This window comes from Osmerus eperlanus, chromosome 16 (genome assembly GCF_963692335.1).
Source record: "Osmerus eperlanus chromosome 16, fOsmEpe2.1, whole genome shotgun sequence".
NCBI lineage: Eukaryota > Metazoa > Chordata > Actinopteri > Osmeriformes > Osmeridae > Osmerus > Osmerus eperlanus.
The window spans coordinates 2,215,236-2,287,324 of record NC_085033.1 but is presented as its reverse complement, the minus strand read 5'-3'; the positions used below and the strand labels follow the sequence as shown (position 1 = coordinate 2,287,324).

The window sequence follows — 72,089 nt, the reverse complement described above, 5'->3', positions numbered from 1 at the left end:
GAGGCAGCTTGTGAACAGAGAGAGAGAGGCAGCTTGTGATCAGAGAGAGAGAGGCAGCTTGTGATCAGAGAGAGAGAGGCAGCTTGTGATCAGAGAGAGAGAGGCCTTCCTGGCTCCGGTGCTCATCCTTTTTGAACAGATTCACGGTGTCTGGTCTGGTGTAGGGGAGCGCTGCTGCTCCCTGACATGTCAGACATGCAGATCGGTTAGAGATCGGAGAGCAAGGGCAGGAGGGAACATTTGTCTCATCTGGGAGGGGATGGTCTGGTCCTACCAGGTGGAGGGAGGAGGAAAGGATGGTCTGGTCCTACCAGGTGGAGGGAGGAGGAAAGGATGGTCTGGTCCTACCAGGTGGGTGCACACTGTGCAGCTTGACGGATGCTCTCAGGCTGATTGTCGTGCCTGGGCTGAACAAAACCTTTCCGGGGAAAAATGTAAAATGGTGAAAGGCGATACAGCACAAATATGAACAGCCATCTTGACACTCCTTAAGGGCCACAGAGAGGGTCTTGGCAGATGCTTGAGGAATGAGTCATATCCGTCCGTAGGCAGCAAGTTCATTTAGGAGACTGGCTGTAAATGTTTTATATTTGGAGGTGCGGGGGTGGGCAGCATTGGGCGCGAGATATAATTTATAGTAAGACCTCGTCCTGTACCCTCCAACGTCGAGGATGGAAATGGCAAATAATAAATATTGGCTAGTCTTCTGGGGCTTTGTATTTAGCACAGCAGAAGTCACGGGTACCCAGAAGCGGCACAGCTATTTCGATTCGGGGAGTTCAGTGGTGCCACTTGGGGGTGAATTTAGCCCAAGGAAAACTGGATCCAGACTGAGTTCAGCAGTTCAGAGATGGGTCCTCTTTTTGAAGTCCTCTATCCAACCTTTGACCTTTTAATTAAACTCTCCTGTTCCGGCCCCGAGGCATTCAAAGAAGTCACCACTGAAGTCCCCATGGAACACAGTCTGCATCCAACAGACATTCTGTACATCATCTTTTTTGCACAGAACGTCTTTCAGCCGCTGTGAGACTGACAAACTGTCCTTCCGGTTTCCACTTCAACCCTTTCAGTATTCAGTATTTGTTCAGAGTTACATGACGTGGAACAGGGAGAGCAGAGTAGTAATCCCCATGTTTCCTCCTCTAAGCCGGTCCTCATGTTGTCTCCAGCGCTGCCTGTCCCAACCTTGGGAAAAAAAGCCCATTTCCTCCTGGTTCCCATTTCTCCCACTGAGGGACAGAGGGTGTCCCTCAGTTCAAGCAGCACCCGGGGCTGAAGGGGGGGCGTGGAGGGGGGGTCTGGGGGTGGGGGGGGAGGACCAGGAATCAGACACGGAGGGAACAGAGAGCGTGTGGGAGAAAACCCCCAAAGGTTTCTGACCTCCTGGAGAAACAAGTATGACAGGGTCCACACACAACAAACAGGCAGGGCAGCCAGTCACGGTCTGGTCGCGGTCCCATTAGGAGTGGCCCCTGCGGGGGAGAGCTGGGGGTCACTGCCCAGGCTCAGGGACCCCGAGGTAGATGCCTCATCAGGGGTCAATCGCACAGCTAGCGGCTGCCTCAGGGTGGAGGTGCTTGGGTGTTTTTCATTCTGCTCGCCAGGTCTGTTCCTCTAGATGCCGGACGCGCATGGATGAACCACCGAGCCGTCGGCAACGTCAACACCTTCATCATGGCTTCATTGTCTTCATCATTGACAGTGTATGTGCATGTGCGTGTGTATGTGTGCTTATAAGACGTACATTAAACGTCAATGTGTGTATGTGCTGTGTTGTGCCCTTCGTTTTAAAGAGGCTCTTGTACGCGAAGAAAGAATCATACGAATAACAGACAAAACATCTTCATCTAATCTAGTCACGTTAATATGTGACATCGAAACATCCCAGCCTACATATACCAAGTTATGTATGTATAAACCTTTCACTTTGGAGGTAAATGAAATACAGCATGAAACGACATTTGTGATTTCCACCCTGCTGAATCCCAGCCGTGGATGACACCCAGTCCTAACCCCTGCACCTGAGACGGGGAGAAAGGCAAGCCACTGCCCTTCTCCTCTGGAGAAGCCTGTCTACTATGCCAATAAAGTGGATTTGTCGCAGGGGCAGAATGTTAGGGCTGCTTTTCCGGGACTACCATAGCTGATAGATGGGCCCATTACACAGACCCAGGGTACATAAATCTGCTCTGGGAAGGTTAGGAAAGGAGCGGGGAGGATTGAGAGAAAGTGAGAGGGATCGAGAGAGAGAAAGAGTGAGAGAGAGTGCGGGGACGGACAGACAGAGACAGCCAAAGGAAAACAGACAGACATCCATAATGAGAGATAGAACATGCGAACATGAAGTCTCCCAAATAAAACGACAGATTCTCATGCTGCAGTCTCATGTCATGCAGGGTCACCCCCAGTAGCGATACTTCAACCTGCTGTGGCACCATTAGTAAATGCCCAACCAGCTTTCCTCCATGCGTGACCACGCTGTCTGTGCTCACGGCTCACTACTGTATGAAACCAGTTAGCTGAAGTGTATTGTGTTACCGATTCTCTTTCACGGCGCCATACACACACGCACGCACACTCACACGCTGGACACACGCACAGGGTTGTATTCGGTGAAACAGTGGTGACATGTAAAAGGCTCCCAGCGGCACCTGGTTTCATCGTGGAAGCGACCGGCAGCCATTTGCAGCCTCTTGACCGAGTCAGCGTGTTTGTTGTGGCGAGTGTGCTGAGGGATGGGAGCGGGACAGAGGGGACATCTGCAGGAATGCACGGGTCTTTCATCATTTTCCAAGTCCACGCGGATGAAAAGCATAGCTCTGGATCCCCTTCAACCAGCAGAAATGAATGGACGCGACCTGGTGCAATGTGCAACGCAACGTTCCACGGCAGACAGGGAGGAGGGGAAAATGTCCTGAGTGAAACGTGAGCTGTCAGGTTGGCACACTGGCATCGCGCTACAGTGGAGCATGGGTTAGACCAGGGGTTTATCCGCGACTTGAAACCCTGTATGCCAACAGGGGTGAGGAAGGCTGAAGTTGAAAGATGAATTCTGCTGCGGGTCATCATCAACCAGCCAGGCGATGACTGTCTCCTGCATTTAATAAAGACTGACCCCCCCCCCCTCACTCACACACACCTCCCTGCTGCCTTTCACATTAGCCCAGGGTGAGGGAAACAGAGAAAGAGGGGGGGTGGGGTGTGGAAGTATCTCATGCTAACTTAGTTAGCTGATAACCTCCAGGGGATGGAGGGGGGGTCATGACCCCCACCAGTGCTCCCCCTGGGGTCCAGGCAGAGAGAAGCCAACATTCCTGAGAAACTCAGATTCTTACCTCCCCTTGAGAGATGTCGAGAGAGACAGAGAGAGAGATAGAGAGAGAGAGACAGAGAGAGAGAGAAAGAGAGAGAGAGAGAAAGCAAAAGAGAGAGAGATGCAACAAACACTAGCCAAAAACCTTTTCGAGATAGATAGATAGAGACCCAAGAATGTCCCACCTTTCTACCTTTTCCCCACACACACTGACCTCACTGGCTCACATCCAGTCATAACTTCACATAGACGCATATACACACATTCCTGTCATTATTTATGGAATGATTTCAGATAGCTCCTAAAATAGAGTTCCCTCCCCCTCTCCTCCCCCAGGCCAGCTCAGTGGACATGCAGCCATGAAGGCCCTCCCACTGGGGGGCCTGGGGATTCATGCCTAGGTGTTTGGATGGAATCCAGGACCACACAACATCAGTTTCTTCATATCTACATCTTTCCTATATCTTCTCATATCCACATCAGACATTGCGATGGACTTTTCATTCAAGTTTGTGGAAAACACGGTCGCAGTAGGTCTCAGACTCTCTCTCCTTTTGTTTTTTGTGTCTCACTATTGGTGGAGATTTTAGATTTTTTTTCTGATAAACGCAGCTAGAGTCTGACCTTTCTGTTCGGATGATCCATCACCCCCTCCCCAGACCCCACCACCCCACCACCCCATCAACCCCGAACTCCCCTGCCTTGCCGGTGAGTCGGCCTTCCCAGAGGCCTTCTGGGTACATACCTGAGCAGCCCCCCCTCCACCACACACAGACCCCACGACAGTGAGCGATGGTGGCCGGGGGGGGCCTTGTTCTCCAGGGACGTTCTCTGAGGACGTTCTTCAGGGTTCCACATTGAGGGAACAGGAAACACCATCTCACCTGGAACGTAGCGCGGGCCGCTCTCCCGGAGCACCTGCCTCCCTGCTCTCTGGTCTCGCTCCTGCTAAACACATCGTCTGCACCTGGCTGACTGAGGTGAAAAGCTCCCGCCGAAACAAGGATTCTTCTTCATGACCAACTCTGTCATCCAACTAACTCACCACGTGTCCCTTCGTCTTTGTGAGACTGTAACAGCGGTTCTGCATCTATCCTGTGCCAGAGGTCTGGTGAGGATATCAAGATTAGTGAACATTTACCCCTGTGAGACCCTCTATCACCCTCCCTACTGTGCAGAATTAACACAGGACGTGGGAGGCATTATTACACGTTTTAGACATGAGAAAATTCTAACATAATTCATATAACATTGAAAGTTTGAGCTTTATAGACAACAACTGATGACTTCAGACGTGATGCATGTCTAACATCAAATGCTTTTCTGTAACGACCATGAATAGAGGAGCAGACATGACAAATACTGTACAAAACTGGTTATTTGATTTTGAACCCATTTTGTCACCTGGTTCAGAATGCTAGCAAACACAGAAAAAAAGAAAAGCAGTTTTACTAATATTCCCATCATTTAGTTTTCTGGATGGAACCGAGAGCGTTTGTCTCTGGCCATCAGATGCGGTGGAGCTGTGTTCTGACAGTGCTCATTCTGCTCTCAGGCCTAGGTTGTCATCCAAGCCTCACCCTTGACAACCTACACTAAAGCACAGTTCCCCCCCAAACATTTAGGAATGTATGGGAAACATGGTTGCTTGGAATGCTTGTGGCACTCACTGCCAAGCAACACAGAGACGGGTAGACAGTTACAAGTCTTCAGAAAGCTCCAGACCAATGCAGTCATTGTGACAGCGCTTTCAATCACTCGTCGATGGTCTTTTCTTAATGTTTCGCGTCCAAACAGCGGGGCTCATGCGTAGTGAGAGAATGTAAATGTAGCATTGCCAGTAACTCTTGGGCTGTGTCTCAATGCTGCTCTCAGTCTCAGAGCCGGCTGTGTCTCGACGCGGCTCTCAGTCACAGGCCCTGGCCTCCAGGCGGTCCTCGGTTTGGGCTCAAACTCCAACAAATCAGCCGTTGGCTCTCGGTGTGCTTAAGGGGTGGAAGGGCATTCAAACTTTCATCGCTGGTTAAAAATAGCCCGCCCGCCACTCACCGGACACGGAAAAAAAAAAGGAGCCCTGCTAATAATCACAGCTCTGTAAGGCATGTCTGGAGCATCTGGCCTGAGAATGTGTCATTATTTAGGAGGGGCCTGGGAAACTGAGGCTGTGCTGCTACACTGCCCAGAACAAGAGCCATGGGAATGATTGAAGGGCCCCTCTTTTCTCCCCCGATGCGGGCCTGTTGACAGAGGCACCCAGGATCTGGAGACCTGGCTGCTTGGCTGCCTGTCGACCCTCCAGGAGGAGTGGCAGTCCGGCCAGGCATGTGGCATTCAGCATCCTGGCCAGCCAGAAAGCATTGACCTGGAACACACTGACAGCAGAGGACCTTGGGTGGGAGAGTCAGGGCCCAGATGAACTTGTGTTCCTTGGAAACACAGAAATTAATCCACTACATGTGCAGTACACACTGCATGTTCACTTACTGCAATTACTTAAGAATCTCGCTATTGTCAACAAACAAGTTCAATTATGCTCAGACACACTTGCGCTTATCGGTATCATAGTGACCAGTACTGCACTACTAATGTCCATCTCTCCCAAACCATATCCTTCCCAGTCACATCTGACCTCATCCAAACTAAAGCTAGACAGTTTCCACTTCATTACATACAGTACATCTCTCCTGAAGTGAGCTGCACACATCCCTAACCTTGGCTCCTTGATGAGACGGCATGTTGTAAATCCTGCTATGCAAAGCCCATGACGACAGCAATGAGACCTGTCAGGCACGCTGCACGTGTGACCCGACACCATCGGCATGCCCACCAATCCGAACGGGCCCTTCTGAATTGGACTTGTGATTCAGGTGACACAACAGTGTCAACAGACTCCCAGGGTGTTTTGCATGTGGGAAGGTCCGGGCGTAAGAGTCCCCTGGACGCGGTCAGAGGGCACGTCCGGAGCACAATGAACAAAAGAGACGCTCTGAGGAAGAGCTGTTATCTTGTCCGTCCAATCTCTCTGGGAGTGCTGTCACTTCTGGAGAGTCACCTCCAGTCTCCTCTGCGGGACCAGCCACACTGGGTCAGGACAGGTGGGCAAGGCTTCATTTTAATAGTCTCTACCTCATTTGACTAGCTTGTTTCTGGCCAGCCACGCTGAACAGGACAATTCAGTTTTTGCTCCCATGCTGCGATGTACTATACAATGAACAATGAACAACAAGCCTTGCGTTACATCATTTTACATGTATGCGTGTAGAGAGTTATCTGAATTGTATCACAGTGACTACATTGACAGATTTAGCTGTTTTTAGATTACACATTAACATGATGAATTGATACATTACTCGGAGTGGCATGGCAGTAAACATTTTTTTGAAGGTATCCATAAAGTATTACAACCCCCATTTCTTGTGGTATGTGATTCAGAATGCAACAGGTGTTGGGCGCAAAATGTGTCAGGCAGAAACGCGGGCAGCTATAAATCTCCCGGTGGAGGAAGGAAAGCTGTTGCTGGTGCCGTTAAGCTGGCTAACAATTAGCCCTCCTAACTGACGGAGGTGTTCATGGGAAACGTAGTGGTTAATGAGTGCTGTCAGGTGACAAGTCATGGTGGAAAGGCATGACTGTGGGATTCAATCAGGTGGAAATGTAAAAAGAAACTTTCTGAAGGTCCATCTCTTTTTGCCAATCCTGCAGTTGAAAAGGACGGTGGAATTCACCCTGTATTTGACGTCCACACTGTTTGTGGATGGCATGATTCGGTGCTACGTGGTGGATATGAAAACTAGATGTAATTCCTGGCCTTGAGTGTGAGCGCTCAATTGAAACAATATATTCACATATTTAACAGTGAAGACATGTCAGTTAACACTTTTTATTTTTCTTATTAGATATTATTCCGCCCTCTCCAGCTTTATTCATTTGAGAGAGACAGAGAGGCAGTGACAGAGAGGCAATGACAGAGAGGCAGTGACAGAGAGGCAGTGACAGAGAGGCAGTGACAGAGAGGCAGTGACAGAGAGGCAGTCACAGAGAGGCAGAGGCAGTGACAGAGAGGCAGTGCCAGAGAGGCAGTGACAGAGAGGCATTGAGCCCCCAGATCACTGTCATATGTAGAGTATCTTCATATTTTATACCTTTGTTCCTGGGTGCGATAGACCCATAACATTTTTTTGTTTTACAATATAGACATGACAAAACTTTCTGGAAACTAACCCCCAATTTGTAGCTGGCTGGAAATTGAAAATATCAACATAAAGTATCTAAGTAATCCACCCAGTTTACACTTAAGGTAAAGAGTGTGGCAAATCTTAGTAAACGTGTTCTAATTAACATTGAAAATGTACCCAGAATCATTCACATTCAGAATCATTCAAATATTTTCTTTTGTGAATGCTGCCTCACCAGTCAGTAAGCAAACATCAAAACCAAATAGAGCTCTTCATTGCCTTCATCTTCGGTGAGAACATCATTTGACACTTTTGATGAAAGTTTAGAGGCATATAGCTTCAGGCATCAGATATGCACCCTCTTTCAGGCACAACGACCTTTATAGCATTTGGAATGAATCACATATAAAGTTTGAAGGTGTCTCTCCAGAGTTAGTGAATAACTAAAGGGAGGGAATGTCATTGGGTAATGTAGTGCTGGCCACTTTTCTCTGAAGGTTTCTGCATCGTAGGTCAGTTTTGAGAACTTGAGAACAGAAACATTAGCTCAATGTTCATCACAGTAGCGTTTCTGGAAATACATTTAGCATTGTATTTCATGTTGGTTACTTTTATTTTAAAGTATTTAAAATAGTATTTTTTCCAGGCACATCTAGCTGGGTGAATGGGCTCCCTGTGGGTGTGTATAATCGCGTATCCACTTACTACCAATCAAAGCTCCATTACCAGTGTGTTTTAAGGCATTAGAGATGTCAACATTGTTAAGGCATGTGTATTGTTTGCTCAGTCAAGGAAAATTAGAAAATGAATTCCTTTGGGTGGAGGGGGGTCTCTCTGTGTGTGCGTGTGTGTGTGTGTGTGTGTGTGTGTGTGCCTGTGTGTGTGGGGGGTATGTCAGGGTGGTGTGCATGCGGGGGGTCACATGGGGAAGAGAGGAGTGAGAGGTGGAGGGGTGGTGCCAAATTGTGAGCGGTCGCTCCCAGGGCAGAGCCGTTCACTCCGAGACAGCTGAATTGTGGGAAAGGAGGAAGTGTTTGTGGCTCTGCCATTTGTTTTGCTTAGGGCACCCTCCCAGCCCTACAGACTGAGTACATACTGATTACAGCTACAGACATCCACTCTCACTATCAGACCTATCTGCATATGGGAGTTAGGAGCATGATGATGAGTTGAAATGATTGCTGTGTTAAACAGTTCACCTCACTTCTCCCTGTGTTACAGGAGGTTTGAAATGATCAGTCAGGAACACAGGCATTTAGGTGAAGGTCAGTTGCATAGCTACTCCAAAGGAAAATGGATATGTAGGCTAAATAGATCTCTGGTCTGGTGCTGACCTTGCACAAAGCTTTCTCTCTCCTTTTTTTTACCACCCTCCATCCCTCCATCCCTCCTTCCCTCCTTCCCTCCATCCCTCCTTCCCTCCATCCCTCCATCCCTCTTTCCCTACCTCCCCTCCTGGCTGCTCTCAGGCGAGGAAAACAACAGCTCGAGCTGTTTGGTGCAGAACACCCACAGCATTAGGATGGCAGAGGTGAGGCTGCACCCCGATGAGGGGACAAATTGTTGGGCGAGTGGGGGTGGGGGGGGAGGGGGGTGGGGGGGGTGGTGGGGGTGGGGGGGGGGTTGAGGGAGGAGGAGGTGCCCCCTGAGCAGTTCAGGGGGGGTCAGGCCAACCCATAGACACCACCCAACTCCCCTCCACCCCTCCACCCCCCACCCCCACCTCCCCTCCCTGCTCAAACACCCAGCGCCATGTGAACAGGAAAGGTGTGCTCGCGTGAACTTTTGCCTCGTCCCGTTCAGTCCATCAGCCAGCAAATGGAGCACATCAGCCAAACAGCTGGGGGAGGGAGAGGGAGGGAGAGAGCGAAGCGGGGGGGGGGGGGGGGGGGGGGGAGAGAGAGAGAGAGAAGCTGGAACACCAGGGGTGGTGGTGGGGCTGACACACCTCCCACACAGGCCCCCTTTGTGCTCAGGGCAGGAGTTAGCCTTACTTAGGCAGGGGGGAGGAGGAGGAGGGATGGAGAAGGGGCTTGAAGTAAGTGAGTCCAAACTTTCGGAGCAATTACTACTCAGCCATTATCACGCCACAACAGAGGCCCATCTATCTTCTCATTCAAGGTGTCACCTGGTCTTCATTTGACCACTCAATACCCATTCATTACACTGGTCCAGAGCTCAAATGGGATCCAGCCCTTTTCTGTTGTAGCCAGTAAAGCATTAAGGGCTGATTGCATAGGTCTCCTGGGTTGATGAATACGCTGTCTCTCTGAAAAGCCCATGACAACAGTCCCTAACTCCAACACAACATGGGTACACATGGGTGTGAGGTGGGGGGGGGGGGTTATCTGAGCAGTTGTAGGTGCAGTGTTTGGGTGGCTAGTCTCAAATGAGACGAGTGCTCAAAGTCTACCCCCTCCCTCCCCCTCGCCCCACGTACCTCATCCACTTGGGCGGGGGATGGGGCGGGGGTGGGGGGCTGTGAAGGGAGGGAGGAAATGCCTCTGGATTGGAAGGTCAAGTGCCTCGGGAGTTCTGGCCCAGACCTGCTATCTGACTTGAGTTCGATCCCAGAGAGAGGCCTCACACACACACACACACACACACACACACTGACAAATACAAAAGCATGTGCACACACACCAAAGAACACACACACACGCCAGCACGAGCAAGCACACAAGCACGCACAACACACAGACACCAGGGCACACACCCACACATGAGCCTACACGCTACGACACACACGTCCACTCAGCCACACACATTCACAACACACAAAGGAAAGGTTCTCATATCAATATTGGACTCATTACTAGTATCCCCTTCCACAAATAAAAGCCAAGCTGTGTACAGTAGATGATGGATGTCCACTCCCACTCCGAGCCTGGGAGAGAACACACAGCTCTCGGTCAGTCCTGCTTTCCCCCAGAGTGGGAGTTCAAACAGATTTAGATATAGCACATTTTGCCTTTAAATACTACTGACTGTGCTTATTATTCTAGAATAGCCATCAGGATACTTCAGTTTCCTCTCTTGCCCAGCCCCACCACATAAACATGGTGGGGTTGTATACAGTTTACACTGCAGATAGAAGGTTAAAAAAACTGAATACACCTTTTCTCTAAATTACTTTCATGGACGTGTACCTTATACCTACATCATTAAAAACAGCTGACGTGAAAGTTGTGGGTTTCAAAAAACATCTACATTAATACAAAATCATAATTTCAAATAAATAACGAGTCAGATCTAAAACATGACATTTAATACAGTTATGTACAAACAGCAGTTGCATGCAGAGGCCCCTCCCCTGGCAATGGTGTTGTTCCTCAGTCAAACAAAACCAAACAGGTGGTTAATGAGTGTAGGCTACTAGCAGTAAGAACGTGGAGCCCAGCCCAGGTCATATACCCAGTGGAATACAGCAGCCCTGCTCTGTTCTGACTGGACCTTTGGAGACAATTAAAGTCTGCTCCTTTTGCCTCACAAATATTCTGTAAATATCCCCACTCTGACAATGGCTGTGGTGTAACTATAAGAGAGATGGGGAGAAAGAGAGATGGAGAGAGAGATGAAAGGGAGGATATTATGAAAGGAAGGGTGTGTCGGCGTTTGCACCGTAGCTGCACATTAGAAATTCTAGTATTGTTTGAATGAATTTCCAGGCAAGCCTGTAGTGAAGGGGTGCATTGTAAAAACCTCTGGCACCCTTACTAAACTGGCTGTGAAATGCAGTCATGTAATCTAATTAAGATGTTACGAAGTGGATGAAGTTTTTTGTAGGGAAAAAGCACAGGTTTTGTCAATCTCTTCGATTGATTTAATTAACTGCAAATCTCTTGCTGTGACCCTGTAATCCTTTTTTGCCTTTTTTCGGACGGGCAAAAATTAAAGTTTGACTATAAATAGAGGTGGGTAATGCCGGTGACCTGCAGGGTTAATTCTCCAGCTCTTGGATGCTTTCAACCCCTGGAGGCCCCGCGCTTCAGCATCTCCTCACGTTACACTGCCATGAACCCGGGAACCACGGCGAGGAAATGAGTTCATATCGTGAAATGAAGCCAGGATTTGGTTCACTCGGGCACCTTTGTAGACACTCACAAGATGAGAAGCATGGCGAGGGCCGGGCCTAAGTCCTGATTAATACCCTGCGATTCCACGCTACGTCATGAGGTCACTGGGAATCCAAACGTGCAAACCCTACGAGAGGAAGGATTGAAATGGAAAAAAGGCAAGAAGAATTAGAAGGGAAAACAGGGAGAAGAGAAGGAGTTCCTTACCCAGCAGAGGTGATCGCTTTAGCAGGATGTTCAGGACATTTCTAATTCAACACCTGTCGGGGGGGAAGGGTGGAGGGTGAGTGAGTGAGTGAGTGAGTGAGTGGTGGTGGGGGGGCTACGAAAAAAAGCGCATTTAATATAGTTCACAATTAGTACCAGATGAAAGGGCTTGCTGAGAATGCTCACTCTGATCTGTGTGTGTGTACGTTGGGGAGCCCAGGGCTTTGCTAACTAATTGCTCCTTTACATAATCCTAAAATGTTTTTACATAATCTCAGATGGTGTTTACACATGAAAACTCCCCAGGATTAGAGTTATAAAGTACCTCACTGTGCCAGAACAAATACACATCTGATGCTAGGGACCAGCAATCATCATTTAGCTTGAACATTTGTCTGCCCAAATCAAAATAACGTCGAATAAATAGATCTATCTGTGGACTGAGAACACACACAGTAGTCAAGCTCTGGATGACAGCTCACTTAGGCAAACTCTTTCATTCCATTATTTCCTTGTCCAATCTGGTCAAACTGTGTCCCTGTGGCCATATCCTTTATGTGGGGATGATGTTGCAAATGAGCGGTATACTGTTGAGCACAAATAGGTCAACCTATTGACATACACACACACACATACATTGGAGTCCAGGTTGAGGCAGCTGGATGTGGATCCTCTCGGGGGGTTCACCCTGGGAGAGGGCCCTGATCACCCCAGCAGCTGAGCGGGCTGGAGGGCCTATCCGGAGGGCTGCAGGCCGGGGTGAGGTGCAGGGAGGACTGCCTCCAGAGGCCATTGAGGTTTGGTTACTGCTGGTGTCGGGTAACCACTGGCTGCTCTGGGAGGGAGGGCTTTCAGAGAGCTCTTCTCATTGTCCTCAGGAACAAACCCTCGGTCAAATTAATCAGAGAGAGAGAGAAAGTGAGAGACAGTGAAAGAGAGAAAGAGAAAGAGAGAGAGAGAGAGAGAGAGAGAGAGAGAGAGAGAGAGAGAGAGAGAGAGAGAGAGAGAGAGAGAGAGAGAGAGAGAGAGAGAGAGAGAAAGCGAGAGAGAGAGAGAGAGAGAGAGAGAGAGAGAGAGCGAGAGAAAGCGAGAGAGAGAGAGCGAGAGAAAGCGAGAGAGAGCGTCCAGGTCTGGTTGATTCATTTCAGAACGCCCTGGGACAGGAGTGTGTGTGGCCCCAGAGTGTGGAGTGAGGAGACAGTGGTGATTTGCAGGTGTATAGGTCAGACAGAGCAACCCCGCCGCCACGCCCCCGTCCCACCACACATATACACACACACACACACATGTAATCCCCCACATCTCGATATCCGTCAAAAGGAAGCATGGAGACAGATAATCACTCTCACACACTCGCGACACACTCTTCCGACTGCGGAGGTGACCCCCACCCTCTCACCACCACCCTTGCCTCCTCAGGCAGGGACGTACAGTGGCAGCAAAGAGGAAGGGGGCCGGCCTGGTGCCCCCTGCCTGGCTCCGGCCTCCACCTCCACCTCACCCCCCCTCCCCACCCGCCCCATCCTGCTCCACACCCTGAAAGCCCCAGTACACACATTCATCTTGCAACCCCGGAGGGGGGAAAAATCCAGCAGCTGCCAATGTTGTCCCACCCAGCAAGAGCCGTCCCTGGAGATCCACTAATTCCAAGGTCATGTGGATGTCTTGCCCCCCCGCTCCCCTCATTCCGTACCCCAACCTCGGCCACAGGCCCTGGGAGGGGGGGGGGGATACAGGGAGTGAGAGAGAGAGTGGAGGTGGAGTAGGAGAGGGGAGGAGGGGAGGGGAGCGGAGAGGGGGAGTGTTTTGCGGGGGGGGGGGGACAGGAGTGAGTGAGAGAGTAGAGGTGGAGGAGGAGAGGAGGGGAAAGGAGAGGAGAGGATGAGGAGGATGGAGGGAGCCCACAAATAAAGGCAGCTCAGACACACGGACCCCAGGGATGGAAAGGGGAGGGGGGAGGGGGGAGGGTCAGGGGAGAAGACGTCGACATCTGAGAGTGTAGATAAGTGAGGTGTGATGGGGCTTGTACAGTGTGCGGTGTGTTCGCTCCGTGTTCCGTCTCTGGGATGGTGGGTTTCACCAGAGGCGCCGGGCCAGCAGACATTCCTGTGTATCCCTTCCCGTGACCCCTCTCAGGTCGCACAGACCCGCCCGGCAAGGTCACACGGCCTCCATTAACCTGATTCCACAGAGAGTCTACTCAAGACACGAGGGCTCACACACAATGGGTTTTTTCTTTTTAGAGGGGTGTGAGAAAAGCCAGAGGAGTCAATGCAATGTATATTAACTTGTGACAGTGAGTGTCTACTGACTTTGGAGAGGTTTGGGGGGGGGTAGGGGTGTGTGTGTGTGTGTGGGGGGGGGAGTCCTGTTGCAAAAAGTAGTCTGGGTCACAACAATGGTTATCTGTTTCAAAACCTTCTAATAATGCAAATTATTAACAAATGATACTAATAAAATCTTTTACGTAATTGGCATCACCCTTCAAGACCTTGGACATATGCCTCATCAATGAATTTGATACTGTCAGGCTACAACAAAGAATAGATTGTAATTATGATTATAATACAATAATATAATATAATTATGTTATATCTAGTCCTCAGGCAACCAACATCAGTTTGAAGCAATGGGACTGTCAGAATAACAAAAGGAAGGCCGTACCAGAAGGACAACAACATCCCCCTTACAGAAATGATTTTCTTGACGAACTCCCTCTCTAACTCTCTTCCTTCCTCTCTCCCCCGACCTCCACCTCCCCTCCAGGGAGTGGTTGAGCAAGTCCAACACACTCACTGTTCCCTCTGACTCATCACGTCTGTTCAATGAAGCCAGGGTTAGCCTGAGATGGTCTGGCTGATGTGTAGCCCCATGCGTGGGGCCTCCGGCCACATTCCCCCTGAGGTGAGTCACGTAGGCCACGCCACCCACTCCAACTTCCAGCAGGAAACCAGCCTCCCAGCCTCTCCATCACCTCAGCACAGCAGTGGGCACTGTTTACACAATGGAGGACACACAAGGTTATTCGATTGCCGTTACTTTTGTTGTTACTTACGGCTTTGTCATTTGAAGTTGATATTAAGTGACAGGTTGTACTCAGCACTGAGGTAAATCCCAGGATAAACCTCCTGACTTCAGTTGAAGATCGACAGTCATATGCAATTCATTGTCCCCATGTGGGCAACTCAAACACCCGGACATGAAGTAATTATCCTGTGTCTCCTGCAGCACTGCAAGCTGTTTTGACTGGAAGAGCTCCAAGAGTGAGAGGTTCGACCATCGCAGACAGTTATGACCAGGATGTAAAATGACTAGATATATTTACGAACAGGAAAATACAGCTTAAACGATATTTTCCATAGCATGAACATGAACCCCCCCGCATACTTTCCTGCTTGTCTTCTCTCTCACACACACACTCTCTCCCTCTCTCTCTCTCTCTCTCTCTCTCTCTCTCTCTCTCTCTCTCTCTCTCTCTCTCTCTCTCTCTCTCTCTCTCTCTCTCTCTCTCTCTCTCTCTCTCTCACACTCTCTCTCTCTCTCTCTCTCTCTCTCACACACTCTCTCTTTCTCTCTCTCTGTCGCTCTCTGTCTCTCTCTGTCGCTGTCTCTGTTTTTCTCTCTATATCTCACTCTGTCATAGACATGCTCTCTCTCTCTCTCACACACACACACACACACACACTCCCACAAACACCCACATAATCCTTCGGTGTAAGGAGTTACCTTTTGCTCCTTGCTAGTCTACACTTCCTTTCAGGAGAGAAGGCTTGTTGAAAGGATGCCCTCTTTGTGTTGGTACTTCCTGAGTGGTCTACCTGTAATGAATGGCCAGTCTTGTCAGCAGTGTGAACTCTATGGCCAAGCGTGGATGTTGACTGAGGTGCTAAAACACAGTCCAGAGGTGTGTCCCTCCTTTGGTGCAGACAACATGAACCCAGCGAGCTTTCACTCAGCGTTCCGAGACGTAAACCTGCCAGGCTCAGCTTACACTGGTGCATTCTGGGAGGCCACTCAGATCCCAATGGCTCTATTCAGCTCAAAGATATCAGTGTTTTTCTTTCTTGTGCCTGGGTTTCAGTGGAGGTGTTGGTGTGAATGGGTCAGCTCGTGTTCACTGACCCAGGTAGGCAGGGTGGGCAAGTGGGGGATCGAGGCACTGCGTTGGTTGCACAAAGTTTGTCTATGATTCACAGCTTTTGTCTGTAGTGTGTGCGGAGATTGAACCGATTGTGTGTCATTTAAATATACTTTAAACAGCTTTCTTTAGATTTTAGGAGGACAGTGATTGTTATAAAAAGTGAACGATTAAAGTTTTACATTAGCTTCTTAAAGTTCAAGCTTTTTGTGATTTTGAAGGACCCCTATAGTGTACTACTGAGTGTTTTGCTATAAATGTCTTCCATAAGCTCCAGTTTTTGGCATGAGCGACTCATATATAGCAGATAAAATGCAAAATGATGTGTGAAAGCTGTATTGTTCCAGTACTTTCTATATGTTCTGAGTCTCTTTCAGCCAGCCAGTTTATGTGCTTCAGCACATTCTTCCAGACTTAGATATAGGTCCCATTTCACAAAGTTATCTACCCACCGCATTAATCATACTACACGACAGGGCTCCCAAAAGCATCAGACCAGCTCGTTAGCTGAATCTGGGATCTGATGCTCATAAATACTGCAGCGGGTGGGCATTGGTATGTACTTGGGCCACGCCACAACTTGCCAGGTGATCCACCATGTTGGTCGTTGCTAGGCGACCTTTGGGAGTTGCCACCAGGAGAACGAAGGGTGGTCGGATGGAGGAAGGGAGGAGGGTGGGATGTGAACAGCAACTCCCCCACCTCTCCTCCCCCTCCTGCCATTCCCTAATCACGCCTCCCCCATCCTCCTCCCAGCTCAGCCCACAGAGGGGGGGGGGGGGGGCAGAGACCCCCTGACAGAGGGAGATGAATGGAGAGGGAATTATCTACCCACCCGGCCACATAATTGCTCCATTTGGCCCTGAGTTGAAGAATGGGTACTAATTAGGCCCCTGCCATCAGCCCCCACCTTCTCAACCTCTCTCTCCGCCCTTGCAGAAAAACACTCTCACATAGTAAGCCTCGACCAACTGGGAAGACCAGCTGGGTTGTCTTGAAATTGAAATTGCTGACCGGCAACCGCAGGGGCCAATAGGCAGCATGTCTGTTTGGTCATCTACCTCTGGCCCTGAGAGAGGGAGAAACGGAGAGAGTATTACCATGGTGTCACTGGCTCCATGGTGTCACTGGCTCCATGGTCGGGTCGTTTTGGTTGGGCGAGAAGAGCGCTGGGGGCAGAGAATGATCTGCAGGGCCAGAACCACACTCTCCTCTTCATTGTTTACCCCGGTCGACTCGCAGAGCATGCAAATGTAGAGCAGGGATAGGTTAACCTGTTTACGCTCCTGTTTCGCCCGCGAGACAAAAATGCTGCCTCCCCCTTCCTCAGTTACGACGCACTAAATTCTAAAAAATATATTTTTTAGACGCTACACATGTTATACATCGTTGGAAAGCTACGATTCTTGTGCTTCCATTGAAATAAACCAATTCAAGATCAAGTCGCAATAGCAAGCAAAGTCAACGTCTTTTTCCGGTGAACATTCCTTCAACAATGCCAAAGAAAAAAGTTGTACTCACCCTAAGTTGTTCAAATAGGTCCAGGTGTGCAAATCATGCCATCAAAACTTGATCTGCGTAAGTCCCAAGGGTTCAAAGTATCTAACCATGTAAAGTAATTCGTCCAAATACAATGTTTTACGTTCATGAATAGCCATTATCCTTTGTTTCATTATGCAAGTTAGCCGAAGGAAGAAACAACTTGTTCACATAAAAGTGTTATTTTCTCCGATTTATCAACGGAGTATTTACAAAATGAAGGTCTCAAAATGTCCGTTGAACCCTCCCCTTTTGATTGACACCTTGTTCGACCCAATAGGAGCTTCCATGCCCCGTTGACAGCCCTCTAAAGCCAACTAGGTCTGTGCGTCCTGCCCCCCCCCGCCCCCCCCCCCCCACACTCGTTCTAAACAAATTTCTCGAACTGGCTTCGACTGGCTCTGAAATTAGCTCGTTAGCCTTGTAGCTGACAGCTAGCTGAAAATGCCAATACCTCATTTGTATGCGTCTGTGGAGCCTTCAAAATAACAGTCGATTGCGCAATATGGTTGACAGAATCAGTGTTCTTTGTGCGCCAATCCTTGGAATCAGATAAAGCACTCCAATGTGTTCATGCTTCAGTTTTTGTGTTTCAGTATTACTAATTAGGGATTTAGCTATTATATATGATATTTCTAAGTACCAGAGATGGGCCAGAGATAACAATTATGAAAAATAATACCTTTTTATTTGACCTTGACCTTGGTTACAAAGGGTCATTTTGGAGTCTCCAAAAGACCCTTTTAGAAAATTCCTGGATGTACTCTTATAAAAACATGTGTCAAATATGAATATATTGTGGTATTATGTTTGACTTTTGATTTGAATTGGGTAAGGCTTCAACCTGTGGTCCAATTTAGTCTTCCAGATAATACCTACCACCTCTAGGCCTCTTCAGGCCTCTGTTTTCAAAACAAAATCTAGGCGGAAATAGAAATTTTCACTTTCCTTGTGTTCAAGCTTCTATTACTCAACACTAGAAGGACTGACAGGGGTCCTGACAACAGGGGACATAACTTCAGAGTGTCAGCTTTCAAAAGAGATCATTTACATGCATGTACTCCAAATGGTTCAAGAACAGCTTCCAATTTACTTTGGGTATGCTGTTTAGGCGTTTTCAGGCAAATTTAACAGGAACATGAAAAGGTTAATACATCACGGGCCTGGCCAATGAACAACCGAAGCGCCGTGTCTGAAAGGTGAGAAAGAGGGAAATACTGTGGGCTCTGCTGAGGGTAGGCCCTGATGACGTCCCTGAGAGTTGGAAGAAAAAGGCTCTTGGCTTATCTAATCCACAAGAGCAAAACAAACAGTGGTCTTGACATGGGGTCTCTAAGTCAATTAGCATAGCCTTAATGACACTGCCAATGCCCAACTGTTCTCATAATAAACCCGTCCTCAGATCTTTGATTGGCATTGGGCATAGGTGTTGATTAACCTGAAAACCTCTCTCTACCCCCAACCCCCTCACATCCTCACCCCCTGACGGGCATCCAGCGGTGCTGGGGGAGCTCATTTGGAGCTCATCTGCTGCCATTAGCATCTGTTTATTTACCCTCACGCCTGCAGCCCCGCCCACTTCCTCCCCTGAGGCAGATAGAGACCGTCACACCATATCAGCTCGTCTCTCTGATACAGAGACCCACAAATGGCGCAAGGCGTTGATTCTCAATTGTGGCATTTGTTGGTTTTGTTCTGGCATCCCTGCGTGAGGGGGCGTTGCAGTTGTAGCCGTACTCCTCTCTCTTTTATCTACCCATTTACCAATAGTAAAGGACATACAGGTGGGCCTTTTTTTTGATCAAAAGGATTTTAACCAGCTTGAACAGGATCCTTTGTGTCATGAGTTTAGAGAAAGGAACATTCCAGAAGACTGTGAGTGGATGCCGGTCAGACAGCCACCAGGAGGGAGCTGCCTTGGCCCTGCTTGCCCTCCTCCTGCTGCCTCTGATCTGCCTCCACTCTGTCCTCTGGCCTGCTGCCTCTGATCTGCCTCCACTCTGTCCTCTGGCCTGCTGCCTCTGATCTGCCTCCACTCTGTCCTCTGGCCTGCTGCCTCTGATCTGCCTCCACTCTGTCCTCTGGCCTGCTGCCTCTGATCTGCCTCCACTCTGTCCTCTGGCCTGCTGCCTCTGATCTGCCTCCACTCTGTCCTCTGGCCTGCTGCCTCTGATCTGCCTCCACTCTGTCCTCTGGCCTGCTGCCTCTGATCTGCCTCCACTCTGTCCTCTGGCCTGCTGCCTCTGATCTGCCTCCACTCTGTCCTCTGGCCTGCTGCCTCTGATCTGCCTCCACTCTGTCCTCTGGCCTGTTCTGTGTTCTGAACCAGAGACGATCCCCAGGGTTCCTAGAGGCAGCCCGAGGCGGTGACAGCTTTAGTGCCCAGGCCTGTGTCACTGAGAGAGGCTTCAGGGGGACCCTTTGACACGATGAGGCCCAGGGAGAGTGGCCCGCCACTGGCCTGCCACTGACGGCTTAGTGGGGGCTGAGTGGGTGATGACTGGAAGGATGGAGGGGTGGTGTAGGGGGCTTAAGTGAACAGTGACAGCTTACCCCGGAGAGAGCCTGTGACGAGGAGAGCAAGCTGCTCTAGGTTTGGGTTAGGGCCCCGATTGAATAGGAGATACACCAGTTGATCAAGGAACTTGCTGATCTGTCCTGTGGAGGAGACACTGCAAAACATGAGTCAACAAGGAGTTGACTGAGAATTCTGCATCGATGAAACTCCATCTGTATTGTGATGAAGTAGCCATAGTTCCACAGTACACTAGCGAGCACTCTGTAGCTACTGTTACTGTTCTCTGTTCTGGGAGAGTCCATTTCAGGCTAATATCTACTGATTTGCGGAATCTTATCTCAGCCATCAAGTGTTTGTTTGAAGTGATTTGAGAGATCCCATTGTAACCAGGAGTCTAGAACTGCACAGAGTTCTGGGAATTCTGTTGGCTAGGAATGAGGAGAAACCTCTGGGAAAAAATAAACGACAGTGAATGATTTTTATGTGCAGGATAATCCTTCCTCAAACTCCGTTTATAGACATTAGGATTTTCATCTTGCAAGTGCGGCATATTTCTATCACCCACCACAAGGATGTCTGGTAGAAAGAATGTCAGGGGGGTGTACAGAATCAGGATAAGTTCAAGATTTCAGGGATGCACACACACACCTTGATGGAGCCATGCCAGTCCTAAAACTGCTGCAGTATTTCATTTAAGCTGTGACTGTGTGTGTTTGACACATAAGGATTTATCTCTCTCCCTTCCCTGAAGGAGAGAATCCGTCACAATACAGGAGAGGAGAAGACAGCGGTCTGGGACTGGGTAATGGGAGAGGTGCCAGGGCTAGCATGGAGTGTTGTTGATGGCATCCAGTTATAGACCTATTTATGTGAGATGGATATTAGAGGAAGCACTGTTGCAGTGCACTGCATCATCAGCCCTTGTTGACAGCGGACCCTACCCGTGAAGTCATATGGTTTATGGCAAATGTACGTCGTATACAACCTATCCCAGTGCTTCATCACGACCTCTATTGACCCTCACTGAAAAACTAGACCCCAGTAGTAAACCTTGTAATGTTCGAGCCGAGAATGTGTCACCCCGAGAGCACATTGAGAGAGCGGTGGGTGGGGTGGGGGGGGGGGGGGGGGGGTTAGCGAGTGGACCAATCCCAGTGGAGGTGGATGGAGGTAGAGAGCTGATAAAGCTGGATTGTCTGAGCCTTAATCAGAGACAGATGTGGTCCGGCCCTCGCCACGGTGGTCCTGATCCACATCTGCCACAGCGGAGGGGGGGGGAGGAGTCACAGCTGGATGACCCCCGACCCAGAGAAATGGAGGAACCACGAGCCGGGGCTGACAGCTGCAGCGGACCAGGCGGCGAGTTACTATCACCTCCTCCTCCACTCTCATGGTTTATGACTCCGCAAGAAATGTTTGAGACCTCCTAGAAGGGGGGGGGGGGGGGGGAGTGTGTTGTGTTCATTCCCATCGTCATTTGAAAACATGTTCAGGTTTTCAGTCGTGTCGATTTATGTTGATCAGGAACTGGGAAAGAACCGCGCTGGGAAAGAACCGCGTTAGTGACAGACTAAAGTCAACACAAGCAACTTTCCTGTGATGTTTTTTCTTCTTTAGGAATAAGCGTCAGATTGGTGTATGTGATTTTGATAGCAACGTGCAAACTTCTATCCATCCTAATCCATTCATCAAATGATCACTGAAATCCAGGGATGACATGTTCTTTCTTCATTGCCCTGTGCCAAAGGGTTTTCGGTAGGTTCAGAACAGTTGTTGTTTTAACATGTGTTGATGGATGTGTGGCTTGGAATACAAGCCAATAAGGATAAAAGATCTTTCTCCATTGTCAAGAGTATTTGCAGTATATTTTGTGTAATTGATTGAGACAGGATTTTATCCAGTCTGTTTTCCTGGGCATACTCTTTAGACCAATGTTTGACTGACTGGGTGTCAAACATCAATATTATCACTATCAAATCTGCAATTTCCCATCTTATTTCATTTCTTCCTAAAATCAAAACACACAAGCGTCAGATTTCCCAGCGTTATTTTGATATTTACCATTTCTGTTTGCTAGGCAAGGTGCAAACAACGGTACCAAGATGTTAATGTCTAATATGAACCCAAGATGCTTCTGCTTCTCTTGAGACCTCACAAATGATGAAACCCTGGCAGCAGATAGAACGTATTTATGCTTCAGACGGATAGATGTTGGCCCATGAAATCGCATGCTGAAGCAAGGTTTAGAGTGGATAACCTTGCACCGACAAGACAGGCTTATCGTGTCTCCATCAGGGAATGTAGAGGGGACACAAGCGGCAGCGTGGAGCGGTGAATCTGTCAATGGTGTAGTTACTGCAGGCTGGCTGGCTGGCTGTGTGTTCTGTTCCCCTCCCTCAAGGCAGGAGCTGTGCAGGCAGGTGATGGACAGCCTTGCGGTTCGAGCCGCCCTGGGGCTGTAAGTAGATCATTGGAGAAATACGCCCCCCCCCAGCCCCCACCACATCCCACCCTCCTATTTCCACACCAAAAAAAGATAAACAAGTTTTGGGTTCTGTCAGAACAATTCAGTAAACAGGAGAGAACGTCTAGACTCTTATCAGCCCTGTGGAGTCTGCCCGCTCCAGCTTAGCATTAGCGCTCTTCCCTACCTCTAATGGAGTCATCGCATACTCCCCTCCCTGGTTTAAGGGCTCAGTAACCAGTGTCTGCTGCCAGCACAGATTTTAAGCCATTCTGACACTATGTGTGAGGTAAATCACTGAATGACCTGACAGACCCTTTCCACACTGGTGATAGACCTCTCTGTATACTCTGATGACAGTACAAGACAGGATCTGTCAAGACCCAGACCCAAACCCAGACCCAGACCCAGACCCAGACTTGGAACACTTAGACCAACACTCTAACTCCTGACCAAGACTTTGACTCGCAAGACAAAAAACAAAATCCTGACTTCGACCAAGTGAATGTGGTGTTCAAGACCGCATCGCTCCTGTGACCCAGATGCTGACTGTGTGTTAGTGCTGCAGGGAGGTTGTAGCGTATTGTGGGCATTACCCAGCCACTGGCAGCTAGTGTTCCCAGCAGGATGGAGAGGAGGGGCCACTCTGTAGTCACACACTTTGTGGGAATGTTATCTGAAGTGATTGCTAACAATTTTCCAGACTCAAGCCTTAATGTTGAAAAATGTGACCTTCTGACTGCACCCCTATTCACAGTTTTTCTTGTCTAGGTTTGTTGCGGGTTGTGGGCACTGGGCTTCAGTTGGTCCAGCGGTGTGTTTTGCTGGACTGTGGGACTCCACATCTGTTTCGAAAGACGACTTGGCTGGTGGACTGTGTGGTCTGGACTATTTTAATGCCCAAAACGTTGGACGGCTTTCTACAGACTTTGCGTATCTAAATGATGTTCCGTAAATAGTTCTACATTGGATTGTGCTATTTGTATGATTTTGCAAAAATTTGACTGTGGAGTTGTGTCTGAGTTCTCTGCGTGTATTCCTATCTGTTCTTGATGGATGTGATTGGGTGAGCAGTCAACAGTAACTCCTCCATACCTCAGGCCTGTGTGTGGAGGTGATAGGGGACTGTAGTCATCACGTTGCCTGTGAGTGCTCTATCTGCTGCGCTTGATGATAGAGCTGCCATGAAGAACGCCAATTCATCTGTCCTCACGACTGCCTAGGGGAAGGGGGGGGGGGGGGGGGCTAACGTGTGTGTAATGTGACGTATCGCCGTGGCGACCCGTCTCCTCTGTTTCACCACTTCAGGTGTTTGGTCTTACACCATCCCGCCCCGCCAGCTTCGCTTTGCCCCCACCACCTCCACCCCCTCACCCCCCACCACCCCCTCACTCCCCTCACCCCCCACCACCCCCTCACTCTCCTCACCCCCCTCCACCCCCTCCACCCCCTCACCCCCCACCACCCCCTCACTCCCCTCACCCCCCACCACCCCCTCACTCTCCTCACCCCCCTCCACCCCCTCCACCCCCTCACCCCCCACCACCCCCTCACTCCCCTCACCCCCCTCCACCCCCTCACCCCCCTCCACCCCCTCACTCCCCTCACCCCCCTCCACCCCCTCACCCCCCACCACCCCCTCACTCCCCTCACCCCCCTCCACCCCCTCACCCCCCACCACCCCCTCACTCCCCTCACCCCCCTCCGCCCCCTCACCCCCCTCCACCCCCTCCACCCCCTCACTCCCCTCACCCCCCTCCGCCCCCTCACCCCCCTCCACCCCCTCACTCCCCTCACCCCCCACCACCCCCTCACTCCCCTCACCACCCTCCGCCCCCTCACCCCCCTCCACCCCCTCACTCCCCTCACCCCCCTCCGCCCCCTCACCCCCCTCCACCCCCTCACTCCCCTCACCCCCCTCCGCCCCCTCACCCCCCTCCACCCCCTCACTCCCCTCAGCCCATCTCCGCCCTGTAATCGCAGTGCAGCACTCCTAGGGATCTCTCAGGGAAGGGACAACGACGGTATATCATCTCTTCGCTACCAAGGAGGAGGGGAGGGAGGGGGGCGAGGGGTGTGGCTGCCTGTCTGCACTGTCTCTGTGGTGAGGTTAGCTCCACCACAGAGACAGTGCTGTCCCTGACCACAAAACACCTCGCGGATGCTACTGTTGCTGCCCTGTAATAAGGTACTTGACCCACTCTGAACTATCTGGGGATGTCCTGTACTGTAAGTGAGATTGACGGAAACCTGACTGTGTTGCTGAACTGTCTGTGTTCCCGGTTGCGTATCTATGTCAAACAGCAACATTACCTTGGTGCACATGACTTTTTGTGATATTATTGTCTGTGCCCCGGGTTGTATTTGGGGTTATTTTTGTCAGCTCTGTCTCAGCCCGGACATGACTGTGTGATTTAGGACAAGGTTGACTCTGAAGCGTGTTGTAAATCTCTCAGGCAGAGCACTGATGAGCCAGTCAGGGTGGTAGTAAATTACTGGTTGCCTGGACTGGGGCTATCATTCACTCAAATTTCCCACCCAGTATTAAGCCATCATCACCTTTAATACCTTCTCCTGTCAACTATTTACTTTCCATAAGGCTTTGGTTTATTTGCCTCACTGTGTGCCATTTGCCATTTGAGCCTGTGTAACAGAGAATTTATGAATTACTTTACTGATTTAGTGATACCGAGCTATCACTGTGCTACATAGCCATTCAACTAAACTTGAGAGATCCTACGCGTGTTTTTGTAGCCAATAATAATGGATGTCGAGAGCATGCTAATTGCATGGCAACACTTGTTAGGGCCTGGTATGTTTGGAGTTATTTACCACAATTGTTCTTTTCCCCCCTGCTTGTGGGGAGCAGCTCGAGAGCATCCAGGGCCAAAACACATTAGACTTAAAGTGTTCTTACAAACACTAGCATTTACCTACGAATAATAACGATGCCAATAAGAATGTGATTATACAAAAGGAGTGAATTTAAAGTGCACTTCCGATTGCGTAGAAAAAGATCAAAAATATCATGAAAATGTGTTAAGATTTCCTTGAATGATTTAAGTGCAGTACCTCCTCCTTTTCCGCTTGGGATCAGTCAAAGAGGTATCTCTTTCCTTCAGCAATGTCTACATCCATACCCAGTATGCATGTGGGTTTCTGTTTCAGAACTTATTGCTGGATTTCTCCATCAGTACAGGTCTTTTGTTTTCCTGCCATAATGTTGTTCCTTTAACTGTGTGAACAGGGATGGCGGGACAATGTGCATTTGACATTTTGGGATTGTGATGATTTATAGTTTTATCATGCAGTTCTGTTAACAGCCTGTGTAATGACTCCTGTTAAATTCTTGACTAGCTGCCAGACACCTCCTGGGATATGACATGCATTGTTGTTCACGTTCAAGATGTCTAATGAAATCTCAGACAACTGAACCGGGCCTGAGTTTCTGATTGAGAGTACCCTCTTTCCCCTACCACCTGAGGCTGAGAGACAGAGAGAGGGACAGCGAGGTTGAGAGACAGAGAGAGGGACAGCGAGGTTGAGAGACAGAGAGAGGGACAGCGAGGCTGAGAGACAGAGAGAGGGACAGCGAGGCTGAGAGACAGAGAGAGGGACAGCGATGCTGAGAGACAGAGAGAGGGACAGCGAGGCTGAGAGACAGAGAGAGGGACAGCGAGGCTGAGAGACAGAGAGAGGTACAGCGAGGTTGAGAGACAGAGAGAGGGACAGCGAGGCTGAGAGACAGAGAGAGGGACAGCGAGGCTGAGAGACAGAGAGAGGGACAGCGAGGCTGAGAGACAGAGAGAGGGACAGCGAGGCTGAGAGACAGAGAGAGGGACAGCGATGCTGAGAGACAGAGAGAGGGACAGCGAGGCTGAGAGACAGAGAGAGGGACAGCGAGGCTGAGAGACAGAGAGAGGGACAGCGAGGCTGAGAGACAGAGAGGCGTGTCCCACCAATCCGGTTCTGCCGGCTCTGCATCAGGGCAGACGTGTCACGTTATGTAACAGTGATGACACTCTGGACGGCCGTTAAAACAGAGCACACATCCCTCCCTCGGAGCACAGGCATTTCCTGGAGGGACACCCCCCCCCTCCCTACACACCCCTCCTCCCCGTTCTTCCTCCTCCTCTTCCTCTCCCAAAAGGGAAAAAAATGAGAGATGGCGAGAAGAAACTCTGTGTGTGTGTGTGTGTGTGTGTGTGTGTGCGTGCATTTGTGTGTGTGTGTCGAGCTGGCACCGTCCTCGGAGTGTGCAGCAAGAACTGTGGGGGCAGGAGTGAAGCTGAGCCGGGTCGACCTGTCAGAGGTTCGTGTGATTGACAGGCAGCCCAGGCATCAGGGAGTGTTGGAAAGAGGCCCTGTCTCCATTGTTCTCCGCGAGGCATTCCCCTTCACGCTCCGCCGAGGGCAGGTGCTCCGGGGTGGGAACGTAGGAAGCCCTCGGACAGGCTTGGCTAAGGTCCATGCCCTCCTGAGATAAGACAAAAGCCCTACTCTCACCTCTGCACAAAAGTGACACCGGCTCTTTAACACCAAGCTTTTGGCCAGGACTTAGTGTCTTGCCCTAACAGGAAGTACCGTCAGATCCCATATGGCTCCAGTTCTGGAAGGACTCGGCCACCTCGTTCCTCTGTAGTGATGATAACACATCCATAATGGCCCTTGGTTGTCTGATGATGATGATAGACTCAAGAACTTGTCACTGTCTTGCCGTGTAGGATTCACATCGGAATGTACTGTACAGTATTAGCAGGTTTTGGTTTGACTGTCAGATTAGCTTGTTTTTCCTAAATACTGGACTGACCATATCATATCCTCAAACGGTGATGGAGAGTCTTGATAAATATACTTCAGAAAAAGGCTCTGGTACCGTCCATGGTAAATGAGAACAAAAGAGTCAAGTAGAGAACATAGGGTGGAATAGGGGAGCCTAGTTTCTCATCAAAGCCCATCTGATTATTTTCCACAAGATTTTCCTGTCAGGATGTTATGATTGTCTCTGTGTTTGGTGGCTGCTGATAAATGGGGTCTTTTTGTGTGCATGTGTGTGTGTGTAGGCGTGTGTGTGTGTGTGTATGTGTGTATGTGTGTGTATGTATGTGTGATGTCATACACCAGACCTGAGGGCCTGGCTTCCCCTGTGGTAAGTATGAGCTAGAGAATGCACCAGCTCTGTCTTATAAGGGAAGTGTGTGCTGGGTATGTGTTTTTACGTGTGTATCTACGTGTGTGTGCCACATTTTTCAGAAGCAGTACTTTGAAGTAAGCGTTCGGGGGTCCTTTTGCACTATAATTCAACAGGCAAGGGAGCTTCGAGCTTGTATGCCTTAACCATAAATTGTGTTGCTGTAGTATTTAGACACCACTGTCCCCACGTAACGTGAGGGTGGAATGTATTTTTGTTGGCAGGCAAAAATGTTTCCCTTGCAATAATGTATTCAACGGCCATTAAATCAACAATCTAGGATTCTTTGATTGTTTTCACAGTGTATCTAGCTCTCACTCGGCCTCTATTGGTTGATTGGGGTTCAATTTCCTGCAGTGTAAGAGAAGCCATGACAGGAATGTGCAGAGTAAATCTGATGTATGGGGCGCAAGTCACACGGTTACAGCAACACCAGCACGCCTCTCGGGTTACTGGTTACCGTGGTGCATCTCTGTTACTGAGAAGCATAAGAAACAATCAAAAGTTAGTCACCAGTACTCCAGTCTATGAACCTACTAAGATGACCTCTGTATTCAAAAGCATTATTGTGTTCAATTGTGAAAAGGTTACCGCCGTGAGAAGAACAATTCATTAACACAGTGTCTTTCATATTTGGGATGCAAAACAAAGCTGGTTCCATTATAAATGTCAATGTGTGATGGTGTTCTTTAACCTGGAATATTGCTGGGGTGGAGGACTTAGTTCTTACAGGAGGGTGTTATGGGGTTAATTACAGCCTCACCCAATGACTGGATTTTCCTTCCCTCTCATCTCCCTTCCCCTTTCTAGTAGTCTCGTAATCTTGATTGAGCAATCCATTATTTGGATCCCTTGCAGTGTGTGTGTGTGTGTGTTCACATGTGCGTGTGCTTCAAAGAGAGGGTGCGTGAGTACATTCGATCCATTTGGGGCCGTGCTTGAACGCGTGTTCCTCCGCGTCTGTGTCTGCACACAGATGTGAGTTGATCCTTTTTTGTATTTTCCTCTGCGCTTCATCTCCTGTGTCGGTGCCACTGAGATTGTGGGCTGACTAAGTTTCCCCGAGTGGCCAGGGCTGAGGGGCCTGCGGCTATTGTTCTGGGGGGCTGACGGCATTCGGCAGGCCCCTCGCTGATGGACAACACCACTGATTCGCCTGCGCTTCCTGTGCAGACCTAGACAGAGCTGTGCGCGCTGTTTGTCTCTCTGCTCTTATCGCGGCTGTCACCGACCGAGCCAGCAGGAGAGAGGGGGTAAGTGAAGGAGGGAGAGAGAGAGAGTGGAAAGGGGATGGAGAGAGAGAGAGAGAGAGAGAGAGAGAGAGAGAGAGAGAGAGAGAGAGAGAGAGAGAGAGAGAGAGAGAGAGACATGGGCAGTGTTAAGAAAAGTAGGGCAACTCCTCTAAACTGTTTGGCCTTTGCGGCGGGAGGCTAATGGTGGGTTTTGTTGGTACATACGTGGTCCAACGTGTTTGCAGCATGTGTACGCGAGAGACAATGACAAAAATGGAGGCTGAAATCAGTCATTTTCACTACGAGTCTGTCTTTCCCTGTTTGGGCACGATGGAACCCGAGATTTTAGTGCGTGATAAGATAAGAATGTAGCAGTCACTTATTCAGGTGGCTGGTGTGGAGGGAGGAAATGCCTATCTGATGCTATTTTCACTTCAGGTTTTGAATAGAGGGAGAGAGGGGGGGGGGGGAATTTACATGTCTGTCATGTTGTGGGAGGAGCTTCACAGCTGGGTCCCTGACAGACGTAAACAACAGAGATTGCAAAGAAAGTGACCTATTATTGGGGGTAGCGACGGTGTGAAATCTTGTGAGACGTTACATCAAAGACTACGTCTATGTTCGGAACGGCTTCTCCTTTCAGTGTCAGGGAATTCTTTCCGACGTTTGAAGGCTGGTACATATGTGTTTGTGTTTCTGTGTGTGGTTGTTTGTTTTGGTGTGTGTTGTTAGACTGCGTGTTTGCTTCTGTGTATGTTTGCACCAATGAGTGCGTGTGTGTGTGTTCCACCGGCACGTAAAAATACGTACCTCCGGTCAGATGAGGCCAAGTCCCTTGGAGGCCGTGGTATCAGCCATCACCGGGCAGGAATTGAGCCAGGGTGGAAACAGAAGGACAGGATCGACTGATGAAAGGCAACAGCCTTCGAGAAGTCTCACGGATGAGGACCTGCCCCTCGTACACTCCTTCGCCCAGTAGTCAACCACAAGTGAACCACAGCTCCACCGGAGCTGGCTCTGGGCTGCGCTGCATATGCCCAAGTCCTTCTGTCACGTCAGAGGGCCTCGCGGACAGACGCACGTCTCTGGGGCTCAGAGAAGAGGAGCATTTTTCATCTCCAGCGTCGTAACTCCGAGGGAGAAGTGCATCCTGGGTGGAGTCTGTTCACACAGCTGGCAGAGATAAGGGCTCTCCTAACCCCCCCCCCCCCCACACACACACACACACCCTGCCCCTCCATCCTTCAATCCCTCCAGTTCCACAACCCTGCCAAACTACTTGTCTTCTGAAATGGAAAAAAAAGGAAAGATTCTTGATTGTGAGTTTTGTACTCTGGGAAGGCATTGCAAAAATGTAGCAGGAAGATGAGGGGGTCCAGACCATGTGTGATGTAGAGAGTCTGGAGCAAGATGAAGTTTACCAAACACACATTCCCTCTCCCATAAAAGGAAATTGACATGCAACACAAAGACACACACCACACACATGTTCACTCTCTGACTAGCATAGACTCTCACGCTCACAATCGTTAGTTGCAATTGTGTTTATTTTATTAGCAGTGTGTGCATTTCAGGAGTGCTTGAGTCCCTATCAAATTTGAAGCGAAATAACAAACAGCCAAGGTCAAAAACGAGAATCATTATATCAAGAGTGGACTGATACCTGACCTCTGACCTCACTTGTGTCACCTCTCTCCCAGTTTCTGTTTGACCTTTACCCTTCTTTTTGTTTCCCTCTGAAAATTACGAAACAAATGTATGAAAAAAGACGGCAGCCTGACGTTTCACTGACTAAATAATGGGGCACTTACTGACACTTTCCCCATGTGAAACCTTAACCATGACCTTAATATTTCGAGCAAAATATCTTTTGTACGTTCAATCAAGCATCTCAAGCTAACCAGCCAGCCTGCCATGACCTCCTGCCCAGTCTGCCATGGGCCCAGGCCCCCAGTCTGCCATGGGCCCTGGCCCCCAGCCTGCAATGGGCCCAGGCCCCCAGTCTGCCATGGGCCCTGGCCCCCAGCCTGCCATGGGCCCAGGCCCCCAGTCTGCCATGGGCCCTGGCCCCCAGCCTGCCATGGGCCCAGGCCCCCAGTCTGCCATGGGCCCTGGCCCCCAGCCTGCCATGGGCCCAGGCCCCCAGTCTGCCATGGGCCCAGGCCCCCAGTCTGCCATGAGCCCAGGCCCCTAGTCTGCCATGGGCCCAGGCCCCCAGTCTGCCATGGGCCCAGGCCCCCTGCCTGCCATGGGCCCTGGCCCCCAGCCTGCCATGGGCCCTGGCCCCCAGCCTGCCATGGGCCCTGGCCCTCAGTCTGCCATGGGCCCTGGCCCCCAGTCTGCCATGAGCCCAGGCCCCCAGTCTGCCATGGGCCCTGGCCTCCAGTCTGCCATGGGCCCTGGCCCCCAGTCTGCCATGAGCCCTGGCCCCCAGTCTGCCATGGGCCCTGGCCTCCAGTCTGCCATGGGCCCTGGCCCCCAGTCTGCCATGAGCCCTGGCCCCCAGTCTGCCATGGGCCCTGGCCCCCAGCCTGCAATGGGCCCTGGCCCCCAGCCTGCCATGGGCCCTGGCCCCCAGCCTGCCATGGGCCCTGGCCCCCAGCCTGCCATGGGCCCAGGCCCTCAGCCTGCCATGGGCCCTGGCCCTCAGCCTGCCATGGGCCCTGGCCCCCAGCCTGCCATGGGCCCTGGCCCCCAGTCTGCCATGGGCCCTGGCCCCCAGCCTGCCATGGGCCCAGGCCCCCAGGCTGCAGTGGGTTCTGTGCCAGGTGTCTTCAGCGCAGGACTGTTTACATCTGCATGTCTGGCCGACGGGGGCCACAGCCCCGCTAACAGCAGCCGTCGCTTTCATGTTTCCCCATACAGCACGCTCCATGCAACCCACCCCCATTATGAGCATGAAGTAAACAAAACATTAGGTCATCATTAATCACTGGCCAATGACGTGTCAAGGAGGGGGTGGGGGGTGGGGGGGGCTGGGGGCTGGCAGAGATTAGAGAGCCGGGGTGGGGGGGTAGGGGTGGGGGGGTAGAGGGATGGGGAGCATGGTGGGTCAGACCCTTCTCCCTGCCCCCTCGCTCCCTGCCCCCTCGCTCCCTGCCCCCTCACTCTCTGCCCCCTCGCTCTCTGCCCCCTCGCTCCCTGCCCCCTCGCTCCCTGCCCCCTCGCTCTCTGCCCCCTCGCTCCCTGCCCCCTCGCTCCCTGCCCCCTCGCTCTCTGCCCCCTCGCTCTCTGCCCCCTCGCTCTCTGCCCCCTCGCTCCCTGCCCCCTCGCTCTCTGCCCCCTCGCTCCCTGCCCCCTCGCTCTCTGCCCCCTCGCTCTCTGCCCCCTCGCTCCCTGCCCCCTCGCTCTCTGCCCCCTCGCTCCCTGCCCCCTCGCTCTCTGCCCCCTCGCTCCCTGCCCCCTCGCTCCCTGCCCCCTCGCTCTCTGCCCCCTCGCTCCCTGCCCCCTCGCTCCCTGCCCCCTCGCTCTCTGCCCCCTCGCTCCCTGCCCCCTCGCTCCCTGCCCCCTCGCTCTCTGCCCCCTCGCTCTCTGCCCCCTCGCTCCCTGCCCCCTCGCTCTCTGCCCCCTCGCTCCCTGCCCCCTCGCTCCCTGCCCCCTCGCTCTCTGCCCCCTCGCTCTCTGCTCCCTCGCTCTCTGCCCCCTCGCTCCCTGCCCCCTCGCTCTCTGCCCCCTCGCTCTCTGCCCCCTCGCTCTCTGCCCCCTCGCTCCCTGCTCCCTCGCTCTCTGCTCCCTCGCTCTCTGCCCCCTCGCTCTCTGCCCCCTCGCTCCCTGCTCCCTCGCTCTCTGCTCCCTCGCTCTCTGCCCCCTCGCTCTCTGCCCCCTCGCTCTCTGCTCCCTCGCTCCCTGCTCCCTCGCTCTCTGCTCCCTCGCTCTCTGCCCCCTCGCTCTCTGCTCCCTCGCTCTCTGCCCCCTCGCTCTCTGCCCCCTCGCTCTCTGCTCCCTCGCTCTCTGCTCCCTCGCTCTCTGCTCCCTCGCTCTCTGCTCCCCTGCTCCTCCAGCACCTTCTCGTCTCTCCCCCTGGTCCCAATGTGTAAGATCATTATTGAAATTACAGGTCAATTAAGATAAGGGAAAATTACTTTCTCTGTCTCTCCTTTGATGTCCAGGGGACTTTTCCCCACTCAGAAGCTAGAAAACAGACGTGAAAACAGGGGGAAAATAATTTCTCTGTGTGCTTTGATCTTGCAGTCATTACTTTTCATGGAGACTTGATTTGATTGAATATGTGTATTATGAAATGTTTTTTTTTTCAATGTGGAGACTGAGCTCAATTTACAGAACTGAATGCTACATCTCATTAGCTTCGCTGTTTACTGGCTCTAAACCAGTGAGATGAAACGATGTGTATGCATGTTTGCTTGTGTGTGTATGAGCATACAGTATGTGTTTGTGCGTGTGTGTGTGTGTGTGTGTCAGTGTATGTTTGTGGGATTATGAGAGTTCTGTTAATTTTCTGGAAATAGAGGAAGAGAAAATTGGAGAAAGAGAGAGTGACAGAGAGAGAGAGAGAGAGAGAGAGAGAGAGAGAGAGAGAGAGAGAGAGAGAGAGAGAGAGAGAGAGAGAGTGAGAGTGACAGAGAGAGAGAGAGAGAGAGAGAGAGTGACAGAGAGAGTGAGAGAGAGAGAGAGAGAGAGAGTGAGAGAGAGAGAGAGAGAGAGAGAGAGAGAGAGAGAGAGAGAGAGAGAGAGAGAGAGAGAGAGAGAGAGAGAGAGAGAAAGGGGGGTCATTTAGTCAACATTGCTTTGGCCCCCTCACTACCCCTGCCCCGGCCCCCACGCCCCACACCCCCCACCACCATGGGTGTTAAAACGTGACTTCTGGTTCCTTGCGTGTAAATGCTGAATCAGTGTAATTGAATCTGTTTCCTGCCGAGTGAGGACCAAGGGGGTGAGGGGGTGTCTGAGACGCAGGGAGCCCTGTAGGGGGAGCAAACCAGAACGGCTTCATTGTGAGATTACACAAGCTGCAGGAACTGTGATTGATTCTTTTTTGCATTACTCCAGCGCCTGTCTCTGTTCCTCAACTCTAAAGTTGAGTCTGCTGCACTCATGGCTGCACTGGCTGGCATAGCTTTAATAGTACTCTGTAAGTAAGTGATATTCTACATGTGAACTTTGCTACATGATTCATGGAATACAGTCTTGTCCTTTGTCGGAAAAACTCAGACTCGTACATGAGTGCTTTGTGAGTGCTCCTTCCCTCTGTGTCCACAAGTTCACGTATTTTGTCTGACTTGTCACTGTAAACACAATGGGGAAAACATCACAAGGGGGATGTTTACATGAGCCCCGAGCCTGGAGATGGAACACAGATACACCCGGCGTTCTGAGGCTGAGCCAGAGAGTGACCAGCGATGCTCGCCATCACACACAAACACCATCTGTGGCTCTGACCTCGCACCTGCACACGCTCACGGACTTTGATCAGAACTCAGTCAGTCAGTCAGTCAGTCATACTCCTCTGCCAGTCTCACGCAACTAAAATGAATATGTGATTGTCTGGATCGGTCAAATACAGGACAGCATGTCCTGCTTTTCTTCTGACTTTGAAACACATAAAAATATTCTGTTTCCACTATTATAATAAGAGATGTTATATTTGTAGGACCTCAGCTGGCTGAGTCCGGTGACCTTGCACAAATGAGCATTAGTGCTGGAGGTACTTAGAGGCTGGTGTCAGGTGGGCAGTCTGCCCCAAACTGAACACACACTGTATATTTCTGACAGTGTCAGAGTACTCCCCCCCCCCCCCCCCCCCCCCCCCCCCGATGCTCCTGGCCCCTTTTCAAAAGGAAAATCCACTGGAAGACCAATTCATCTTGCTGACACAGGAGCTGTTTAGATATACTTGCCGAGGTTGCCAGGTTTGTGGGGAACAGAGAGGGTGGACTCTTTGCTATCTGGAGTTGGGCTGTGATGTATGGACGTAATGTAGGTGTGCTTGGACCTGTCATCTCTGGAACACTAGCAGCTAATTTATAAGTGTTCTGCTGTTGCCCCCCCCCCACACACACACACCCTGTTGAGGCCTGCCCATAAGAGGGCTGAAGGAGATTACCTCCTAATCTTAACAACCCAAGGTTTAAAACAAATAGTGAGGAGTGAGTTATCAGTTCAGCCTCATCCTCGGTCCAAACTCTCTCTCTCTCTCTCTCTCTCTCTCTCTGTCAACAATCATACTCAGACACACTCTCTTAAGCTATCACTCTATTTCACCTACCATCGCTCTCTCACTCTCCTTCTTTTGCTCCTGTCATGGGTTCCTTCTCTCTGCCACCCTTCCCCTCCTTTCCTCTCTGTCAGATATCTGAAAGCCTGCAATCAAGCAGTGTGGGGGGAAGAAAGGCAGACTTGACGAAAATGAATGAACTGACTGGAGGGTAAACAAGAGGTGTTGACACCACCCTTCAGGAGGAAGAGCTCTGCTATCCAGTGAACCTCCAGGTCAAAGGTCAGGTTGTCTGGTGACACCAGCCTCATCTCCACCACATCTGAAAGAAGAAACACATCCAAATGTTCCCTCGTCATTCTTGGCTGTTTCTCCGGTGTCTTATTGTAGGTCGGTGTTCCTCAAGTCTCGAAATAGGAGCGGGTGGGAAGGAGCAGCCAAATGTTCCTACTGAAACGTATTTGCATATTTGTCTACCCTTTGCTCTCTCTCGCTCTCTCTCTCGCTCTCTCTCGCTCTCTCTCGCTCTCTCTCGCTCTCTCTCGCTCTCTCTCGCTCTCTCTCGCACTCTCTTTCTTTCATTGGCATGTGATTACTATACAGTCTCATATGAGCAGATTACTTTGATAAAACAGGATATGTGGCGAGTTGAGGTTACAGGCGTAGACTCAATAGAATCCATATGATGATTATGTGCTGACCGTCATCTGGTTGTGATTCCAGTGAATTATTTCATATATGTCTGTCCTCAGCCGTTGTGTTCTTACTGAGAGGAATTTCCAAATAGTCGTGGGTCGGTTGAACGTTATTCTTTTAATTGGGTTTAGTTGTCTATGACTGTTTTTCACCTCTCACCCTTTAGAATCATATGGTAATCCTCGATGACACTATGCAGTGTGTTTGTGTGCTATGTGTGGGTGTGTGTGCGTGCTTGTGTGTGTGCGTCTGTGCGCGCGTCTGTGTGTGTGTGTGTGTGTGTGCGTGTTTACAGCGCCCGGCTTTGGGAGGTAAATCCCTACTTCCTGCTATTCTGGGTGCAGAGACTGATCATAATCTAAGTGGAAACACAGAGCATAATTCAGCCCATGGCTGTCACTTGGACCAAGCTTTCTCTCCCTGAAACACACACACACATGCATGTTCTATCTCTCTCAAAGACATCTCTTGCTTTCTCTCTATCTTTCTCCTTCACACACACACTCTTCATATTCGTACACAGTACCACACTGGGTGGTGGCTGTGGGGATGACTTGGAGAGAGGGGCAGCTCTGGCCTCTGTCCACGATACAGAGGGTATTTATTCTGTGACATCATCTGGAATAGATTCACTATCCTGTTTACCGCAGTGGTTTCCCTGTGTCACTTCCATCATGGCTTATACAGTCATATCACGCTTTCCTCTGGCATTGTCATATCTTAAATAAACAGTATCACTCTTTTTATGAGCCACAAGAAATACACGACCATTCACATTAATGTGCGCTGGTTGAATTGCCATTGAATCAATTGGCATTAAATCCCTTTACCAGGATGCCAAGAATTGATCATGGAGCAACTAAACTAAACAGCGCTTACAGCACTGTAAGCGATTTACAGTGCTGCCTAATTTAGAAACTATTTTCATTGCCATCATCTAAACTACCTGACTGCAGTAAATCTGAATGACACAAAAAGTTACATTGGTAGGCTGCACCGTTTACAGCTATGGAGAGAGAAACAGAGCAGATCAGGAAGAGAGAGAGAGAGAGAGAGAGAGAGAGAGAGAGAGAGAGAGAGAGAGAGAGAGAGAGAGAGAGAGAGAGAGAGAGAGAGAGAGAGAGAGAGAGAGAGAGAGAGAGAGAGAAAGACTCCTGCAGGAGACTGCAATTCTGGTGGTCCTGTACAGAGTCTCAGTGGATCTCCCTGAACAGCCAGAATCCCAACAGGAACGTAATGTACCCAGTCCCACTCCTCCCCCTTCTCTTCCACTGGCTGACCGGGAGGTCCACGAGTGACATGGCTCCCTGGGAGTGATGAACAATGCGACTTCCATTGACGGCTACCCGTGGATAACACCACACACACTACAGAGAGACACATAGGCCCCATCCTAGACGGTTTTCGGTGATAAGGGATGACAAAGCAACACAACTTCTGCCCCCTCGTTCCCGCCAATCTCTCTCTTTTTAGCTCTGTCTTTCTCTCTCTCTTTTTCTTCCTCTCTCTCTCTCTGTCTATCTGCCTCTCATGTGAGGAGGGACCCCCCAGAGCTACTTCCAGTTCTGTCTCCTATACAGACATCCACCTCTGGAGCTGGATGGAGAACAGGGCAGAGAGCAGGAGTGGACTGGAGGCCGTTGAGGGGCAGTGGTGAATGGAGATAAAAGGGGTGTGAGTGTGAGACAGAGAGAGTGTGATAGCCAGAAAATGGAATTGTGTGAGTGAGTGTGAGTGTGTGTGTGTGTGTGTGTGTGTGTGTGTGTGTGTGTGTGTGTGTGTGTGTGTGTGTGTGTGTGTGTGTGTGTGTGTGTGTGTGTGTGTGTGTGTGTAAGTGGAAAGAAATCTGGTTTTCTTAAAGATTTTTAAGAACATAGATATGTAAATGTTTTTTAAAAAGTACAGGGGCAAAAACGAAATTTGAAAAGACAACCTTTAAACTAGCATTATTTTGGGTTTAATACAACATTGAGATCAGGTCTCTTTTCCACCCTGTAATATTTTTTTATGGCATTTTTATTATTATTAACAAAGTCTGGAATTGCAAGTAATCACAAAAATCATCAACCGTTTAATCTCAATGTAGTCTACTATTGATGTTGACATATTGACTGCCTAATACCATAAAATGAGATGAGACCACGAAAGACACTGACAACTGCTACTGTGGCTCAAATAGCAGGGATCGTTGGCTTTGAAGTAGGCTACCCTGCCCTGTCTAATGTTCGGGGGGTCAAGTTCGTTCAGTTTGCGACACACATCCCACAGAAGTTGTAGTATGTGCTTCACGGATACAGAGTTGGTTCAGTGATAGTCGAATTCTTTTTGTATGTTAGGAAAAGCCTATATTTTTCTCAAACGAAAGAGTTGCTGCCGTCCATAAAGATTCATAGCCTACTCTTTGACGGTGTAGTCGCACGATATCTTAATTAGTTATTGTGTGTATTTGTCCCTAAATGGTGTCCTTTATTTTAAATGTGAGAGATAGGCATTTAGAAACATATTGAGATTTTTGCAATGGGAGAGGGTAAATAATTATAATACATGCATCCTAATAGATAGGCTAGCCTAATATTTTGCATTCGTAATGTTTACAGTAGGCCAACTTTTCATTATTAAATTGTGTTTTGAATGATAGTCTTGTGTTGTGATAGGCTATAGGTCAGTGGGTGAAAGTATGTATTGTAAATAAATATTGTACGGAAGAATTTTCATTTAGTGTCTTTATATATGCTTTTTCTTTCAATGTTCAACAGTTTGGATTCCACCAAACGCTATATGTGTATAGTCTACACTTTATTGCATTTAAAGATTTTTTGTTGATCTCGATATATTATTTGTTTATATTGATTATATCACACACCATGACTTCAGTTTAGGGCCTAGTATGGGTAGTAGTCTACACAAACCGTTCAATATGGCAGGTCTACATATTCATGTGGAGGACAATACTTGAAAAGACCCTATGAAAATAAAATAAAAAACGTGCGCGATATTGTTTTATCACTTACAGCTGCAACTCTCAATCGTGTCATTCCAACAAGTTGAATAGGATATGCACTTATTCAATACGTCTGGTATGAGAAATTCAAAATATCATCATAAACTTAAACTGGAGACAATAAAATCCTGTATGTCACACTTGCAGAATGAAGACATTCAGGGTCCACGGTGCGTAAAAGCAGCTATAATTAGCCTGTACACCCACGGGCAGGCAGTGCAATGAGGTGGGTTTTGTACGGCTTCAAGGAGAGTCAGTCTTGGTTTCGAAGTTTCGTGCCAGGCCTCTCGGGTTATCCGTAGGTCGTCGGGCACGGCAGTTTCCCCGGGGTCTGAAATCACACTACTCCATTATTCGTTCACTGGACTGCGTTCCAAAACGGCTAGAGTGCACTTATGTGTTTGATATGAGAACATATCGGTAATTCTTTTATAGTAACACATCCACAAAATGTTAAAGCAGTGCATTTATATAGCCTATATTATATAGCCTACTGTTAATGGCGTTGTTGAGTATGTGCAAGTTTTTGGATACGTCGTAGCTATTTAAACGAAGACAATCAATCTTTTCAACCTAGATAAGCTACAACATTAAAAAATCCATTAAAAACAATGGTGCTCCGTGTTTTTGGTGACGTTTACCTGAGCAGCCATATTTAAAGAAGGAACACCAGACATGTCATTTTGACATTACACATAGGCCTATACGTAAAAAAAGGCTACAGTGTGTTCTTTTTCCCTTCTTCTAAAAGACAAGTGTTGGATCTTGAGCCGTTTGACTGTCAGACAGAGCTCGAGTATATGGACTTAATTGGAAACAGATGGTGCTTTGAGGTCGGGCCTTGTAACCAACTGTGAGCTGAAACACAGCAGTTTTCCATTGAGCTGTGCTGGTCACCCCGCCATACAGGTGCATGGTCTCCAGGGCTGCAGTGAGCCGCAGCAGTGTGTCTCCTCTCCGGCCATCCGCCCCCGACTCTTAGTCAGATGGAAACGTGTAGGATTTGTTTAGAAAAGTGCCCACAGACCGTGGATAGGGCTGATACAACTTTTTACATAGGACTAAGCATGTTCATTTCGCGATGGATCAATCCTTTAATGCTGTTCTGATAAAAGTACAAATAAAAAATAAATTCAAAAAGTAGCCTATAACATTAAAATAATTGTTTTAAAATAAAATTACAAAAATGAGAATGTATGACATTTACTTTTAGGCTAAAATCGTCTGTTCAGTAGTGTAATTCAGCAGTGTTTTTAGTAGCATATAATGTCAATTAATTTCGATATTTAAAATGCGTGTTCCCTGAAAACGTATCAAGCGAAATACAACAAAATGCAGGGGAAGTTGACAATCAATTACAATTTTAGACCTTTTTCAATATCCAAACTATGTCATGTCTCCATAACGTATGTCATGACAGGCTAATCCTTCATGGTTGGTAATAATTTTATATGCAGGTTTTCTGTGACCCTATCTGTGCGTTGAATTAATTCACAGCAATGTGGTAAATCAGGCTTTCAGTATAAAGAATGATGTGCGTGTATGTGTGGTGGGCGGGAAAATGTAAAAGGTATTGGCCTACATAATAACTTGCTGTGCTTGATGTGCTTAATTGTCAGAATGTCGCACCGACACCTCAATGAGAAGACTTCATTCATATCATTCTGTAGACTGCATGCATGAGTATGCTTGACTTCATCTAAATAAAAGATAAAGGCCTAATGAACTGCATAACTATATGCTTTAATTTATTGTCTGATCGAATGACAGCGATAGCACAATGATTTGTCCATGAACATCAACTGACAATATGATAACTTCACTATCAATAAAAAAGTGTGATGTTCTGAAAACGTTACATTTGAAATATCCGATCTATGATATATGCCTTCTTTCAAGGCGCACTATATATTTAGGCCCATATATCCTATATTCATATAGCCTAATCTAAACTCTTCGATGGCCTTTTCCTGTACCCATTAGGCTATGCACGATACGCAAAAACACATGGCAAAAACACACAGGATTAATCCTTGTGGTGTGCTTGATCAAGTCAATGTTTATGTCTACCAGTGTTATCACCAAAGCATTATTCAAAAATAATTTATCAATAGAAGGCCTACTTACGCTCAATAACAATTTTCTCAAAAGTTTCCAGAGAGAAACCATTTATGAATATGCGAAAATTGTTTACACAACTACTAGAAACTGATATTGAAATCATGTTGTTTTGACGCGCTACATATCAAAGGAATGTAGAACACAGTCGCTTTTGTCTTTGGTATTTGACCCAAAGCAGTCAACGAGAGAGTGTGAGAGAGGACGGATGCGTGCTGACGCGCATGCGAGGCAGAGCATTTAAAGGAATGTAGCGGAACGTTTCAGGAAAAGGGGAAAATGTCGAAGCGAATCAGAAAGTATATGCGCATGAGCCCACTGTCTCCAACCTATTTTATAAAGTGATAGAGTTAACAACAAAAAAACTTAAACATACATTCTAGACTGAAATAGAATGGGACGCCGTGTGGGTCTAATTGTAGGATTATATCCTTGAAGCGTGTTAGTAGCCTGAAGATCCAACTTATACTCCAACAGCTCGCTCGTGTCTTGTTGGAAATTATCGGTTAGTGTTTTGAGTTTCTGAGTACATACTAAGCGCCTTTGTTGCTGTAGTGAGCCCTATTGTTGATGGTGCTCCCGCGGCCGACATCCTCCTCATTGACCCCCGTCTCCCTCTCTGGCTTTTCCGTCTCATGAAAAATGATTCCGGCGCTCTGATTGAATTTTATTCCTTCCTGACCTGGCCCGTTCTGTGAGGGCGCCATCAATCTTGGGACTAACACGACGTTTGTTTATAACTTGGGAAAGGATCTAATGACTTTTATGAGGCTGATTAGAGCGATTCGAGTGAATGAGTCTGGGCCAGAGAGCTACACTTCACTGTGCATCTTGCAAAGCTCAATAAAAAATGACAATTTTGCTCCTTTCGCTTTTGGTAATGTGGTCAATGTTATTATTATTCCCCATCACATTGTTATTAAATATGATTAGCCTATTATTGTCCCGAATCTCATTAGTCCCTTGCAAAACTAAGCCTACACTGTCACATCAGATAGCCATGTTGTTGTTGTTAATTAAATTTGTTTAGTTGTTTTATTGCAGTTGTTTGGTCTATAATTAAAAATAACAAGCCTCAGATTGGATTTTCTCAAGATGATCTTTTTTGTCTGCAACCCTGTTAGGTCCGATCGGGCAGTGATCAAATCAAAATCTCTTATCTACCAAAAGTATTATCACTTTTAGTTTGAATAAATCATAAGAACGTAGACAGTATTAATAAACCACTTCCACTGCAGCCTATGTATGTAATATTCAAGGCAACATGGTCCATTGGCCATTTTATCTTCTCCCGTTTGACCCGTCGACTCGGGAGCCACCATCGTTTTCCCAATGAACCAACCACTCCACTGGAATTGAGGAAGCGGCCTGATTAACTATTGCATTTAGACTAAAGCATAAACCCTATCTGTAAAATAGCAGCGCTTAACATTCAGACGTAGAGGTTGGAGGGACATTTTAAATGCTTTGTTGAACTTCTTCAGATCATTAATTGCTAAATAAATCACAAAAATCACAAGCAACCGCGTCTTCATTCAAAAGACAGACTCTATAAGTTTTCCTATTCAAGGAGTGCGGCAAATGTGACAAATAGGCTCAACATCATTGTTAGAAGTAAGATAGTTAATTTAAGGCCTAGTGTTAATTGATTAAACAATTATTGGTCATTGTTATAATCATTATGGTTATTATTTATAATATTCGGCCTGCTTATCATTATCAACAATTATTGACAATAACAACAGACCATCAGACCATATTATGTAGGCTAGGCTGTTACCCACAAAGAGGCAAGTATTAGGGGAATACAAAAACATCTACCCACAGAGCTGCCAGTTGTTATTTCGATCTGCATGCATTGATTCACATTTGCCTAATAAAAGGCTAATTCTATTAGTGTAATTTCTGTTTGGGGTTAATATAGGCCTACATTTCAGGATGAGGAAAATACGGTTATTCTAAGAACACTGTGGCATAAACCATATGAAAAATATTATCATAATCTTGAATTTCACATTTATCGAATGGACAAGCATTAATTTCACGATCTTACCAATATTTAAGGAAGTAAAAAGATACAAAGTTTTGCAATAGCCTTAAAGTAAAAACATCTTTCATTGGGCCCCTAGTTTCCCTCAATAACCCCTCTTTGGCACACTAGCTGCCGGAAAACACGAACAGAATAAGTTTGACATAAACTGAAATGATAGGCTTTATAGGGAACATATATCACAATTGTATTTTTTCTTCTAAAATAATATATAAATAAAATATCCTCATAATAGGCTATAGCCTACTTGATAGGATTAAATGTAGGCTAAATATCTCGGTAATAAAGGCATTGACGCTCACACAATGTCGTGTAACCTCGGCTGAAATCATTATTGTCAACTTAAACTCACAACTCGAACCCAACCATCAAACTGTTGCGATTCAGGACTATCCTTGGCATGCTTGGTATGATATTAACTAAGCATTGGAATGCGATTGTAAACACACGTGGCTTTTCAAAACAACGCGTTGCTGGACTATAGGACGCATTGACGAACTGGTATGGGGATAGAAGGCCTAAGGTCAAGATGATGACAGACAGTCCGTGTCTGACAAGAGGAGAGCTGTGTCACTTCAAACTGCAATTATAATCAAATGCAATGTCACTTGAAGCTCCCATCCATCCATAGCGATCAATATCTTCTGGACATGGTCTTGACCTCACATTGGTCACGCTCACAACAAATTAAGATAATGACCACACGTCGTCGCAGTGCTTATCTTGTTTACTGCCTGAAGGAGTTTTAAAGAATTTCCGATATTGTGTTAAGATATACACCTATATTGACATGGATTTGTGAAAAGATTGTATTTGTATTTATAACTAATGACACAGCATTGTACTTTAAAGCCTTGCTTTGCGGATATAACTATACCTTTTCAGACCATAATGCCACTCAACGGGAAGCCTAATACCACACTAGGTGTCACATAATACAGACTACATGCCTATTTCCAGGATTAAGAAAGGTGTAAATATAATACATGTACCTGCTATTTTTGAGAACACTGTTTGACCTTTTATTTTAGAAAGTGTATGGCCACTGCCAGCGAGCTGACTTAAAGAAAGTTAGGCTCCAAATGTATTTTTAGGAAAGCCTATAAGCTTGCTCTATAAGAAATCAGGCGTAGCTATAACTCACATTAAATGACAATTTATTAAACAAACAATTCAATTCCTTCAGAATACTTTTCAACAAAAGGAGAAACTTTGAAAGAGTACGGAGATATACAAGTTCCGTTTTTTCTTTATAATGGAACATTTTTCGGTCAATTAAGGCAATTCAATTTAGAAACACTTTTTTGGTGTTTGGTCCATAATATCCGGCTACAGTTTAGAAATAAATTACTATATGCAATTTACACTTCATACTATGTCCATGAAAAACTGACATATCCTTAACACATTTTAACATATAAAGTCACAAAAGCGAGGTGAGACTTACGTGTTATTTGCAGTAACACTGTTCTTTACAAACCAAGTTAAGTCTTTTTTCTGTCTTTTGTTTGCGTTCTGATTCGTTTTAGTCCATCTTGGGGTCAGGAGGGTAAGCGTCTCACGGGATTGATTGAAAATGTAAAACACAAGAAAAACATACTTTGGTCAGAACTTGCTGCAGTCATAAACGAAAGCTCCCGAAGTGCGGTAGATGGATTGGCTCGGAGGGAAGGACATTTGACAGCTGTTATTTCCGTTCACTGGAGAATTATTCAAGCCAATTCTTTGAGATTCGAACATCTCTCTCATGGAGTGGAAGTTCTGCTGCTGTGCTGGATAAGTTGCGCCAAGATGTCCCAGGTCCCCGGCCTGGTTCAGGTACCATGAAGGAAGCCGCCCTTGGTGGGGGTGATGGCTCTCTTGCCCAGAGTTAGGATTACCGTGGGTCAGTGAGGAGGAGGTGGTGGTGATAGAGTAATCAGGCAATGTTTCGTCCACGGTGGTACTCGGGGCCAGATGGCTAGATCTATCCCCTGCGTATAAACTCATAGCTTGCATATTGCAATGGTAGGTCGCATTCGAGGTAGTGGATATTGAGTTTTGGTTACAGGGTGAGCTGTAGACTGACGTCTGGTTCGGTGAATAGTTCAGGGACAAAGACGGTGTTATACCTGTCCTGGAGGAGGCGATTAGGGTAGGAGCGAGCTCAGTGGCTCCTTGTGGAGACCCCCGGAGGGAAGTCATGATGTTGTCCACGCTGAAGCCCTGTGTCGGGGCCTGGCCATGGTGGTGGTGCTCAGAGTTCTCCATGCCAATGGACCTGTTGGACGGTATACTGTGAGGACTACCACTGGACATGCTACTGCTGCTGTCCGGGCTCTCTATTTTGGGCACGGTGCTCAGAGAGGGCGAAGCGGCCTGTGGGGGTGTCGTGTTGCCGTTCTCGGTCTTAATATCCTGGATTCTCACAGGTTGGGAGCCCTGCACTGGCTGCTCCTGGTCTCGGCCCTGTTGCCTGGACGGCGTCTCCTTTAACTGCCGATCCTCCTTGTCTTTCATTGCATCCTTCTTTTTGAATCGTCGTCTCCTCCTCAAGAAGCTCCCGTTTTCGAACATGTTATAAGAGTCGGGGTCCAGGGTCCAATAGCTACCCTTACCAGGCTTTTTATCATCACGAGGCACTTTGACAAAACACTCGTTCAGAGAGAGGTTATGTCTGATGCTATTTTGCCAGCCCTGCTTGTTGTCTCGATAGAATGGAAATCTCTCCATGATGAACTGATAAATCCCATTTAGGGTCACCTTCTTGTCAGGTGAGTTCTGGATAGCCATGGTTATGAGTGCAATGTAACTGTAAGGTGGTTTTACCATATCCTTCGGCTGAGGTTGAGGAGTATACGGTCCATAGGCGCGTGCCATGCTGGCAGGGTATTGGTCGTGGGCCGCGTGAGAGTACATACTCATTGGGGCTGGCATACTGGTGTATCCTCCACCGGCGGCGGCCCGGTAGTAGCTCTGGTCGCTACTAATGTAAGGCACGACGCCCAGTGAGTTCGGACTAGAGACAGAATAGCGCGCTTGCATGTTTTCTCCCCGCTTTTCTCCACTGCTCCCGAATTTCCCAAAATATGCAGCCAAAGAGCTCCACGTTCCTTCTGTAGGGTAAGGCGTTCAGACCAAAATTGCTGTCCTGTGACTAGAAAATTGTTCATAAAAGGAAGACGTAGTGCAAAGACGTAATCGCGTTTAAGCCGTTTCCATCTCTCTGTGCTAAAGCGCACATTTACAAACTTCTGAACTTTGGGCATCCGTCACTACAGAGGACTTTTGCGCAGTTAAATTCTTTCCTCCTTTTTGCTTCCTGTAGCTCCTCCCATAGAGAAGCCGTCCAATTGGAGGCCAGGTCGCACAGACTGAGCTGCACTGGAGCTCGCTCTTGGCCACACACAAGGCTTCAGAAAAAGGAGAGGAGGTGTCGGTAACTGCCAGCCCACTCCAGTCAAGACATACGACTTTAGTTGAGAGCGCTATGTTGCTCACTTATACAATCAGATCAAGGCCTATGTTGTGGCAAAATAATTTATCAAAATCTGAGTTAATTGATATGCAAAATATCACTGAATATGTGAAACGACTGTCATATTATAGGTACGGCAATATATTTAATGGTCTTCATTTTGAAGGCACCCGTTGTATATATTTTTTAATTCCAGAGTGATCTGCATTATTTAAAAAAAATGGTAAAGTCGACTACAAAGCTTCTAAATGGCATATGGTCAATCATGCATTAAAACGAGCGAGAAAAACAAAAGGAAAAAGTCACTCGTCCATCACCATGATCCGTCCTCCACATCTGAGTTTAAATAAGCAATAAACCGGGATGGGGGGTAATACTCCTTCCAGTTTGCTTCCTGCAGTTTAGCGTCTTGATGTAAAGCTTTATTAACGCTGGCTGTTAGTTAAAAAGCTCAATCAACACCAAGGACGGATCAAAGGGCAGTGGAGAGCTACTCACCCCGTGCAGTAGGTTGTAGGCTACTAGCGATCTCATTACTGCGGAATTAGTCTAGTTAGGGAGAGAAAGGGTAAAGGTGTGAAAGTTTGCCCTATTTTAAAAAGCAGATTAAAAGCCGTAGTACCAAATGGAGTGAGTCCCCCAGCATGTGTCAACCTGATTCAGAAGGTTTCAATGCGCCATGGCCCAGGCTCAATTAGGTATATTCACCATAACATTATTTTCCACCAAACAAACTACCATACGCTACAGGACAATCTTTTCGCGTAATACCATACTGATCAACATGGAATATAGTTATAAAGTGCATGGTAACCTTTCTCTGAAAATATCTACTTCACACTGTGTGGGCTACTCAACTAGCTAAACCTTTGTGTGAATGAAAAGCTGTAACCTAGCTATTGCTGCTCTTTGCTTCTTAACGAACATCTCGATTATTACATGATAAGTACATGACACGTTTGGGAAAAGATGTAGGCTACTTATTGAACCCTTTACAGCGTGTCAACAATATTTATGTTTGTTAACTAAGCACATAATAAACATAATATTGTTTCATCATATATTTATATATAGGCCATTTTCACATTCATTTCACATTCATTAGCCTAGGCCAATTCTAAATTACAATCCAGTATTTTTTTTTATTACAAAGTTATTATTTGTATATATTTCTATTTATGCAGATAATCCGTTTCTGATTAAACAATAAAAGGTATTAGGCCTATATGGCCTATAGCTATCTAATGTCCTACATATGCATGCTTTCATTTTTGTGTATTTTGTGCAATGCATCAAAACTGTACGGTAATTATTTCGAGATAAAAAGAGTCGAGTTTATTGTATTTTGCAAAGGTATAATCATATATAAAGGTAGAAAACAGACACATTAATGGCAATGTTAATAGTCTTTGCTAGGCGAAGTTCACATTATCGTTATAATCCTTTACAGGTCGTGTTGATTAAATGGCCGTACTGGCCCGGTGCTCCGCCGGGTTTTCCTTACATGGACCAGGGCATGAACTTTTTCCACTGCCCCGGGATGTTTATACAATTCACAACGTGCCTTATACTTAACCCCATCCTCTGCCCACCCAGTTCTCTATTTATCAATTAAACTTTATTACTATCAGTAGTTTTAGGTACAATTTGATTGTAAAGCAACAACCTCGGGCCTATTCACGTACGATGAATAATAAGGCATTCTTACAATCAATAATAGCCTAAGACATGTTATTATATAATATTTATATACAGTACGTGACTATAATCATTGATGAGAAAATTGGTGTAATCATACTGTGTTCAATGCATGTCAGAAACCGTATTCGAACAATGGGTGTCAATTCCAATTAATTCAAGGCCAAAATGCTTACTTTGATATCTATAGCCTAATTGTGTAGTCTGTAAACCTACATCATGGACTATATCTTAACAGTAAAACGTTTGGTCAATAAGCCATTATCTGTTTATTTGGAGTCTTAAGTGAGACAAAAAGTAGGTATCGCGATTGTTTTTTTTTACAGCATTAGCCTAATTATTTGGATTAACAGAGCCCACAGACTATCGTGTTTTGTACACTGGGTTTGTTTGATCCATCTTTAAATAGTGTCCAAAAAAGTAGGACAAGTAGCCTAAATGAGAATACTCTTACTATTAACCCTAACCCTAATCCATTGTCCTTAAATAAATCTACTTATTGTCAACGCTGAAAAGCACCTATTTGTGGAATAAAATGAAATAAAGTATTGAAACGTTAATCAGGGATAATTGAGTAAATTACTAGTTAAAAGAGTAAAACATTCGAATGCATAACACAGTAAACAGGGTAATGCCAATGCGATGAAAACAATGCAAGAGGAAGGAGAGAATAAGAGAGCGAGAAAGCGAGAGAGAGAGAGAAGAGAGAGAGAGAGAGAGAGAGAGAGAGAGAGAGAGAGAGAGAGAGAGAGAGAGAGAGAGAGAGAGAGAGAGAGAGAGAGAGAGAGAGAGAGAGAGCGTACACATTGGGTTAGTAAATTTCTCATGAGAGCGCTTGTACTGCCACTGGAGATGAACCTACAGTCGGGTCATTTGTGTGAGTTCTTGGCTCCCTCTTGTGAGTCATGTGAAGCGCTGGGCTGGGCTGTTCTGTCTCCTCGTTATTTGGAGTTATGCATTGTCATGTGGCCACTTGAAATAATAATAATCATTATAATAATAATAAATATTCATTTTTTATATTCACTTTACATATGAAAAATCGACCCATTCAGTCCATGATTGGTGTGATTTCTGTTTTTGTGTGGATCTGCATTAGTGTGCTTGGGAACACTGTCTTATTGGAAGGACAATGCTTCCTCCATGTGTTCAATACCAGTACTACAACATAGAACTGTGAAGAATGTGTATCTCTGATATATATATATGAATGTATAGTGTAACTTACAATGGGGATGGAATTAAATCAATGCTACAGTTGAATTTTTGATTATACAAACAACCTACTCCGACTTTTGTCTCGCGGTGTTCCTGTCATTCCTGCCAACAGTACTGTTTCAAAATGGAGGCGAAGCCAGGTAACAGTAGGCCTCACCATGAGCTAGCCGTGAAGGGAAAATGGACAATAGTTTTCTAACAATTATCCCTGCTCTCCTCTCTCTGTCCCCCCCCCCCCCCACACACACACATCCCTTGTGGTGTGGGGGGTTTGAGTTGTCAGCACCTGCCTGGTCGTCGGTCAGCCAACGCTGGACCTGGTCGCGAGTCTCCCGGTCCTGTCCTACATCTATAAAGTTGAATAATGGATTTTGGTGTTTTAAAAACCCATCGACACTGTAAGACTATGTTTAGCCTGTGTTCTGCTCCTCTCTCCCACCAACCGTCTCTGGAGGAGGGGATCCCTCTCTGAATTGCTCCTCCCAAGGTTTCTTCCATTTTTTTTTTTTTCTCCTGTTGAGAGTTTTTTGGGAGTTTTTCCTTGTCTTCCTTGAGGGTTTAGGTTGGTTGAGGGGCAGTTCTATGGGCATATGTGAAGCCCTCTGTGACATGCTTGCGTGTAAAAAGGGCTATACAAATAAATTTGATTTGATTAACAACTGTACCACTACAAGTCTTTCAATATAAGCATACAAAATGTGCATCCGACAAAGATGAATGATCTTTCTATGGGCCGGTGTTTGAAGAAGGCTTCCTCAATGTGACTGAAGCATTGAAGAGGCCCAGACATTCAACTCCCAATCCATCAACCTTGTAATTATGCCAGCGCACAATTTCGTTTTCATTTCACTAATGAACCTTGATGAATGATTTATGGTTTATGACCTGATGGTTTCAATGTTTCCACTGCAAGAGTTTTCATCAACTATAATGAGGAAGACCTTTTCAATCAAGAGTCTGCCTTGCAAACATCAAGAAACCCAACCCAGTGTGTGGATATATTTTTGTTGTCTTTGAATGTACGTATGGACAGTCACTAAACTGTAACTGTTTACATGGCAGATGTGTGTGGAGTATCATGTTCAACAGCAGCAGCAAATATGATCTCTGCTCCAGTCATACTCATAATTTGTCTCTCACACCATGTGTACACAAAATCGTCAAATTCTGACAGGTGAGGCTTTAAAGTTCCTCCTAGGCATCATTAGTAGCCTACTCTCTATGTAGAGTACAAGAATCACAGATTAATTGGGAAAGCTGAAATGGCCACCATACACATCATGGTTTGCTTAACCATTTGCCTTCTTGGTGCAAATAGAACAACCAAGGGAATCAATTTGATGGGATAAGTTTTTTAAATCTGTGAACGGTCGTTTTACATTGCATGCGGTCAATAGTGAGTCAGACTCTGCAAAGGATCTATTCCTGAAATGAATCATAGAACCGAGGGCAGTGTCTGACATAGAATAACATCCACACACCTGATGTAATCCAAACTGTCACAGCTTAAAGTCACAATATGGTCAATGTCTAACAAGTGTCTGATACAGCTTCCACATGGGTTCGGACAGTATTTGACATGGTCCATGACTGTTACACCTTCTACTCACAATTAGACCATGGTCATGTAGTGAAGTTGTTGATTATCTACCATCAGTATATGATTAACATACATCAGTACTGCTGCAGATGTAGTCAATAGTTTTCAGCATACATCTTTATCTTATCCTATATTTTACTACATAGACAGGGTCTGTGATTTATGTAGCATTTGTTTACGTTTAATCATGATGTCTCTACGACATGACAATCTCTCGTCAAGTCTCTACTATTCAGTACTATTTTGCATATTGCATAAGTAATACATTGGTTTTATATTTAGATGTATAGAGCTCAGTCTTTTACTTGAATGTGAAACTACAAAAAGTATGTTATTTTTGCATCAATCTCAACCAGACATTCCTACTCGGAGTTTTAACGTGTAGTGTTAATGACTTGAATGACTTTGATTAGATAACAATATGTGCATCTACAGTGGTCAGATTGCTATGAATTGGCCAGTGCAGACTTAGCAACAGATCTCTTGAGAATCATTCATTCTCACGCAGCTTACTATAAACATCTGTCGACACTTTTGGCCAAAAAGTATGATGTTTAGGTTTTGAAACTGGCTTCAGATGATAAAAGACGTCTTTTCAACATTTCATTTTTCTTGTGGTTTTCTTTGCATTCTGTCATCTGCTGGTGATGATGAATGCTCAATTACAAATGCACTCTGTGGTTTCCTCTCATTAGCTGCATGTCCTTACATTATTATTACTTTTAAAAACTTTGATTTACAAACACGGTACAATATTTTATTACAGAGGATTAATAGTCTTTTGATTCCTGTCCAAATCCACTACACAGATACATGCACTTTATGATTTAAAAATCCAAACATTTGTGTAAACTGTGAACCATTTCTATATTTTGTGGATAGAGGTAAAATACCTTGTAAACTGGTCCTCTGAGTGTTCGCAAATGTTTTGATTTTTTATGCAATTACAGATAACAATACAGATTCTTCAGCGTGTACAAGTAATCCATTATGTATTGAAGCTGGTTGCCTTCACTTCAAGAACCCTAAGATCACCATGATCAGTCATGGACAAGAAATGCCTGGGAATGTAGGTGCACAAGAATGAAAGTGCCACTAGGTGGCGACCTGGTTACACTTTTGGATTATACCATCACTTTGAAGCCTTGTCGCCTACACTCCTAAACCTTTGATAATAATGTCATTGATTACCTTACTTCCTTCAATACATTTGCATATATATTTTCTTCATGTTGCAATGACATTGGTTTTGCAGCAATGTTCAGTTAACTTGTGTAATTAAGATGTCATTGTAGTTCGTGTTTTGTAGGTTTTTTTTTACAGTTCCTGGTAGCTGAGATATGGTTACTTTGCACTGTGGCTGGTACATGCAGAACGCTCCTGGTTCTGGATCTTCTGCTGTACTTTTATGTGCACAATTTGTATGTTGCTTTGGATAATAGCTAAAATAGTTCAATGTAATGTCAGGAATCTGTCAAAAAGCTTTACACAAACCGTAATCAGTCTAGATTTGAATTATTCACCATGGATATATGTTCAATAATTGCTATCAGGAACAGATGGATGATATATTTTAATATGAATGAAATAAATTGTAAGCTTTATTGTTGCTCATAAATTACCTAAATACAGTGTCAACTTTAACCAGTTATTTCAACTCCAAAACTGTTCAACAGTTGCCATAGGCTAATAACAATAATAATAATAATTGTATTCTGGTCAGGAAACATGCATTTCTAATAAACTGACATTGTCCAAACTGTTTAAAATAAAACTCTTTATTGACTCACTGTTGGCTACAGCAACAGAAAACTCTTGGGGACAAGAATAAGTGCATAGTTATAGGAATAAGGCAGAGAGACTGTGCTTCTGTTGGTAAACGTGATTGAATATTGCAGATTGTCTATGTTGATAACTTGGACAAACACTAACATGGTGTAATAAGCAAGGTATTTAAAAATAGATTGACTTGAGACTATAGTATTCTCATATTCAGCCAGGAGCTCTTCAAAGGGTGAAAAAGGTCATTCAAAATTCCAAACTGGTAATAAAAAAAATCAATTTCAGGTTGATAGTTTGGCAGGGTGTAAAAGTTGGATCATTGTAGAAAAGTTTTTTTTTTCATCGCATTTGTAGATTAAATGCTCCAAGATGGTTTGATGTCAAATGACACATGGCTTGACGTCTTGGTAAACGCTCTGGTGATGGTGCTGCAGCTGGTGGTAGTAGGATCCACTCGTGCTCGGGTGAAGCGAGGAGATCCCATTTAAGTTCAAAACAAAATCTTTCCTGTCACACACAGGTGATGAGTGACTTGAGTACCGAGACAGTCCCACTACAAAACGAATGAGACAAAAAATTGAAAATAAAATGAGCAGTCAGTAAGTTACAGTATTAATGTATCACATACGTTTGGAAAATATATATTGGTTGAATATTTACATAGCCATCTCAAGGTGGAATATCCCATTCCATACCTTTGTTTTCTTCCAAGACGTATTAATTTAGATAACTAAATGACTTGTTTGAGAGAAATAATATGTTTCTTGCACATCACAATGCTATAGAAAAACAAACAGAATACAAATATTTGTGGATCTGTCTAACAAAGAACATAATTTCTGATGCAAATTGTGCATCTATATTCTATATTACAGAAGGTCTGAATTACTCAATTACTTTTGTACAATAGGCTAAATGCCTTTACATTGAAATGTCCAGAATAGGCTTGATGCAAATTGTTTGGATTGTGTAAGATACCATGTAGGCCTTATGAATTGATGGCCACATGGACAACACTGTCATCCTGCAAGACTGAGAATCAAAGAAGGCCCAAACACAATCTCAACGCAGCATGTTTAAATTGTATTACTACTACTTTCATGGAAAATAAATATTGTACATAATACAATAAATAGGCCTACTTGTATGTTTACATGACAGTTGTTATATTGAAGTGGGTTATGAACGACCCAGATCACATTGACCACTAGATAGTGAAACTATTTGAGTCTTTTTCTAAATATTGCCCATGTGTGAGGCGTTGGTGTTAATTGGCTTTCTCCATATTAATTTTAAATCCAGAAAATGTTGCCTATATTTATATTATTTATGTTGAATAATATAATTTAACTTAAATTTTAACTTAACTTTAATTTAAACCTATAACTCGTTTTTTTTTTTTTTTTACTTTTGAATCACAGTTAAATGTAATTGGGCCTTCTAAAAATGCTGTGTGCATTTTCTCTGATACGTTCATTTGACATCATGCTTTTAAACATTTTCAACATAATGTCTAATATAGCTTACCAGACATATCCGCTGAATCTCTTCCATTGTGATGGAGATAGCTCTGTTCCAAGGAATATGGGGTCATGCTCGAGTGCAACGCTGAGGGTGTGGGACTGTTCGAGGCCAGAGATTGTTGCTTGATGTATGAAGATACACCTGGGGATGTCCAGTGTGATGGGGCACTCGCGTAAGGAGACTGACAGTCCAAGGTCCCCACCATCGACGAAGAGGAGTGCAAAGGGCTACTGCCGCTATCGGGGCAGTAGTCGTTAGGTTGCACCTGACAACCTGCCATATAGGACGAGCCTGGGCCAGGTGACATGTGTGAGACATGATGCCCTCCATTTAGCCCTTCAAAACTCCCTGGCACTGTACTGGCCATCAAATCCAAATTGTAGGTGTTGGCATGACACGCCAAAGAGGCGGAGGGCGATTGGAAATCAAAATTCTGGGGAAGTATTGAGGCACCAAATCCTATGCCATTCATCATCCGATACATAGGTTTTAGAGCCTGGCACTTCCTGCGAAATCCTCGGGGTCTGCGTCGAAAAGAGCCTTCCTCGAACATAAACTCACTACCCGGGTCAATGGTCCAGTAATGACCCTTTCCTGGTCTACCAAGGCCCTTTGGCAATTTAATAAAACACTCATTTAGAGACAAGTTGTGGCGGACAGAGTTTTTCCATCCCTGGTAGGATCCTCTGAAGAACGGAAAACGGGCCTGAAGGAACTGATAAATTTCACTCAGAGTTAGCCTCTTGGTCGGAGAACTTTGAATTGCCATCACAATTAGAGCGATGTATGAATAAGGCGGCTTCTCGGGTCGCCTCAAGCCCGAGTTTCCCTTTTTTCCTTTGGTGGACGCATTTGCCGTGTTTTCCATCAGTGGCTGTGAGCTGACCAAAGCAGCATGCATCACACCAGTCGCTGGACTTGATGTCAGAGTATCCAGATGTTCAGAGCTCTCCGTCGTCATGTTTGCCCCCTGGTTAACGTAAGGACACAACTGATAGCCAAAGTGACCGTTGCCTTTGTTATTCAATCTTGGTTCAGTTATTCAGCATAACCCCTTGAAACGATATGAAAATATGTTTTCAAATGCGTTAATTGGAGAGGTCAGTGCTCCTTCGCGATTCACTGCGCGTTTATTGCTGTTACAATCAATACAACCAGCTGTGTATCGTGGCGGCCGCTGCTCCTCCTACATCTCTCTATGGCCATCGCTGTTAATAATCCTTTAAGAAGGGAAACATAAAGCTCCTCGACTTTCTAGCGCATATCCCGTCGGCCAAACAAAACGCGACCACCTATCAATTCCTAAATCTCTCTCTGCCCCCTAAATCCCTCCAAGAAATCGCCAGGAACTTGAGACCCACCCCCTCCCGTTGCTGGCCCTAGCAGCCCCTATCCAGACATCATTCTGGAGGCAGAGCATTGCTCAGAGAAATAACAGAAATCTCCTCCCACCACTCACAGTTCTAAAACACGCCATGTCGCCATTTATCAAGCCAACGCACTTAGACACTCATGTCAACACACCAAATGTTGAAGGAAATGGCTAAATGAACCCTCAAAACACGGCACACGTGCACTTGGATGCTTTACATTGATTAATGAGTTTAAAATGTGGGTCGTTTCAGTCAGTATGTGTGTTTCTACAAATCATACAGCTTGTTTCCTTAAAAACATTTTTAAAGGCTATATTGTAAGAGAATATGTCCTAGCTTATAATTTGGTCTTTAATATCGTTTTACGTGACGAGAAAATTGTAACCTCTAGGCCGCCTTCTAGAATTCCTGTCGCTTTGGCGAGGTAAAGGCAACGTTGCCTAATTTGCAGTTCAAACAGAAGTCCGTAGATCTGTAGGAGACTGTTCGGGGAAGGACTATGACATTGGAAGCATGCTTTTTCCATCTGCCGTTGCCAGCATACCACACACAGCGCGAGTGTCAGTTTACCGCATTGAGTCTGGATCGTATCCCAGGAGAGCTGAATTAATTACAGTGAGGATCTATATTAGGTCCTAGAAATTAGGTCTCCGTTTTCCATATTTATTGTAGTGAAATTATAATCATGATGATTGTTGTTGTGTTGCAGGTCCATTTTTTTTGTTTGTGGTATAGGCCTATTCGTTTGGATGCAGTTTGGCCTGCTTCAATAATGTTGGTCATGGGACAAAAGGCCCGAGGATAAACATTTATCATTTAAACTAAAAGCATTGTAGGCCTAGTTGACAGAAAGACAGCCTTAAATAATTTCATTTCAGGCTTTCCATTTCAAAACATGTAATTGTTGTTAAGTGTAATGTAATGGCATGCAGCTTTAAACTGGAAGCCTCATCAATAGCAACTCCTTTTCGAGACTGTTACGTGTAGGCCCATCGTTGGTGTTTATGAAGTGTCATACATACCTTATCTCGAAATTCTCATGAGTCCCAACACTTTCAAGGCCTATCTATTCAGTAAATCACTGAAGCTTAAACATATGTATAGGCCTAGCCTGCAAAAGAAAACATATGCACTACAGGCATATTGTACTGTATTAAAGTCATTTTGAGGCAATGTATTTGAAGCAACGATTGTAAAACCATGAGGTAATTCCGTTAAACAAACAAGGATGTGAAGATAAAATCCTTTTTCAATATAACAACAAAGGTAAAGAACATAATCTCTTCAGAATTTCCGGCAACATCAAAACTATTAACCCCGCTGTGTCCAGGATGCACAGTTGTTGCAAAAGGAAATTGTGTTTTTAGTCACAAAGAATAGAGTAAGAAGGCTTTGAAAATGTTGAGCAGATCGTTAATGTAGCCTAATAATATCGTGGTAAAACGTGCTGTTTCTAAACTTCTAATGTTGAGGTCTGCCAATTTCCATTTAGTCTCCCCTGCTCATGTCTGACTCCAGAGGCGACGGCTATTTGTAGCAGCAGACAGAAAATATAAATACTGAATGGCTGTATCCGCTCACAGCGAGCGTCAGAGACACAGAAAATAAATAAAACTATGCTGTATTTCGCCCTCAAACAGCCAACTATTTACACTGACTAATACACACTCATGATATTACATAATTACAACGTTACCATTACATTATTGTTATTGTTATGTATTGTTTTATTTGTCAATATCAGTGGCGCTTGATTTGACTTTTTATTATAATAATTATGATGAGTTATTAAAGTAATATGAAGATTAGGCTTTCTCTGGATGCCTTTGGATATCACTGAATTATGTCATTCAGACCGCGAAATAATGTTGCAGTGGTAGGTCTATAGTCCAGCTCTCGTGACAATTATTTTCCTTGATTTGTTCATTCTGATGCCTGTTTAGGGTTAATGTCATCACTTAGCCTGTGTCACTGATTCTTCTAGGCTACTTGAATACTATGAATATGGCCATGTTGGCTTCAAGTTTCAATTCAGCTAATCCGTCGTTACATTTAATGTGACTCTTATGTAGTATCGAGGACAAATACAGAATTGGTCGTTTTATAAACCCAGTATTTGTGCAAAAAAAAATTATGCTAAATTGGGAATTTGTCAAGCAATTTACGACGGCAAAGAGAATTCCATGCACTTGAAGCTGTCAGAAAAGCGCGTCATCTTAAGGGACAAAAGTGAATATAGCTATTTTTTACATTCATTTAGCATGACAAAACACAATATGCATACGAGTAGCTAATCAAAACACAAATTCAACGTTATATGGTTCTCTTTATTATAGTACAAAATATCAAATTTGTTTTTGACAATAAAAACATTTAAACAAACACCGACTTCAACACTTAAAGATATGCCAAAAGGAAAGTTGTAAACCAGCACATTTAAATGGTCAGTTGGTTGAAAATTCAGTAACAACATAACAAGAGAAAACGATGTCGAAATTAAAATACAGAACAAACCAACATGTCATCGTTTAAAAGGAAATGACCAATGAACATTGAAGCATTGAAACAGGGCTAGCTCCTCGTCGTTACACCCAGTGGATGTTAGTTCCATGACAAGATCATTCCTATTGTATGAGTTATGTCTTAAATAACAAATCTAGTTATTCTAAATCAAGGCATTGCAAGAAAAGGCAAATGTTTATATACGTTGGCATGTTTGGTGCCCACACCCCTTAAGTTTATCACGATAACAAGTGATCAATTTTCATTGGATGGAACACATCAGGCCGTAAAGTTGCCGACAATGTTAAGGAAGGAATCATCTGATAAACTGCGTCTGATGTAGCCTAAATGTCTGATGTAAATCATTTTCTTGATGTCTCCCCTCAGAATATGCAGCACCACCATACACCCGTTGCACATGCGCAGCGTATGACTCCACATGGAACACCGGCTGGGAGTGTGGCAAACTGACAGGTGGAGTCAGATGCGGCATCATCCAACTTGTGAAACTTGGCCAGTTCAAGGCAGTGAAGGTGGAAGAATCATCCAAACACGCAACTCTCTTGAATGGCTTGCTGAGGATACTATCGATGGCAAAGGAGCTTGAAAATTTCACACTCGATGCAGTTTTGGAGACGGATGGAGACTCTGTGATATTTTGTGAGTCCTCGGGATGTTCAGAGACGTCTTCTAGACCTGTCTTTTTATTGATGCGCTTTCGTCTGCGTCGGAACACCCCATCAGCAAATGTGTACTCGCTGTGAGGATTGAGCATCCAATAATTGTCTTTTCCCCACGGCCTGGAAGGGTCCCGGAGCACTTTCAGAAAACAGTCGTTAAGTGATAAATTGTGCCTGACCGAGTTCCTCCAACCGGTGTAGGTGCCCCTAAAGAAAGGGAACTTTTTCATTAGGTAGTCATTTATCTCCGCCAGAGTCAGACGTCCAGAAGTGGAGTCACGTATAGCCATGGCAATTAGTGCAATGTAAGAGTATGGTGGCTTTGGTCTCCGTGTATATGGCTTGCTCTTGCTGTCAGCGCACGGAGTGGCAGGTGTCGGGCTTTGAGCTACGCAATCTCCATCTGATCCCAGCTCCTCCTCGCCCGACAGAGGAGAGCGCACACTGCCCTCGGCATCGCTACACAGTTCCAGAGATTTCATGTCGAAGTGACTTCCACAAAACACTTCCAGTTTCATGTTTTCGGTTACTTCTGCCAGTTGTATATCCAACTTAATCGGATGCCCAAGTAAAAGAGGCACGTCGTCAAAGAGTCAACGGTTTCGTCTGTATGTAAGTGTCAAAACGCCACCGTCAGATAAATCCCAGACACACCTAATGTTATCTCCGCGGTCATACCTTTAGGAGCAACAGATCTCGTCTCACCTTCTGGGTGTGTGTTGACCACTTTATAGCAATTTCACCTCAGGAACAACCCAAGAGGGCGGGGTCAGATAATTTCGAGCGTTTAGCATGATAGGCTTCTGCTTCTGTTCATGAAACCTATAAAATTTTATATTTTACCAAGGACAATATTTAGGGTAATTTTGTGTTGTCTAACTCGTATTGGGAATCTCATTGTATTTATTAAACAAGCCGGTAAAAGTACATTCACAATATGGTATTTTTTGCCTCACCTGTGGAATTGGATCAGCCAATGAATGGAGTTCCTTCTGGAGATTTTTATTACCTGGGACAACCAGGTGGCGTACGTTTGCTTTGCATGGTTTTAGGTCGTACAATTGTTCTTTTGGAGAATCTTAAATGCTATATTCCAAATTGTGTGTGTCAGAATCTTAGTTGAATCATGCATTTGTTGTTTAATTTATCATTATGCTTGGATTAATATGTGGTAGAAACCTCAAACAATTAAGATTACAGCCTATTAATGTTATATTATCCCCCACCACCTGTATGACACTTGGATCTGTTTTGGTGTGTGAAGGTTCCATTCCATCACATGAAGCTCAGATGATATTAAGTGTGTACCTCCATGTCATACTCAAAGAACCATCTGCATGTCAAATAAGATCAATATAAATGACTCATTCTGCAGTCTTCAAAGCTGCTTCTGATTAGGATAACTGATCTTGTGCGACATTATGCATACAACATGTTTTTCTTTCCGTTTGCACACATTTCTTTGAACCATCGAAATCGGAACCATCTGAATATATCTTACAATGTACTATTCATGTGTTTTATATACTTTGTGCTGACTCGAAGAAAAACATTTGAAATGTTTATTCTTTGGGGGAGTTATGTTATTATCTATAGGGGAATTATTGGCAATTTATTCTCATGCTGTTGTGTCTAACATTTGAAGAGGGTAAAACTTCTGGATGTCAGGGCTACAAAGACAAAGTCAAAACAAATGGTCTGAAAGTAGCAAAGCTCCTTGTTTTGGTGCAACTGGAAACGTGTTCATGCCAACCTGACAGCTCGCATAGAGACCAGGACTGTTGTTTGTGTGATTGTTAACTGGCAGCTAGTAGATACCTGCACAGTCTTGGTCCTGCCTGTTATTGAAAACCACGATAGAGCTTCTCTGACGACAAATGACTCATCTCTAAGGCATCTCCAATACATTTTGAAATCAACAGCTGGGAGTTTACAGACTTAGAGAAACTGGGTATGGCTCAGGAGGTGTGAACTGTGGAACTGGTAAGAGGCCGTGGACCAGGAAACATTCTTGAAGATGGGCCATGAATCCAAATTTCAGTCCATTTGCATTAAAATGATGGTCGTGTCTCTTTTAGCAAAAAAGAAAACCAAAGTGTTTGTTTTTTAAGAGTCAAGAAACACGCATCTGTCTCCCCGTGGCGTCGTTGGCGGTCTGTTACGTCCCTTAATCTGGGGAAGCCCACGATAAGGAGAAAAACACAGGTTGTGAAGTGTAAGCTTGTGTTGTTTACCATGACGCCAGGGCTGGACTGGGAGAAAAAAATGGCCCTGGCATTTTTGCTCAGATCGGCCCACCACAATCGGTCGGACACCACTGGAGCCTGTTAAGAGATGTGATTGGGCCAGCCCAGTGTCAGTATGGAAAATGAACCAATGGGCAGCTGTCCCTGCTTTATGGGCCGGTTGTTGGCCAATTTTAAGTTTATTAAAAAAAATAGACAAATACATGTATATATATATATATTATATAAAGATTTATATATATATTAAATATCATATCGGCCCCAAATGCATCGGCCCACCGGGCATTTGCCCGGTATGCTAGATTACCAGTCCAGGCCTGCATGACACTGAACCTAAATAAGTCCATCCACCCCAGCTGGTCAGGACAGGGGACAGGCAGGGTAGGAGCTATCCATGTGCAGGGCCTCCGACTGATAAAGGCTAATGGTATGACAGCAGCAATGATGAAGTGGCAGTTCATCAAGTGCCACAGGCCTTGGCCTCTTCCTCTAACCCCTTCGGAAGGGGACATGCTACTAAACAGGGCCGTGGAGCTGGTGCTTGAACAACTTTGTGCTTTCTCCCATGGCTAACGCCGGTAATGTCATTACCATTGAGCACCACACCTTTGCTCAGAATCCCTGCTATGTTTACTCCAGATGTATGTGAAACATTCTCCTCCCACACACATTGCTGGGTTCACCTGGCAGTCATGCTAAACATAATAGCCCATCCTTCTGTTGCTTTGGCACCTACACTCCTTGAGAACACCATGCCAGTACTTTTATGGGTCCTGAGTCTGAAAGTGCCTTGTCTCGTTTTGCCTTTGCTAAATCGGCAAGCGAAAACCATAAACGGTGGTCCGATATGTTGACAGCGTGAAGGTGCCACATGTTCATTCGCAGTCCAGGCACTGCAGCACTCTGTTTACGAGAGCTGTGAGTGCTGTGACGTGTGGGCAAGGAGTGGGTGTTTGTCTAGCAGACTCGAGTGCCATAATCTGTTTGTGCTGTCTGTGACACCCAATCCAGGGTGAAGTCACTGTTTTTACAGAGTTCTCTGTTGAGTATAGATTTCTGTAATCCAGTCCCACAATGACTGAGGCTCAAATGGCATGTATGCATTCTTGTAAGCACATGTAGCAACTTGTGCCTGTTGCCTGTGTGTGTCCATGTATACATCTAGAGCCTCTGAAATAGTAGCTAAGGGCTTTGGCAGGTAGGAAAACATGGGAGACCAGGTTAAAGCCCACATAGGTCTGCTGTCATTACATTTCACACAAGGATCCAAGAAGGTCAGATGATAGGCTGTGCTTGTAGAAGACCATCCAAGAGCGCCATTCAAATGAGGACTTTACCATAGACTGCATTTGTTTTTCGTCCACGTAAGCATAGTCTCAACTATTTCAATCCCAATGAGGTTTTACACAGGTTTTCATTTGAACCTTATGGTGATTGACAGCTGCTCCTTCTACCTCATTCCTCTTACCTAAGTCAAGATTCGAGCAATGAGATTTATGAAGACATTAGATTACATTCAGCGCCTTGCCACAGGCCCTGCTGTAAATCAGATAAGGTCCTCTGGTTAATGAACACCCACATACACAAACACACACACATACGTGTTAACATACGGCACTGACAGGTACAACTCACTCGAAGTACACATTCAAACATTCACCATTTCCGGAATCCAATTCTCGAAATGATTAGATGTCTCACAGCATTTAGTGGGCCCACACTGAACAGATTTTTTCCTAATGACAGAGCTTACTTACAGTTTACACATGCCTGTCCACAGTCAATGCATTTAAACTGTACATGCTTACCTAATACAAACAGTATGCATATATACATTGCATGTATAAAGTACATACTGTCCTGGCCTCAAAACCTCTGGCACAGAATGGAATTCCATAACGTGCTTTTATTTGCAGAAGAGTGAATTCTGAAACACAGTGCTCTGAGTGGCTCTGTGAACGTCCCGAACTTCTCTCCATTGACAGCCGTAGCCAAATAAACAGCGGCTTGTGACTTGCAGCAGAACTGTAAGCCGACTGGGCACGGCTGCGAGTCCTGAGAGGAGTAGTCCCAGACATGTGCCCTCTAATTCCTTCCTTCTGCCTCTGTTTGTTTCCAAAGGAAAATGACTGTCAGTCATACCAAGAGGCCCAGACCCAAACAGCTCCCAGAACACTGAGCTGTTGTACACACCAGAGTGAGAGGAAGACGAATGGATGGAGGTGAAGAGGTTTAGAATGGCTGTACAGGAGGAGTGAGAAGGAGAGAGACGCAAGGATCGGGCGGCTAGATTTGTCAAGGGAAATATTATATTTACAGATATGGTGGATTTTTCAAGGTTAACATCACAGACAGGTGCAAGGCTTTCAAAGTCCCAGACACAGTGATGTTTGCTTATTCTCTCATTCTTCTCCAACAAATGGACAGAACTGTATGTACTGTTCTGATGTCTTTGATTCTATATTGTTATGCACTGGTGGACTGATATGTTTGTTGAGGTATAACCTAATGGGATATGGTCAAACGACATCATGTTACTGTAAATAGGTTCTGAATCCCATGGCTCTACCTATTGTGCTGCAGATGATGTCTGGCCTGTGGGTTTAGTTTTGTGTTTTTCTTGCAGTTTCCAAAACGATTCATAGAAAAATATACAGTGATGGTGTGGTTTGTGGAGTGGGCTCTGGCACTGGCAGTGCCAGAGCCCACAGCCTGTTCCAAGAGCACCAGCTGTCCTATGGGACATCACTATTGCCCTCCATTTGGGGGTAATCTCACCAAGGACATCAAGAGTGAGAATATGTTGAGCTGCATTTTCTGTAAAAACAAATATATATATATATATAATATAATAATACATCAACAAAAAAGGGAGTGTCACCACAGCACAGCCAGTGAAGCCAATGTCACTTCTGAAGTGAAAGACATCTTTGAAGTGTTGGAAGTATTTCAGTCATGTAAACTGTGGAGATGTACAGTCTAAAAATATCCTGTCCTCTAGAACTCTACCTGCCACAGAGAAACATCTACACATATAGCTCCTGGCCTGTCTCTTTGGCTCTAAGGCATCAAAAAGCATTTGCGTGCAATGGGCTGATCCTTTGGAGGTGTTTGGATGTCATGCTAAAGATGACATTGCTGAGACCATCAAGATCATGGAGGCACTCTGCTGAACAGGGATCAACTCAGAGGCTCAAAATAGACATGGGATTCCAAGACGATTCCAGACATTCCTTCGTGTTATTTGTGACAGGAGTGCATTTATCCCTCATTGTACAATACATTCCACCTTCACATATTTCGTCAGTCAATAATTACAGTGTTTTGACAGCTCTGTTTTCAAACCGCTTTACCGGTGCTCAGTGCCCAACTAAGCTTTCTGTTTTTGCACAAACGTGTGTGCTGTTGGTATTAACAGCATGGCTTACAAAATACATTGTTTCTTAACAATGGGGTTCCGCCTTCTAAGCCACACTTTGCTTTTGTAACCAGTTCTCTATCATATCAAAACATGTTCCATAAGGATATTGCAACGTAAAGACCTTTCTCCTTGCACCGACCAGAAAGCATCTCAAACATAAAAAGGGGGAATAGTGTTTAAAGTAATAGCAAAGTCAGTTTACGAGAGATCAATTGGCTTTACAGTGAAACATGGTCAAGGGTTTTGAAGATGTGTAAACAAAGCTCAAGTGATCTCGTGCCCGCCGATAAGAAAAGTAGCAAGCAGGGTGGAAGAGCAGGTTCCCACTTGTTGCTGGCTTCAGAAGTTTCTATTTTGGTTTTGTGGTCTCTTTACCTCAGAGCAAAAGTACATGATCTGCCAAGCAGATGGGAGGCAAAAAATGTATCACAACTGACAATTAAAGTAGTAGGGAGATAAGGTTATCTACAGGTTAGATGTCAAAGAACATGGATCAGTATGTGCAGTTCTGGAAATGTAAGCAACCTCAAATTAAACGGTACTATGTGACTTGCCATCGATTTATTTCACAGACACAGATCCCAGCAAAGCCTCACACAGTGCCGGGTCAAGAGGTCAAGTACTAAACGATTGGAACAGCTCTGCTCTCGATGGAATGAACCCTGATAATTTACTGCTCTGTCAGACTGCAATTAAAAAGGAGTTCTCTCATGTCTTAACCCTGCCATCGGCTGTGATGGATGGGGCAGACAGACTGTTTCAAGAATAATATTGGAGGCCGAGTTGAACACTAGCAGAGCTGTAACATGGGGAATCTCATTACCACCTCTGCGGTAAACGTGGCATGGAAAGCATCGCTTTGGCTTGCAATGTTTTGGACTTTCTTACATTTGGATTTAGATCAAGAGGTTTAATGGCCACAGCACCAAATAGAAAGTCTTCACTGAGGTCTTTCCTAGTCAGGATCTTTAACATCACTTGGGGGGGGGGGCTGAATCTATACAATGAAAGTCAACAGGGACGGTAAGGATTGGAGGTGGGTAAAAGGGAGAGTGCACGCAGATATCAGTGATGCATTCAGTGACAGCCGAAGAGGGCACACAGTGATGTGTTTGTGGAGGTGAAAAGGTGACAAACATAAAAATACTCTCGACTGAGACAATAACATTCCTTGATGCCTTTTCACAGTTGTGTCCCGGAGGCCAATTAGTCTTTCAGCGCAGAGTTCCAAGGCTCATCTGGTCTCATCCAGCCCGGCGCGAGAACAGGTCCTCCTGGGTTCGACCTGGAGGGAGCTAGGGCGCCAAGGAAGAAGGGGTGGGAGGTAACATATGGGGGGTGGGGGGGGGGGGGGGGTCACGGCGGTATGGAGGTTAGGTGGGGGGGATCTCGTGCAAACCCTCTGCGTGAGTACAGAATTTGGCTCTTCGCTCGTGTTTAGACAGAGGGAAGGCAAAGAGTATGTGTGTGTGGGGGGGGGGGGGGGGGGGGTGAGGTGGGAGCGTGAATGCTGCCAAGAGAGCAGCGTTCGCGCTCCCTAAGAACGAGAACGAGAGAAAGAGAAACGCTCGATAGGAAAAAAGGACTGGAAGTTCCTGAATGGGGGTAGCCTCACCGCGGTGTGGGCCGATAACAGACGGCCCCAGCGTGTGCTTCAGGGATCACTCTTCTCCGTCCTTCTCCCCCCTGGGTGCCTGGGTGGCGTGTGAGGGACCGGCGGAAAGAGAGAGACGGAGCTACATGAGCTGTTACTGACAGGCAGGCGCTACATTACTGGAGCAGCTGGCCTGGCACTGTATCATGATGGGGGGAGAGGCCAGATAAACATCTTATTGTGGATAGGCACGCCAACCGCTAACGTCAAAGCTAGCTGGGATGGGAGGCTTATCCATGAAGCCAGAGTCGTAGAGTTGTGCCCCAATGTATTTGGGATTCACTGAAGGTTCTGAGAATGTATTTTCTGACATGATGAGGCAGGCTATATTTTCTGAGCACTCTGAAAGTGAGACTTTTTGTGGTTTGTGCAACTGCCAATTTACAGTACTGTACATGCACCCCATTCAGCAAGATTCCATGTCAAGCAGCATTATTTACAGTGAACACCCATCTTAAACCAGGATTTCTGTAGATGTGTCATCTGTTTCCCTTCCATTAAAAACTCACCACTCATCCGTTTAGATTTCATTAGATTAGCACCACTAAGGAAAAGCTTTAGGACTCAAAAAAAAAGCTCTAGAAGAGAAAAATTGATTTCAAGAATTTATGATGAATTGACCATCAACTTTAGGATACATTCAACATAGAAATGTGCGTACTTAATTTGCTACAATTTTAAATAAATACCAAATATATTGTTAATATCCATTTAAATATTTGCTTATCCCACAGAGTATCACCCTCACCCATACCTTATTTAACGTGTTATAAACCACACTTCTGAAGTGCAATTGTAGTTACAAATAAAGTACATTTACATTTAGTCATTTAGCAGACGCTCTTATCCAGAGCGACTTACAGTAAGTACAGGGACATTCCCCCGAGGCAAGTAGGGTGCCTTGGGCAAGTGTCTTGCCCAAGGACACAACGTCAGTTGGCATGACCGGGAATCGAACTGGCAACCTTCGGATTACTAGCCCGATTCCCTCACCGCTCAGCCAACTGACTGAAGTAACAACTCTAACGTTGTTGTTACAGATGTACTGTATGCACCAGTTTTGTAGGTTAGCTTAACATAGAAGATGTTCTACAAGAATTCTTATGCAGTGCATCCGAGAACATCAACACCACGAATGTTGTTTTCAGTCTTTATTTTAATATATCATCTATATTGTCCCTCATAAATCCCTCTCTATGACGCACAGTGCAGTTTAAAGTGCAGTATATTGTTACATTTTGTTCTCTTAGAAAGTAATAAACATAGCATCACATTTCAATGATTTCTAACCTGATGTAATTAAACTTTTCCGGTCATAAATCCTGTGTTGCTACTAAAGAATGGCTCAATCTCTTCATGGAGTGGATCATTTCTTTTTAAAGACAGTTATCTGTCAGTCTACAGCATCTGAATTTTGAGAACATCAGGTTCATCTTCACCTGTAGGTAACCTTACTCTCTAATTACTTTAATTGACAGTCTGGATGTATTTTTTGCTGCTATCTGTTTGGAAGCCTGTGTTCCCAAGCCCTCAGGTGAAGAGACCACAGAACCTAAATAGAAACCAATCCGAGCATTAAACAGGCAGCAGCCTGCTCCTCTCTCTGGCTTCTCTGTGCCATGTGTTGTGTGATGCCGTCAATTATCGCAATCGTGCTATTTATTCATGTGAGTGTGTTTGACCTGACCGTTCACAGAAGAGCTAGCTATTAGACGTACGCCTAGTTCCAATCTCGTTACGTTGTGTTGACGCAAGAAAGCCCAACAATGACATAGTGGTGTGTTTTCCCTTTGCCATCTTGGATAAGCATGACTGTTGGGCTTGATTCATGTGATGGCAGTTTGGTGGCTGTATCCAGCACCAGGCGAGGGCAGAGCCTATATAACAAAGGTGGCTTTTGGCTCGTGAACATGTTCATCCTCCACACATGTAGCATTCCCATCAATGTCACTGTCCTGGCAATCACAGAGATTAGTGTGAAGAAGTTGACCTGTGGTTAACCTTTTACTATCTGAGTTATTAACATTCATTTCCTTGTGCGGTGGCAAACACTATCTATTGTTCTAACATGCTGCAGATTTCAGAAGGGCTCTATGTTATCAAACTGTAGCTTAGGCCAAAATGACAGGAATGTGGTTGTGCCGTTTTTTTCACTATTTGCATTTTGATTCATGTCTAGGTGAACTCCCATCTCAATGCCATCATGTGGAGTCACAATGAGGAACTGACAAGCCACAGACAGCAATGGTAGGGGAGTGAATCTCCTGTCAGTGGTTTGAATTTTGTATATGTATTCTACCTTTATTGTACAGGCAAGTCATTGAAAACAAATTGTTTACAATGGCAGTAAAGTGCTCAAAATCAGATTTTGTTTGTGTAACCCCATTAATCTGACTTGTCTCAACCACCTGGATCAAAGCCGTGGAATTCAAGAGCTTCATGTTACCTTGTCATATGACTTTGAAAGGTTTGACTTCTTAGATATTTGAGGTAATGTCGTATTTGGCATGTTTGATTTCATGGATACATTGGCAGTTTGCATTCAGTATCTGACAAATTAAACCAACCGATTCCTTTGAACATACTCGCCAATGCATTAGTCACGCATTTGCAATTTAGTGACTGTTAAACTTAGGCTATTAATTTGTATGGTAAAGGTTTAGGTTAGTCGCGCGAGAAGACAAAGCGTTAGTAGCAGACTAGCGCTATAATGATTTGAACAAAGGAGTAGTTCAAGGACAAAACTCCACACCTGGTTGTTCCCACTCATGGACACGAGCCAGCGTTCCTGGCCACCCCAGTTCGGATGCTTCTAAGTCCTTATCAAGCTGTCGCGTGAGGACACGGTCGAATGCCCTGTGCCCAAACATTTAAAACATGTTTTGTGAGTGAACGTGTGGGATCCAGATTACATCGTTGATACTGTAAAAAACGTTTGTTGATACAAATCTGGGGAGATACTGTCTGCGCTCGGGTAGAATAGCAAGTCTGAAAGAAACATAACACAGTGACCAGTGAAGGATCTCATGGCATACAGTGACTGAGTTATCCTGCACTCATAAATAAATGAACACTCAGTGTCAAGCCATAAATCCAAATTCACGCAACTTTCCGCACCTCTCCCTCTCAATTTGAACGGACACGGTCTGTTTGTTTATATTTACAGGGTTTCTATAAAAACAGAGGTCTTGACCTCGACACCTTGCGTGTATTAGCCTGAGAAAATGACTATTTACAGTGAGGCTGTGAAAAAAAAGTATTTAAAAAGGTGTTAGCAGGGCTTAACCTGCCTCAGAAACGTTTGACTTTTTTTCGCCTTTAAAAGCTTTCAGCTTCGGGCCGCTTTCGTGCAGACAAGGAAAAAGAAAAAAAACTGTGACGGGATCCCCCTTCAGGTGAAGTGTGCTTAGATAATATCACCGTAACTACATCCACAGAACCTGTTTGGGTTATTTTCAAATAAGAGAAATGGGAGAAAAAAATGCACCGCCTTGACAACAAAGAGCCCTGCGTGCAAGAGGGAGGAGGACCTCCCTTCAGGTGAGCGTGGGCTTTGCACGAAACTGACGCAGGTTCATTGGAGCACACCTCTTCACATTTACCCAAGCGGGAGTCAATGAAAGGACAGTCATCAGATTGATTTTTTTTATAAGATAGTGCCACAGTCAATGATAATGATTAAGCTTATTCCGATTGCAGCAAGTTTTTATTTTGTTGATATAGATTACGCGGTTTTTATTGTCTAATCACTCTAATGTAGGCCTATCCTGTCTTTTAAACTGTCACTAAAGAATAACCTTGAAGTTTGTGTTTGTGACTCGAACGTTGCCTGTTATGCCAACCTCTAACCTACTCTGCCTGTACTGTGTGTGTTAGTGTTCTGTTCATGTCATGTGCTTATTCGATGTGCATTTACTTCAAATGGATCTGAATGCGTCTTTTGAGATTTGTGTTAGTTTGTGTCGAAATCAACATAGGCCTAGTATGTTTCTAATGTGGGTTTATCCTCAATAAACAAAACTCCCTGGTGGTCTGTGTGTGAAATAGGTGTGTTTGTGTGTGTCAGTGTGTGTGTCTGTGTGTGTCCATCCGTCCTCCCCACACATGCATGGGCTTGTGTGTGTACAGTGTGGGTGTGTGCACACTGTATACTTGCATGCATGTGTGTATGCATGTGCGCGTGTTAATGTGTGTGAGAGAGGAGCAAGCTTCGTGTGGAGGATAGCCAGCTTCATGGATGCTGGTGCAGTCAGCAGAGCCAAATTCAAACTGACAGCAGAGTTTAATGATATTTATTTCCATGCCACGTGCTGCCAGACCTGTTCTGGATCTGCTGTCGTTGTCTGGGTCTAGGTTCTGCCCAATGGGCCTGCGTCGGGTGTGTGCCGGCCTGCATGATTGTGTTTGGGGAATGTTTACAGTTCGATTTGAGTGTGTGTATGTACGTGTGAGTGAGGCGGGCGGTGGGTTGTGTGTGTGTGTTCATGCGTGTGTGGGAGAGCGGGGTGTGTTTGCTCGTGTGTGCCCTTCCACATATCACCTCTCCATTTCTTCAAGGGAGCGTGAATGCGTGAATGCTGTCAGACGTAATGGCTCTTTAAGTATAGTGTGAGTGTAGACAGACTATCATCCAGGTAAATTAGCTTGCACCTTCCTGTCATGGAGAGCAGAATTACTGTCCCTGCTCTGCCATCCATCTCCCCTCCCTCCATGAGCCCTACGGTGGAGCTCCACCATATCAGCACTCTGCTCAACATCACCTCTGCCGTCAGGCCTGCAAAAAGTTATGTTCAGAGCAGGCCTCCTCCAGCAGGCCCTCCCACACCTCATCCAGCAGGCCCTCCCACACCTCGTCCACCAGGCCTTCCTCAGAAAGAGACCACACTGACTGAACCAGCAGCACCATGGATGTGTTTAGCATTTTGTTGGGAAATCTTCGGCGACAGTGTGGCGTTTTGTCTCGGGGGAAATGTGTTCTCATCATTGTGTGTGTCACAGTATCACTGTCGACCTTGTCACTTGTGTAAAGAGAGTGATGTCAGTCACAGTAAACCAGGGGAACAGTTGCCATACAAAAGCCCTCCCTTCTTCTCATGTTTCCATATGGTGTGAGCCATTCCCTAGCCTACAGTATGATTCCTAAAGGTGACTACTGAGGTGTTGGTTACAGGACAGCAGATATCAAATCCAGTCAAAAATAGGGGCGGTATCAAGGCCGGTATCAAGGCCGGTATCAAGGCCGGTATCAAGGCCGGCCGGTATCAAGGCCGGTATCAAGGCCGGTATCAAGGGCATCACACAAGGGGAGCTTGTAAAACATTGTTTTCAAATCCATGGGTTTAAGTAGCTGTGTCGGCGAGCAGACGACTCCTAGCCTCGATGCTTTTAGCCTCATCAGCAATGCTGCTCCTTTGTCCCGCTTCACCCACTCGCTTCCACAGGTTGTGATCGAGAGTCCCAATGTGCTTGAGTATCTCCAGTGGTGCTCCAGACAAACAGCCCCTCTGTACAGCCTCGGCCTACATGTGGAGAAGCACGACCGAGACAAATCATCAGCTCGGATGTTCAGATCAAATAATCAGATCAAATGAATTCTTCACTCAATGGAAACTTCAGGCCAATCAATTGGGTTGTTGAACACCCGCATGCCTTGTGTGGGGAGTGAGTCATGTTCATTAGAAAAGGATGTTCCTCGTAGTGACATTGACCTGACCTGGTTTCCCAGTTCAGAAAGATGCTACAGGTGGCTGCCATCACCACATCCTGATGCTTTACTGCTAATGACACCTGCTGTTGTTACAGAATTGTATGGTGGAACTAACTTCCTGGAAGGTTACATAAGGATAGGTCACACCAGGAAGGAATAGTTGAATGTTTGTGAAGGAGTTCCCCTACAGCCTCCCATAACACATAGATCAACCCGAACGAGAAATTAAACATGATTAATCCACATGTTGTGAAATATGTACCTGTTGTGTTTGTGTGGGAATGTGTGAGTCAGTGAGTTTGTATTTTTGTGTGTGTGTGTGCAACCCAAGTTGGTG

At 46.0% G+C, this 72,089-nt stretch overlaps 3 protein-coding genes across 3 annotated transcripts; all 3 read right to left on the bottom strand.

The window, feature by feature from the left end:
* Nucleotides 1–44,030: 44,030 nt before the first annotated feature.
* On the bottom strand, nt 44,031–46,175 carry foxc1a (forkhead box C1a). Its single transcript, XM_062481830.1, has one exon. It carries the CDS (start codon nt 45,912–45,914, stop codon nt 44,496–44,498), a length of 1,419 nt encoding a protein of 472 aa, XP_062337814.1. The 5' UTR covers nt 45,915–46,175; the 3' UTR covers nt 44,031–44,495.
* Nucleotides 46,176–52,622: 6,447 nt separating this feature from the next.
* On the bottom strand, nt 52,623–55,498 carry foxf2a (forkhead box F2a). Its single transcript, XM_062482196.1, has 2 exons — nt 54,173–55,498; nt 52,623–53,198 (listed from the first exon to the last, which is right to left on the bottom strand). Exons 1-2 carry the CDS (start codon nt 55,128–55,130, stop codon nt 53,026–53,028), a joined length of 1,131 nt encoding a protein of 376 aa, XP_062338180.1. The 5' UTR covers nt 55,131–55,498; the 3' UTR covers nt 52,623–53,025.
* Nucleotides 55,499–57,848: 2,350 nt separating this feature from the next.
* Nucleotides 57,849–59,441, bottom strand: foxq1a (forkhead box Q1a). Its single transcript, XM_062482030.1, has one exon. The coding sequence runs from the start codon at nt 59,240–59,242 to the stop codon at nt 58,361–58,363; it is 882 nt and encodes a 293-aa protein (XP_062338014.1). The 5' UTR covers nt 59,243–59,441; the 3' UTR covers nt 57,849–58,360.
* Between the last annotated feature and the right edge of the window lie 12,648 nt (nt 59,442–72,089).

Excerpts from the sequence above, each read along its gene's own strand:
- foxc1a (XM_062481830.1), bottom strand. The coding sequence starts at position 45,914 with ATGCAAGCGCGCTATTCTGTCTCTAGTCCGAACTCACTGGGCGTCGTG.
- foxf2a (XM_062482196.1), bottom strand. The coding sequence starts at position 55,130 with ATGACGACGGAGAGCTCTGAACATCTGGATACTCTGACATCAAGTCCA. Across the intron at positions 53,199-54,172 it reads AGATTCAGCGGATATGTCTG|TGGGACTGTCTCGGTACTCA; the intron begins GTAAGCTATATT and ends TTCGTTTTGTAG.
- foxq1a (XM_062482030.1), bottom strand. The coding sequence starts at position 59,242 with ATGAAACTGGAAGTGTTTTGTGGAAGTCACTTCGACATGAAATCTCTG.